Source organism: Macaca mulatta, chromosome 14 (genome assembly GCF_049350105.2).
Source record: "Macaca mulatta isolate MMU2019108-1 chromosome 14, T2T-MMU8v2.0, whole genome shotgun sequence".
Classification (NCBI taxonomy): Eukaryota; Metazoa; Chordata; class Mammalia; order Primates; family Cercopithecidae; genus Macaca; species Macaca mulatta.
The window spans coordinates 59,536,009-59,606,343 of NC_133419.1; the positions used below are offsets into that span (position 1 = coordinate 59,536,009).

The 70,335-nt window shown below is 43.4% G+C and overlaps 4 protein-coding genes across 44 annotated transcripts; 1 reads left to right on the forward strand and 3 right to left on the reverse strand.

Moving 5' to 3' along the window:
* Positions 1 to 10,339: 10,339 nt before the first annotated feature.
* Positions 10,340 to 15,817, reverse strand: CNGA4 (cyclic nucleotide gated channel subunit alpha 4). Its single transcript, XM_015114988.3, has 6 exons — positions 15,635 to 15,817; positions 15,418 to 15,519; positions 15,109 to 15,215; positions 14,187 to 14,832; positions 13,114 to 13,463; positions 10,340 to 10,957 (listed from the first exon to the last, which is right to left on the reverse strand). The coding sequence occupies exons 1-6, from the start codon at positions 15,694 to 15,696 to the stop codon at positions 10,497 to 10,499; spliced, it is 1,728 nt and encodes a 575-aa protein (XP_014970474.1). The 5' UTR covers positions 15,697 to 15,817; the 3' UTR covers positions 10,340 to 10,496.
* Positions 15,818 to 20,159: 4,342 nt separating this feature from the next.
* Positions 20,160 to 52,961, forward strand: FHIP1B (FHF complex subunit HOOK interacting protein 1B). Of its 41 annotated transcripts, none has more exons than XM_077960754.1 (14): positions 20,231 to 20,913; positions 24,403 to 24,485; positions 30,079 to 30,407; positions 30,538 to 31,176; positions 31,548 to 31,706; positions 31,899 to 31,985; positions 32,187 to 32,354; positions 35,797 to 35,876; positions 36,084 to 36,247; positions 36,696 to 37,475; positions 39,918 to 40,096; positions 40,256 to 40,418; positions 42,936 to 43,124; positions 52,632 to 52,961. In XM_077960754.1, exons 3-14 carry the CDS (start codon positions 30,270 to 30,272, stop codon positions 52,688 to 52,690), a joined length of 2,805 nt encoding a protein of 934 aa, XP_077816880.1. In that variant the 5' UTR covers positions 20,231 to 20,913; positions 24,403 to 24,485; positions 30,079 to 30,269; the 3' UTR covers positions 52,691 to 52,961.
* C14H11orf42 (chromosome 14 C11orf42 homolog) lies at positions 43,675 to 49,292 on the reverse strand. The gene is made up of 3 exons (NM_001194484.1): positions 49,144 to 49,292; positions 44,163 to 44,961; positions 43,675 to 43,898 (listed from the first exon to the last, which is right to left on the reverse strand). The coding sequence occupies exons 1-3, from the start codon at positions 49,213 to 49,215 to the stop codon at positions 43,768 to 43,770; spliced, it is 1,002 nt and encodes a 333-aa protein (NP_001181413.1). The 5' UTR covers positions 49,216 to 49,292; the 3' UTR covers positions 43,675 to 43,767.
* Positions 52,962 to 54,611: 1,650 nt separating the features above from the next.
* On the reverse strand, positions 54,612 to 55,718 carry OR52W1 (olfactory receptor family 52 subfamily W member 1). Its single transcript, NM_001194213.1, has one exon. The coding sequence runs from the start codon at positions 55,644 to 55,646 to the stop codon at positions 54,684 to 54,686; it is 963 nt and encodes a 320-aa protein (NP_001181142.1). The 5' UTR covers positions 55,647 to 55,718; the 3' UTR covers positions 54,612 to 54,683.
* Positions 55,719 to 70,335: the final 14,617 nt, after the last annotated feature.

The following is a 70,335-nucleotide window of genomic DNA, read 5'->3' on the forward strand; positions in this document are numbered from 1 at the left end:
CAGAAGGCAGAGTAGGTGTCCTGAAAACTGATTGTGATGGGAGGAAGGGGAGTAAATGACTTTAGGTAAGTTTTTAAGAAATGTAGTTATTAAGGAAAGGGGATAGAGCTGCAGGAGGATGTCAAATGAAAGATTTTTTTTTTTAAGATGGGAGGACTTGAACTAACTTTCTTTCTTTCTCTTTCTCTCTCTCTCTCTTTCTTTCTCTTTCTTTTTTTTTTTTTTTTGGCAGATGGAATTACTCCAATATATAAAAAGACTGAAGATACAGGAGAGAGAGAATGGTTAATTAATAATGCAAGGTTCCTGAGGAGTCAGGGATGTATGCAATCCAGAGTGGAAGTGGAGGATCCTAGCTTTTGATTGCAGTAGAGACTCAACTGTAAGAGGAAATTAGTAGAAGATGATTATACATGAAAATAAGCTATGGCCAACAAAATAACAGCTACATTTCCTAGATGTAGGAAGTGCAAAAAATGCACATTATGACTAGGTAGTATCTGTAGGTAGAAGTGATATATGCAGCTTCCACATCAAGGCCTTAAAGGAGAGAAATGGACCTTCTCTTCCTCTCTGCCCCTATGGGAGGGCAATAGGAATGTAAATAGGAAAGCAAGCCACCTTCAATCCTGTAGTAAGGGTAACATATTAGGGATGGCAGAATGACAAAATGGAAGGAGTCTGGGTCTCCTATACTCTCAATCCATTTTATCATCCCTGGTTCTTCTGCATGAAAAAGAAACTACAGTCTTAAGTTCTTACAATTTTTTTCTCTACCGTCATGGCAACCTAACCTACATCTTAACAAGACAGTTGTTTGTAGGTTTGGTAGGGAGCTGCTGTCTGATAGTTTTTATTTTTGCTATGAAGTTGGAGATCTGGTTATCAGAGAGTGGTGTGTGTGTGTGTGTGTGTGTGTGTGTGTGTGTGTGTGTGTGTGCGTGTGCCCGTGTGTGCATGTGTGTGTGTGTGATGAAAATTTTTAGTAGTCAAGATGGTTTAAGAAAACAATATATAATGGGAGAAGGGAAAGGAGACCTGAGGAATGTAGTGAGATAATAGGAAAATACTGAGGGCTCACTTAAGGGTTGATGACTACGAATTTCTAGTGGGATCAACTTCTCAGCAGAGCTCGGCTGGTTGGACGCAAGCAAGGAGAATGTTCATGGTTCAGTTCATCCAAAGTTGGAATTTTACCAGATGAACGGAATGGCAAAATAAAGGGACAAGTGTGAAATAATGAATCATAAAATCTCAGCTGGATGTGGAGAAGAAAAAATTATATTCCAAGGGTCTGGCTCCTGCCCTTGTTACTGCATTTGGAGATAGGGCCTTTAAAGAGGTAATTAAAGTTAAATAAGGTTATAAAGGTGGGGCTAGAACTGTTCATTACAAGATGGGGAAGAGATACCAGATATCTTCCCATCCACCATTTCCCTCATCCCCTCCCACCCCTTCCCCCTGTAAGCCACACACAGAGGAAAGACCATGTGAGGATGCTGTCTGTAGGCGGCCCTCACCAGAAATTGAATGTGTTGGTACCTTGATCTAGGTTTTCTAGGCTCTAGAACTGTGAGAAAATAATTTCTGTTGTTTAAGTCATCTAGTCTGTGGTGTCTTGTTTTGGCAGCCTGAGCTGACTAATACATGCCCCTTTCTCCAACAGTTTCTCAGACTTCTCGCTATATTACTGTCATTACTTACTTTCTATCTTTTCTTTACTCTTACACCCAAACACTGGCTCTAGCTGGATGGTCATACTTGGCTTGAGGAGCCTCAAATATCTTATATTTTCCTTATGGATGCCATGTTTTCATTATCTTTGTATCTTGCTCATATTCTCCCCTCTAAGTAAATGCAGATGGGTATGGAAGGTGAGGGCTAGGAGATGGCATGTGTAGATTGATTTCAAGATGTTTTGTAAAAGGGAAAATAAAAAACAAGAAATAGCTATAGTGAAGAAGGGAGGGGGGACAGAGGATGGAGGGGAAAGGAATGAAAATGCAGTGCTAAAAGGGTAGAACTCATTTCTCGAAATCATGAAATTACATCTATACTTCCTTTGCTAGAGATAAGCCAGCATTTTGGAGAGAATGAGATATCTCAGGGCAGGAAAATAGGGATGCTTTAGATCAGAGTAAGGAGGGAATTGCAAAGCCAATATGGGCAAAGCCATATGAAAGAGACTTGGACCCTTGTCCAGGAACAAGTCAGAAAACTAAGAGGTCAAGGAAGCACATGCAAGAGGTCCTGAAGTAGGCTTGGGCTCAGTCCTGAGGGACTCTGTCTTTCTAACTCAAGCCTTCACCTGACCAGGTTGTTCGTTATTTGGTTTTAGTTTTGGTTTTGGTTTTTTAGAGGGGGATTTTGGGCCACCTAGCTTGACTCTTGTAGCTAGAACAATTTACTTTCCCTTTTGGGAAGTCTCAATCTCCCATGGTACTGCCCCATTGGCCCAAATGTGGGCACATGATCCTTCTTTAAATACTCTATATCATAACTGAGATAAGAGGGGAACATTTAAATAAAACTTCAGTAAATATTCATGGGAAACAACTGAAGAGAGCAGAACATAGTGCCTCATGCACAGTGCCAGATAAGCTGCTTTATAAGGTACTGCTTATTTTAGGTAGCTTGCAAGGTCCACAAAATATCAGTGCTTTTAACCAGGAAACCCAGTGTTTACATTCCCAGAAGTGTGAGGGTCATGTAATAGGCTCTGCCTCCAGCACTCCTGGTTCTGACGCACACACGTACAGCTAGGGTCTGGTGCTAGGAGAGAAATCAGCTACAGTTCAGTCTTTGGGGTGCCCAGCTTGCCCTTTTCTCCATTGGCTCAGCCCTCCCTCTGTGTCTGATTAGGCCACCTTCTCCTCATATCTTTCAAGACCTTCTGTTCTCTGCATTTCTATGATGTGCAGACTTTCTTCTGTGCTGAGCTCCTACCCACACATTCCCTGCCCATGCAGGAGGCCCTTCTCTTGGGATGGTTAAACAGAGGGAGCCAGCTGAGAAGGCAGATGGGCTACAGCCAGAGCAGGCAGGGCTATTGAGCAGACAAAAGAAACCAGGACAAGGACTGGCCTTTCAGATGCTTGGGGCTTGTGTTGGGGAAGAGCAGAGGCACCCATTCAGGGGCTGACTCTGGCTGGATACTTACTTGACTTCAGATGTAGACCTTCACGGGTAGGCCAAGAGAGGCCTAGATCTCCCAGGTCAGGGCCTCACTCAAAGGTTAAAAGAGCCAACAGAAGATCATTCTGAGAGAAGGCTTCCATGAACGCATATAAGCTAATAGCCTCTGGGACCCTGTCTGTTGGACATACTGGTGAAGAAAAGGCTGAGGACAACAGGCCAAGGTATGGGAACTGAAAAGGTGGAGACAGACACAGAGAGGGTTCATGTGAGCTAGTAGTGAGAAGCACAAAGACTTTTCAGTCTGTGGGGAGGGCAGTCTGAATGTTCCCAGTCACTCATTCAGTGGTGCTGCCTGCGACAGGGCTGCTTTAGGCTCTGATTAGTACATCCTCTTCAGTAACATCTCTCAGCATTACCACTGGTATATTTCAGTCATTGTGACAAAAGCTTAAACAAGAGCAGTTGAGATCATAATTCCCCAACATTGTTGCCTGTCCCTAAGATTCCATTTCTCCCTGAGAAATTCTCCAAGGTTTTCAAGGCATTGCAATCCTAAAATCTGGGAGGGAGCTGGAAGGAAGGAAGGAGGAAGTGCCTTCTGCTCTCTCCTGGCCAGACCTGGTATTGCCTGCGTAACCTGGAGGCCCTGCCAGATGCCTGGAACAAATAGAGCAGGACAACCTGTGCCCAGGGCCCTCAAAGACACAGTAACTGCTAGAAGGACACGAGTAATAGCCATAGCTACTGTTAATTATTATGAAATTATCACCTTCTAGGCACTAGTAGGCAGTTTACATTCATTATCTTGTTTAGATTTTTAAATCTTCAGCATTTCTCTAAACAACCCTGAAAGATTTTGAGGAAGAGGCTGAGAGTCCCCCAGCTAGGAAGTGATGTTTCAGAACTAAAATACAAGTCTGGTTGGCACCTAATGCATGCTGTTTTCTATATGTTGTACTTTAAGGCCAGCCTAACATTTGCCCTGACTTGGGTCATGGCTCTGATCCCAGCTCTAACCCAGCTTGACCACATCCTCTGATCCTAGCCTCAAGCCAAACTCCAGCTTAGCCCAAACTAGAATCCTCTCACCCTGCCTCCTGCTTCTGACTCCTAGTGTTTGCACCAGGAGTAAACACTCCACTGGATTGAAAGGCCCCTTTCCCTAGGAATCTGATTTCCTCCCAAGCTTGATACTTTATTTCCATCTGTCTTATGAGGCTAGCAGCCAAACCCCAAGAAAGAAAGGGTGGGGTGTGGTGGGTCTAAGAAGATTCTGTGGGAGTGTAGCTAACTGGGAACACCAAGGAGGAGTCTACATCCCAAATCTTAGCCAGACTGGGGTTTCCTAAGGGTCATGACCCAAGGAAAGAAGTAAATGAGGCCCCAGGTCCTGTAGGAGGGAACAGAGCTAAGCCTGAAGCACTGGGGCTCTCAGAAGGAAGGTCCTAGAACAGTCTTGACACCTCTATAGAAATCTAGCAGTGACTCTCCAACTCCTGCCCTCCTCTCACAGCTGTATTTTGTGCAGACCCTGCGGCTGGAATTGGGAGCTCTTATCCAGAGTAGCTGATGGTCCTTTATCTTTGCTGGCAGGCAGCCTTGCCAGTGACTCACAAGCTTTCCCTGGCACAGCTGGCTTCTTCCCCCTGGTTACTGCAGTTACTACCCCTGACAGTCATTCTCAAGCAGGGAAGAGCTCGCTTGGCCCTGGCCTCAAATCAGGTGATTCCTTTCCTTATTTCGCTAAAAGAAACAATATGACAGACCTGGGCTTCATTCCTTGTGACTTAGGGACCCTGTGATATTGGGCAAGTTATCTAATCCCAGAATCTTGCTTTCCTAATTTCAAAATGGGGTAGCAATGACATCTTTCTCATACAGTTGTAAGGTTTGAGACAATGCACTTAACCCAGGATCTGGCATAAAGAAACTTCTCAATAAATCAGATCTAATATCTTTAGTGGCTCTGTGGGCTTCAGATTCCTGATCTGGAAAGATGAGCATCATCATCATCATCATAGTATTAATATAATAATTTAAATTTCCTCACACTGTTTTAAGAACCAAATCAGATAATACATGTAGAGCAGTTTGTGAATTATTCCACAATAGTGTGTAAAAAATTAGACATTTGATTTTCTAAATCAGATAATTCTCATCCAAACTTTTAAATACTTACTTTATGAAAGATCTATCTATCTATCTATCTATCTATCTATCTATCTATCTATCTATCTATCTATCTGCCTACCTATCATTTAATTTCAATAGTTTTGGGGGTACAAGAGGTTTTTGGTTACATGGTTAAGTTCCTTAGTGGTGATTTCTGAGATTTTAGTGCACTCGTCACCTGAGCAGTGTACACTGTATCCGACATATAGTCTTTTATCCCTTACCCCCTCCCAACCTTCCCCTTGAGTCCCCAAAATTGATTATATCACTTTTATGCATCCTCATAGTTTAGCTTCCACTTGTGAGAACATGCAATATTTAGTTTTCTATTCCTGAGTCATTTCATTTAGAATAATGGTCTTCAGCTCCATCCAAGCTGCCAAAGACATTATTTCATTCCTTTTTATGGCTGAGTAATCTTCCATAGTGTATACATACCACATTTTCTTTCTTTCTTTCTTTCTTTCTTTCTTTCTTTCTTTCTTTCTTTCTTTCTTTTTTCTTTCTTTCTTTCTTTCTTTCTTTCTTTCTTTCTTTCTTTCTTTCTTTCTTTCTTTCTTTCTTTCTTTCTTTCTTTCTTTCCTTCCTTCCTTCCTTCCTTCCTTCCTTCTTTCTTTCTCTTTCTTTCTTTCTTTCTTTCTTTCTTTCTTTCTTTCTTTCTTTCTTTCTTTCTTTCTTTCTTTCTTTCTTTCTTTCTCTCTCTCTCTCTCTCTCTCTCTCTCTTTCTTTCTTTCTTTCTTTCTTTCTTTCTTTCTTTCTTTCTTTCTTTCTCTCTTTCTCTCTCTCTCTCTGTTTTTTTTTTTTTTTGACAGAGTCTCCCTCTGTCGCCCAGGCTGGAGTGCAGTGGTGTGATCTTGGCTCACTGCAACCTCCACCTCCCAGGTTCAAGCTATTCTCTTACCTCAGCCTCCCGAGTATCTTGGATTACAGGTGTGCCACCATGCCCAGCTATTTTTTTTTTATTTTTAGTAGAGATGGGGTTTCACCATGTTGGCCAAGCTGGTCTCACATTCCTGGTCTCAAGTAATCTGTCCACCTCCACCTCCCAAAGAGTTGGGATTACAGCCGTAAGCCACCTTGCCTGGCCTTACATACCACATTTTCTTTATCCACTTATTGGTTGATGGGCATCTAGGTCGGTTCCATATCTTTGCAATTGTGAATTGTGCTGCTACAAACATGTGTGTGCATGTGTCTTTTTCATATAATGACTTATTTTCCTTTGGGTAGATACACAGTAGTGAGATTGCTGGATCAAACGATAGTTCCACTTTCAGTTCTTTAAGGAATCTTCATACTGTTTTCACTATATGGGAGATTTAATCTCAGTTGTGTTTTGGGCTTTCTTCCCACTCTCTTTCCCAATTTAGGGCCTTACAAAAGTCTCTGGGGCTTTTATGTTGAACAGAACATCTGGGGCAGGGCCTCTGGTCTTTGGAGCATGCTGATAATGCTGGTATGTGCCTTGTTCAAGCTTGCACACTTCTAGGGTAATGCTGGTATGTGCCTTGTTCAAGCCTGCACACTTCTAGGGGGTGCTGCTCTGAGTCTCCAGTACCTGTTCTGGCATAGTGATCATTCTCCAGTTATTTCCAAAGACTCAACTCTTAGTGTTCCCTATTTTGGGCCCTCATAGAAAATGGAGTCTAGGCTGCTTTTTTCCTTAGAAATCCTGTGGTGGAATTCTGACTTCTATTATTTTGCCCTCTGATGTTATTCCCAGGATTATGGAAAAGGGACATTGAGAATGTAATTAAGTTAGTTAATAATCAGTTGATCTTAAAATACGGAGATTATTCTGGATTATTTAGGTGAACCTACTCTAATCGGATGAACCTAAAAAGGAGAGATCTTTCTCAGCCTGGTAGTAGAAGGGGGAAATGAGAGATTTGAAGAATGAGGAAGATTTAATATGCCTTTGTTGACTTGAAGATGAAGGGGCCATGTGTCAAGGAATCAGAGATCTTTGTCCTACAGTCAATGGAATTCTGCTAACAACTTGAATGAACTTGAAGGCAGATTCTTCCCTACAGTCTCCAGGTAACAGCCTAGTCCAACTGAAACCTTGATTTCAGCATTGGGAGGCCCCGAACAGAGGTCTAGTTGACTGACACTGTGCTTGTATTTCTAACTTACAGAACTGCGAGAATAAATGGGTACTGTTTTAAGCTGCTAAATTTGTGGTAATATGTTATAGCAGCAGAAAAAAAAAAAAAACCAACGTGCACACACACACAAAACAAACAAACAAACAAAAAACCCCACAAAACACAAAACAACAACAACAACAACAACAAAACTCTCAAGAATCTCATTCCTTTCCCTTGTCTTAGGGAATCTCCCCTCCGCAGAAGAAACTTCTGCTTCTTAAACTCTTGTTAAGCTCTCACAGACAACTGGGTACAATTTACCTCTAACTACATCATTTGTGAAATCCTAGGAGCCCTATTTTTCAAAAACAAAATCTTGGCTGAGCGTGGTGGCCCACACCTCTAATCCCAGCACTTTGAGAAGCAGAGTCAGGCAGATCTCTTGAGTCCAGGAGTTTGAGACCAGCCTGGGCAACATGGCAAAACGCTATCTCTGCAAAAAATACAAAAATTAATCAGGCGTGGTGGTGCACACCTGTGGTCCCAGCCACTTGGGAGGCTGTCGTGGGAGGATTGCTTGAGCCAGGGAGGTAGAGGTTGCAATGAGCCAAGATGGCACCACTGCACTACAGCCTGAGCAACAGAGTGAGACCTATCTCAAAAACAAAACAAAACAAAGAAAACCCCAAGACCCCCACAAAATCTCTGGCAAAAAGTTTCTGTTAATTTCTGCTTCTGATCCTGTAATTCAAAAGCTTTAACTTTTAAGGGACAAAGATTTAGGTCCTTTCTTATGATGGGAGGAGGGATAAAATCAACAAAATCCAAATGAAAATTTTAATAAAATTTTTGGCCACATTTATAAGTGTATAGCCTAGTGCTTGATACACATTAGTTAATATTCTTTGGACTAAAAGAATTTATTTTATTTCTTGGTTATTCCAGGAACTTAAAATTGTGTTCACTTCTGTACATCCTGACCTAATTCTACTCAGCCTGTCCCAAATTGCCCAAATACTGTCTTCAACAGGGTGAAAAAACCAATACCACAACTAGAGGACCTCAGAAAGCAACTGATGCTATTCAAGGTGTCTTATGATACGGTGGCTCCACCATGAAGATTCTGATCTCCTCATCCTGGAATAGCAGAGGCCAAGCAAAACGGATAGCTGGCCCTTTGAGAGTTTTGTTTCCGCCACCACAAAATGCCAGATAACCAGTTATCACCCTGCTAGTGCTATAGACCAGAATTAGATGGCATGGCAAAGGCCAACTGTTCTAAGAGAGCCTTCACTGGGCACAGGTGTGCACATTGTAATATGTCAGTGAAAAACTTGTTCTCAACTCCTTAAATCCGTCAGATGCCACCCAAATGGCCTTTACGATGTACCCATCCATTCTAGTTCAAGACGATAGGAGGGCAGAGATGACAGAAAAACCTCTCAAGAAATTGACACACATCTTCCTCCAACATTTATCCTCTGTCTGCTTCAACTCTCTCTTCTTACCAAACATATATCTGGGTACTTACTAGGTATCAGGCACATCCCTGGGGACACAGAGATGAACAAGAAAAACCCAGTGTTGGCCTTGTGGATCTTATATTTCGTGCAGAAGACATATCACAAAAAACTATATATTTTAATATATATATTTTATTTTTGATTTTATTTTAATATGATTTAAAGGTGATTACCTCATAATCTCTCCTGAGAGTACAGATACATCACTCAGTTATATCTATAGGTTAAATCCTGGATATATTTTAAACTACCACCTGGCACAGCTCAGACCTCAAGACTGGCCAGGCCCTGGAGGAGCTGCAATGGTGACTCAGGGTGAATCTGGTTCAGATGTGACTTCAGACTCCTCCCCATAGACCCTATGATACCTTTCCTGCCCCAAGTACAGACCTCCTTCCAAGTATACCAGAGTCAACTCCAAAATTCCCAACACCCTCATCTCTAATTGCCTCTGACCGTAATATTCCACTGAACCTAGTCTCTACTCTCCCCTATGTTTTGGAATACTGTGCAAAGAAGAAGGGCTGGATTTCCACCAGCACCAACACCAGTTCCAACAACTGTCATGGTATGGCTGGGCCAGGTGAATGGTCCTGTTGGAACTATTCACCCTCTTTCTGTTGGGAGAATGGAACTATTCTTCTCTTGGAATCAGCCCTGAACACAGGGAAGCCCTGGATCTAGGCTCCAGGGCTGGCCAGAGGGAAGAAAAAGAAGAAGTATCTGCTCTGGCCCATTTAACTAGATGAAACCTCTCAGAGCTTATAAATCGAGAACATATGCTCTGGTGTGGGATGCAAAGGCCAGTGTGCATGGGCACTGTTACAGCAGTGTGATGTGAGAGCCTGCTTTGCCTAGGCTGAATATTGATTCTCTATTCTTAAGGTACCTCACCTCTGACTCTAACCCACTAGATACTACACAGTTCATGCTCATCACCTCTGAGACTCAGAATTCAGGCTTCAGAGTTCAGAATTCAGACAGAATCCATCCCGGCCCACCATTGACTTTGCCTTTTCTTTCCAGCCCCATAAATGCTTAGGGAGGAGGCAAATACTTTATTGAAGTGCAACTTTCAGGGTATACTTGTGAATTGCCCATATGGGAAACATTCAAAAGACATCTTAGACCTAGAGGGCCCAGGGTGTGCTTTTGTGTTTTCACAAGTGTGTGCACACCTGTGAAGGGCATCTGTGTCTATTGGTGTATGACTGCCAGCATATGTGTGTTTAGGAGGTGCATGACTGAATGTGTATATATTATGTAGGTGTAAGATACATCAGTGCTTGTGAGAAAGCATGTGTGCTGTGTGCTCTGAGAATGGAAATTCCAGAGCATTTTAGATGGAATGCACAGTCTTGGGGCCAACAGGTCTATGAGCAACTGTGTGTGTGTGTGTATTGGTAAGTGGGGGCTGAATGTACACTATACTCCTATGTCTCTAACTGGGCATCTACAGACCAATTTGCTCCTGTGTCTGTGATCCCACAGACAGGATGACAGAGTTGCAGCAATTAGGCTTTACTACAACTGGATTCACTAGGAGGTGGGAATCCTGGGGATAGGCATGGGGTCACTCTGGACCTGGGGGTCCCTCCTGCGTGGCCCTGCCCTCTTCATCTTTGGAAGTTCCCTCCCCAGGCTCACCCTCGTCATCAGCCTCAGCCAGGTCCTCAGGCATCGGCCACTCTCGAGTCTGCCACTCCAGCCGCTCAACGCGGTAAGCAATCTTAAGTGCGCTGGACTCCAGCTCAGCCAGGAGGCGAGCAAACTTCGTCTGTAGATCATCCAGTTGCTGGTCTAGGCCTCGTAGCCGGGACTCTGTGGCCTCCTGCAGGGCGATCTCAGCTGCCTCAGCATTCACGTCCAACTTGTTCATTTTCAGCAGGATCTCACGTCCCTTCCCTTCCATGACGGTCTGTGCCTGTGGATACTCGCTCAGCACCTCCCGCAGGTCCTCCTTGCTCAGGCAGAATAGGTCTGAATAACCTATGCTCTTGATGTTGGCTGTGCGGCGGTTCCCAGACATATTCCCTGTGGCCCATGGGCAGATGGAGGATAGTTAGCAGGAGGGTGAGAAGGTGGCATTTCACTCCTGAACCAGGGCCTTCACCTCCATATTTGTGCTTCTGAGCCTCTCCTTCTGCCTCATTAATTCTTTCATTTAGTAAAATACTGGGGACCAGGCTCTGTGCTGGGTGGGTATCAGTGACCTGCCTCAAATAATTCAGTCTAGAGGAGATACACTTATATTGGAATAGTTGCATAACAGTATGGCTGGTGCAGTGCAGACAAATTCATCAGGTGTTGTGGAAAGGCAGGCAAAGAACCCCTACCAAACTATAAGGCAAGGAATTTAGGGAAGTCTGGAGGAAGGGATGTCCTAAGATATAATTTGAATATTTGTCCCTGCCCAAATCTCATGTGAAATGTAATCCCCAATGTTGGAGGTGGGACCTGGTGGGAGGTGATTGGATTATGGGGGCAGATCCTTCATGGCTTGATGCTATCCTTGAGATAGTGAGTCACGAGATCTGGTTGTTTTGGTTGTTTGAAAGTGTGGCACCTCCACCAACCCTTGCTCCTGCTCTCACCATGTGACATGCCTGCTCCCCCTTTGCCTTCTGCCACAATTATAAGCTTCCTGAAGCCTCCCTAGAAACTGAGCAAATGTCAGCACCATGCTTCCTGTAAATCCTGCAGAACTGTGAGTCAATTAAACCTCTTTTCTTTATAAATTATCCAGTTTCAGATATTTCTTTACAGAAATGCAAGAACAGTCTAATACACCTGAACTGAGTAGGAAGTAACTAGGGGGAGGAGGACAAGTCGGGGTAGGGCAATCTAGCCAGAAGGAGGAGCAGGAACAGAGGGAAGTGGGTAGAAAAGAGTCAGTTGGATGCATAAAATAGTAAGCAGCTCAGAGTGGGAGAAGTGCAGAGTGTGGGGACGGTAGAGAGAGGGGAGATCTAGGTCACGCTGGGTCTCATAAGCCATGACATGAAGTTCAGGCCTTATGCTGAGGGCAGTAGGAAACTATTGAAATATTTTAAGCAGGGAGCTGTGTGATATCCTCTGCAGTTTAGAAAGATGTTGGTGGAGAATGGGTGGGGAGATAGGTGAGGCTGATTATTGCAAAGTCTTAGAGCTAGAAGGACCTTGGACAAGGGAAAGGGAGCTACTATTTGTTGAACACTTGCTGTATGCCAAGCATTGCACTGGATGTCTCACTCACATAGCTCGTTTATTCTCACAGGTAACTCTGGGTTTTTATTATTATCCTCATTGGATAGGTGATTAAACTGAGGCCTAAATAGGGAAATGACTTGTCCAAAGTCAAACAGACAGCATCTTACCACATACAGGATGTGGAGCCTGAGGGGATCATTGGAGGACAGATGTGAGGCTTTCAGAATCCCTGAGTAGAATTCTCATGCTGAGAGAGCCAGAGCACATCCAGCCTCTCAGTCTGTGACAGTGTGCTCACCCCATTTGTAGGATTTCCTGCTTGCACGACCTCATGCCTAATACCTATGATTAGGCATAACAATTCCTACTGCACAGGGCTGATGAGAGGAAAAAGTAAGCCAGTAGGTAGTACCTGGCTTGGCCAAAGGTGATGGTCAGTAAATGGGAACTTCTTCTCTTCTACCTTTCTCTTTCCACTTGTCTGTAAAAAGGTTGTTCTTTCCACTCATCCCACATGTGTATACCTGTGAAACCTTGGGCAAATCACCCAACTTCACTGAGTTTGATTTCCTTATCTTTAAAATTGGGATAAGAATAGTACTTATCTTATAGAACTGTTGCAGGAATTTAACGAGTTTATATCATATGAAGCACTTAGAACAGGGCATGCAGTAAGCAGGTAATAAATATTAGCTGTTATTATTATTATTATCTTTATCACTGTTCACTAGTCTATTGGTGCTTCAGGTGAATATCCACAGAGCAAGTCTACTCTCTCTTCCACGAACCCACCCTGTTCACTGGTCTTGGCTCAGCTTCTCAGGGAATGGATCCTCTATGTGTTGGTTTTCTCCTGAGCCATCTAGTGACTCAGAGAAGGGCCAGGTTTCCTCAATCAGAAGTTTAGGCCTGAAGTACTATCTGGTCCCAGCACTGGGCTCTGTTGTTCCCCCCTCCCCCCACCCTGTCCTCGTCCCTGGAACAAATACTGGGATACCCACCTTTGATGTTGATGATGCTGATCTCCCCAAAGTAGAGTCCTGCACCGAGCACAGCATACTGTGTGATACCATCATCTGCCACCACGGCCAGTTGACCCTCTCGGATGATGTACATCTCTCGGCCAATGTCCCCTTTGCGGCATACATATTCGCCTGGTGAGTAGGTCTGGGGCTGCAGCTTCAGCACCAGCTCCTCCAGCAGGCTGGCTTCACAGTTCTGAAAGATCTGCACCTGGCTCAGAATAGTTAGGTGCACAGACACAGCCACTTCTGCCCGCAGCCGCTCAGGCAAGTGCTGTAAGATGGCTACCTCATTGGTTATCTTCTTGTTGATCTGCAGGTGCTGATACCTGAGAGTAAGGACAGTGCCATTTCCTTACCAGCCCTTTGTATGTCTGCCTCCACCCCTTCCATCAGGGCTCAGCTCAGCTCCAGCGAAGAATCTCACCATACTGAGATCTAACAGGGGTCGTGGGAGTACCTGACAGTTGGATCATCTGTTTTCCAGGGCATAGACACCTCTACCACTTTGCATAACCCTTCACCTCCTCCTGTCAGGCTCTACCCTACTCACCAATCAGTGATGTCTTGTTCCACCCCTACCCTTAGCTACCTCAGCCACCAAGGTCCCCCTCCTCTCTGGAGACCCTCTGCTCTCCTTCCCCAACTTTGTGACACTTCCTTTTGTTCAGTCCACAGTATGGATCACCATAGGTAGTCAATGATCTTGTTGCTGACCATTCTCAGGGGGATTGCCTTTCTTCACCCACTCCTTCCAGAGCCTTCTGAGCCCTACCAGGCAGTGGCAGTTCCCATTCCATGCTCTCCATATTATCCTTTTTTGGGTATGAGCTCCTCTCCCTTTCAGTCTCTTACCCACTCCCTCTCCCAAGTCCTGATTCCCTCAGTTGAAAGAAGTTTCCTCTTTCCAAGCCCCACCCAGCAAACCCACAGCTGAATGCTACATTTTGATTACCTTGCCTGGCTCACTAGGCACTAAGTACCCAGTCACCTCCCTCAGGTTCCATCACGTACACTGGTCCCTGTCCTGGTCGGGAACCCCGCCTTCTCACCAGTCAATAACTCGCCGTTCCAGCTTGTGGTTGACGTGCTGCAGCTTCATGTACTTCTTCACCAGCGCATGATCTGGGTAGAAGGCTGCATCTGCAGTGTTCATGTTGTAGATGACAGAACTCATGCTACCCATGATGGTGGCGAAACCCATGACGGCCAGCAGGAAGTCGCCCACCATGAAGAAGTACTCCTCCTCCCGGGCTGGCGGCGGTGTATCGCCCACTGTAGTCAGGATTAGCGTGGAGAAGTAAAAGCTGTAGAGGTACTGGCGCCGCAGCCGCTCAAAGCCAGGCTGCGCGGGGCCCGGGTACACCCATGTGTCACGCCCGAAGCCCAGATACCGGGATAGGGCAAAGTATAGGCAGCTGTTCCAATGGATGACGACAAAAATGTAAAGCATCAGTTTGGCAATGCGAAAGGCATTTGGGTAAGCTGTGCGGGTCTCTGTGCGGTCGAAGGCCTCGAAGAGGCGGGGTGCGCGGAGAAAGCGGTTCAGCCTCAGGGTGGGTGTGTGCGGACCCAGCCGCACGTAGACCACGTCTGTGGGCATCAGGGAAGCCAGGTCCAACAAGAAACTCCAGGTGCGAACGTAGCGACTCGAGATCCTACCCTTGTCCACCACCAGGATGCCCTGTTCCAAGAATCCTGGGGAGAGGTGGCGGGTAGGAAGGGGACCTGCTGTAGTCAAGCTTGGACTGGGCATGAGCTGCCCAGGGCAGGCCAGGGAGACTGTCTGAAGGACAGGGTGGAGCCGGGTATAACTCTGCTCTGGGGTTTCTGGGGTGAGCACTGGGATACTCTCAGGCCTGGAGGCACGCGAAGGTGCTAGCATGGCGGGGGGTGCCTTTCTTGTTACTTCTTAAGTGGCTATCTTTAGGAAGGGAAGGTGGAACAAACGGTCATTCCTAGAAGCTCACTGACCTGTGTGGAAGCGCACCACAATGTCTAGTAGGTACAGCAGGTCACTCGTGTAGTCCAGCACCAACCAGGCCACCAGATAACCGTGCTGCAAGTCCGGGAAGCAGGCTCTGCAGGGCAGGGTTAATCATGATCGGATTAAGGGCACCCTCTGTGTGTGAGGCGTCTCCCTAAGGCCCTCAACCCTCTGTCTCAGACCCTCCCATGGAAGTTGCTCCTCCTCCTTGCCCCACCAAGGGTCTGCCCTTCTCCTTGGCCTCTCTTTAGTCCTCTTTTTGGCTTCCAGCCCCTCCCTTAGCACCCCTGCCACACCTGCACACGAGGATGATGAGGTTATACATGACTGGGAAGACCATTGTGTTCAGCCACCAGTAGTAGTAATCCCCAGATGGGTCCAGGACAGGCAGCGACTTCCTGTAAGAAGGAAAGTCTTGCTTCATTTATTCACCAGGTATTCAAAGTTGTAGTTGTGACTGGGGTACCAAGAGGAATGAGGAGAGATCCCACACAAGGGACCAGGACTTCTCACCTGTTCTTGGATGGGGCTGAGGGACTGGACTCTGTTGTCTTCACTTTGGTGTCCTGGCTCATAGTTCTGTGGTCTGGTGCTGGGGTGTGAGATATTCACACCCTCTCTGCCTGTAGGGGACTTGGGAGTTGGGGGCTAGTGCCTGACTGCCTGAAGGAGGCTGCCCTTGGGCTCCTGGTGTGACTTCTTTGTCTTTGAGGCTCTTAGCAACACAGCCAGAGCTAGCGCTACTGAAGGGGTGGAGACGGTCTAGCTCTAGCACTCTGCCTGCCCAGCTAAACACCTCTAATAAGATCCCTGGAGAAGGTGGGGGTGCATGCCTCAGAGGGAAGCCTGGGTCTTGTCTCTGTTTTCCTCCTCCCCTCTTTCCACAGCAACTGAGCTACATAGGTGTCCTCTGGGTCAGAAGACCTGAGTTTTAGTGTAGGATCAAACACTCTGTTTTATCTTTGTACATTCTCTGTTTGGGCCTCACTATTTATTTATTTAACAATTATAACTGAATGGCTCATCTATGTCAGGTGCTAAACTATTCTCCAGGGACAAAGAGATGTCTCTCACATGAGAAGTGAGCTCTATTTTTGTAACCTACATCCCACCCATATCTACCTCCACCTACATCTTCCCCCATCACACCACTATCATAGATAGTGCGATGGGGCCATCCTATGGTTCTTTTGTGTTCATTTCCTTCTTGTTACTTCTAGTACCTCATCCTACCAACTACTCCATGTGTTTTATGGTCCCTAATCTTTCAACTTTTCTCTTTTTGTGAACCTGCTTAAATATCTCCTACATCAAAACAAACACTATAAGTTCTCCCTCAACCTGATGTTCCTTTCACTGCTATCATCTTTCTCAGTCAACAAGTCAAAATCATAACACCCATAGGCAGGTGTTCTGTGTGCCAGGCCAATATTGTGCTAAGTACTAGGAATTGGAGATGAATAAGACACACTCTCACCTCTCCAGAAGCTCACAGTCTGCTAGGTGAAATAGTCAGGCCAGCAGGTAATTACACATTAGGTAATTAAACAGCAGCAGTCATTGCCAGGCTACTGATGAGTACTCTGTTAGGTGGATACACAGAAGGTTATTATAGTATCCATGAAGTGTCCCTACAGAGCCTGGGTTCTACAGGATGAATAGGAGTTGGGTACAGAGATGGGAGGGTGAAGAGCACTAGAGGCAGAGTGCACAAAGTGGGCAAAGGCATAGAGATATCAAAAAGCATGGGTGACTGGGCAAACATCAATTGGCTTTTTTAAGATGGCCTAGCGGGTAGCGGTGAGAGATGAGGTTGAATGATAGACAGAGGCCAGCTCAGGAAGAGTTCTGTCAGCCATGTTATAAAGCTTGGATTTTACCTAATGGCAACAGAGAGCCTGTGAAGAGTTTTGCACAGTTCAGTGATAAAATCCGGTTTGTGTTTTTGGAGTGTTTCTTAGAAGAAAAACCTGTGGTCCCTAATTAATTTTTGTAAAACTCTCTTTTCCCATGGCTTCTTAATTTCTTTTTGAAAAGTATTACGCTTGTTAAAATAAAAAGACAATATTCAAAATAATGCAACAAAATGAATAAAATCCTTTGTGATGCCATAATGTCTTAGTTTTCTGTTTATTTATTTTTAGTGTCTTTCATAAGCTCCTCTGTCTATTCCTTCTATGACGGTGTTTTTTTTTCTTGGATTCTGTTCTAGGCTTTCCACTTTTGCCATCCTCCTAACGCTGTCTGGTTGATGTCAGTCACCCACAGACTTGCTTTCCCATACAGTGGCTCCCGAGAACTCTCCCTGAGCTGCGGTTTTCTATATGACTAACTGCTCACTGGATGTTCCTACTTGGATATCCTGCAGTCACCTTCAACCCATTGAGTCTATAACTGAGCTCATTATTTTCCTCCACTTTTTCTTCTAGAATTCCTATCTATGCCCTTTCAGCAAAAAACCTATGACAGCATTTATTATTATTACTGTATAACATTGTGGCAGTTAAAAAAAATGTTCACAAATTCTTCGACACCAATCCCTTGTGATAGTTTCAACCAATAGAGTATAGCAGGAGTGATGTTGTATGACTTCTAAGGCCAGATCATAAAAGGCCATGCAGCTTCCCTCTGGTTCTCTTGGAATGCTTCTTGTCTGGTAGCTCCCTCTCAGGATGTTCCCTCCTGGAACCTACCCATCATATTGTGAGAAGTTCTGTTTGACAGTTTCCCCACTGACTTTCGCTTTTTCGTTATCCCAGCCCAGGAATTAGATGTGTGACTGAAGAAGCCTCCAGATGCTTCCAGTCACCAGCCTCAAATCACCCCTAGATGTTCAAGCTTTACAGATAAGGCCCCAGATATCATGGAATAGAGACAAGCCATTCCTGTTGCATCTTGTCCAAATTCCCAGAATTTGTGCACATAGTAAAATGGCTATTGTTTTTATGACACTAAGTTTGGGTTGGTTTGTCACAGAGCATAGTAACCAGAACAAACAAACACAGAGAAAGGTGTATAATCCTTAAGTGTACAGCTTAATACATTTTCACAAAGTGAACACACCCATATAACCAAGCACTCAGGTCAAGAAACAGAATATCACCAGTGCCTCAGGAGCCCCACTCTGCCCCTTTCAGTCAATGTTTTTCCAAGAGTAATCACTACCTGAATTCTAATATCACAGTTTAGTTTTACCTGTTTTTGAATTTATGTAAACTAAGCATTAGTTTTTAATTCTTCCTCTTATTTTCCTCTTCTATCCACCCAATAATCAAACCATGGTGATCTACCTTCTAGAAGTCCACATGTCCACTTCTCTGCATTTCTGCTACTCTAGTTTGGGCCTTATCAGCTTGTTTGGCCTTCTGCAAAGTCCCCCTCACTATCAATCTATGTATAAAATTCTTTATAGCTATCATCCCAAAAATAAAATCTAAATTCCTTAACATGGTTTATAAAGTTCTCCAGTCCATGTCTTCAGCCTCATCTCACAATGTTTCCTCACATGTTGCCTAGGCTCCAGACACACTATACTGACTGCAGTTCTTATAGCACCTCCCACATGCTGTCCATTCTTCCTTTCTCTGGTATATGTTGATCCTTTGGTCTGAAACTTCGATTTCTTTTTAAATACTTTTTATTTGAACTAATTTTAGGCTTACAGAAAAGTTGTAAAAATAATACAGGGTTCTTATGAATTCCTTATCCATGTTCCCCTAACGTTATGATCTTATATAACTAGAGCACAATGATAAAAACCAGGTATTTAACATTGGCAAAATACTTTTTTTTTTTTTTTTTGGAGACGGAGTCTCACCCTGTTGCCCAGGCTGGAATGCAGTGGTGCCATATCGGCTCACTGCAACCTCCGCCTCCCAGGTTCAAGCGATTTCCCAGGTTCAAGCGATTCTCCTGCCCCAGCCTCCCAAGTAGCTGGGATTACAGGAGCACGTCACTACGCCCAGCTAACTTTTGTATTTTCAGTAAAGACGGGGTTTCACTATGTTGGTCAGGCTGGTCTCGAACTCTTGACCTCGTGATCCGCCAGCCTCGGCCTCCCAAAGTGCTGGGATTACAGGCGTGAGCCACTGCGCCCAGCCGGTAAAATACTTTTAAAACTACATACTTTATCTGAAACTTCTATTTTTCTATTTTAGTTTATCTTACTCTTGCTTGTTTCCCAAGACTCGGCTTAGACACCATCTCCTCCTGGAAATCTTCTTTAAGCTCCTTCACCATACCTTCCTCTCATCCTCTATACATACAAATCATGCTAAGTGCTGCTTCTAGATGGCCCCCGTAGTAATGCACTTATCACACTACGTTGCAATTCTCTGAGGTCCCGGAGAGCAGAGACTGGTTCTAACTGATCTGGAATCCAGCTGGGCATGCAGGTACTTATTCCGTGTTCCTTGACTAAGTGCTCAAGGGGTCACGGAGCAGCACAGCACAAAGGTGTTGGGCGAGCCAGGGGCAGTCATCGCTGGGGTACTAGAGACCAAGCTATGCACGACGAGGCAGCAAAATGAACTAGAATGCCCGCAGTCAGCCCTCTCCAGGCCTCGCTTTTCCGCAGGCCGGGCCCACCTAATGATTCCTCCTGTCTTTTCGTGATAGCCACGCCCCTCATGCCCACTCTTCCACTCCACGCGTCGCCCGGAATCCGTGGCCCCACCCCTTTCTCGTCTTTCTTCCGGCTCCATCTCTCTCAAGCCCCGCTCTTCTGATCTTTCCCTGCCTGTAAAAGTCGCGTCTCTCCTTAGGTCCCGCCTTCTGCCCTCTGGTTCGACCTTTCCTTCCCGGGCTCCGCCTCCGCTCTGCGGGCCTCCACCTTCCCTGAGGCCTTCCCCTATGACACGCCGGAGTCCCTCTGAGGGGCGGGATTTACGTACGAAGGGGCGGAACCAAGAGGAGAGGCGGTGCTCCTCCCTCGGATAGCCGTCGGCGATCCCGCCCCTGCGTTCAGCCGTTGCCAGGAAACAAGCGTCCTTGCTCCGGTTTGGTCGGGCTCAGCCAATGAGCTGGCACGCCATTGCCCAGTCGTGCGTCGCCGGGCGGTTACGTGTGGTGCGCGGGGGCGCGGACTGCGTGTGGCGTGGGGCGGGGCGCGGTTGGTGCGCCTGAGAAGCGATGGCGGCGGTCTGAACTCACCTAACACTGCCGCAACAAGCGGGCCCGGCCAGGTTCGGCGTTCCGTGAGTGAACAGTACGCATGGGCCAGAGGGCCTGGAGAGGCAGGCGCTTGGGAGGATGAGAGACTGGGAAAAGACAGTGCCGGGTTTGGTTACTGTACTGGTTGTGAGGTGTTGGCAGGTGGTGAGGGTCCGGGTGTGAGTGGCTAAGATAAGAGAAGGAAGATGAGAGCTTACAGGTGAGTGGACAAATGAGGGGCTGTGAGAGGCTGGCTGCTTTCGGAGGTGCCAAGTTGAAGGGACTCCTGAACGCGGTTTACTAAAGCTGGGGCCACTGAGGGCTGAGTTGAAGGATACTCTGGGACTAGTGTGAGGGGGTAAGGCCTGCGCGAGGAGAGGGAGAGTCAAAGGCGCAGCTGGGAGCCTGCGGGGTGGCGGCAAATTGGTGAGGGAGTTAAAGGCGGGGCATGGATGGAGGGAATTAGGGCTGTGAGACTTGGATAAAGGTGAGAGGTTGATTCTGAGGCCTCCCTCGATGGACTGTCATGTTCAGTAAGAGCAATAGTTTAGGCGAAGTAGGGCAGCTTGGATGGAAGTGTTGTGCACCTGACTCCTCTGCTCCCATGGACTTTCCATATTCTGGAGGACAAGAAAATGAAGGTGTGTTGGGCAGTAGTACTATGGTAATGAAAATAATATTTGAGGCTCAGTCTTCAGCAGAGTAATCACTGAAACTTCAGTTCCTTCGACTCCCTCCTCTGGACTGCATAGTTGAAGATGGGCCCTCTCATGAAGGGTTTTGCGCTGTGACAGCTTGTGTTTTCTCTCTACCTCCTTCTGGACAACCTTATTCGACTGCTGCTCCTTACCTGTGCTTAACTGTGGGTCTTTGATTGGACTGACCATATTCAGTTGCTAATTCTACTTTTATGGAGGTCATATGGTTTGCCCTATACAGCACTGTATTTAGGGTTCCGAACAGGGTGGCCTTGCTGTCCTTTCTTACAGTTGAATGTTTTAAAAAGCTAGCATATATTATATTTAAAATGTATGTTTGATGAGTTTTGACATGTGTAAACATCTGTGAAACCCATCATCACTCTCAAGATACTGAACATTTCAACCACCTGAAAATTCATCTCTTCATCTCCACACCCTGTAATTGGGTTCATCTTACTAGCATTCTTTTAGGTCCTCTTCTCCCCACCAACCCAAATGCACATGAAATTCTGGAAAGTTGTGTTGGCATTCAGTGATAACGGCCGCTTTCATACTACTAAATTTTCCTCTCTACTGCTAGTCTGTCATGGGGTTGGGACATCCTGATTCTTTCCACACTCAGGAAGAGTTAAGTCTTTCCTTAACTCTACATTGGACAGGGCGAAACCATTCCCCGAGAATTAGACAGCCTCAGTCCCCATTATTTTCCAGAGTCAGCTTCAGAGCCGACTCCTCTGTCCTGTGGTATATTCTCATTGCTTCTTTCTGGAGGACAAACAGGCCTCCATATTGGTAGAACACTTGGCAACTTGCCCAGACAGTCAGAACTTATAGTTCAGAGTTTAGAGTAGTGATTCCTAAACACTGGACCAAGGACCCTGTACATGATAAAATTATCATCTATCCAAGATGGAGGGAGAGAAACAAAGACAGCATGGTTAGTTATAAGATAAATTTATTATCAGAGATTATCATTCATATTCTTTTGGTGTTGAAGTGCTCTTTCATTGATGCAGTAATGGTAACAGTAGATGGTGGGTTAAAAAAAGATCTAATTTATGTAAATAAAAAGTGACAACCCAATTTTTAATTTAAAAAATTATTTCTATAGCTTTATGAACTTCAGAAATTTAAAGTGATGATGGTGTGGCTGTTGTATTAGGTTGAGGAAGCATACATTTTTACAATGGTTCTGTGTAACTTGACATCTGAACAACATTCATGCTTTACATAGGGATTTCAAATTTTATTATACTGATTTATATAGATACCTTGTAAAGTAGACAAAGACAGGAACTTTCATTTTATAGATGAGAAATTAAATTCAATAACCAGAGGTCATATAGGGATACAGTGGGAAAGCTGAACCCAGAATTTTGTCTCGGAGAGAGAGACTTTGGTAAAGAAAATTTATAATAGACACTGAAGGTGATGTGGGAGGATTTTTTAATGATTTGTAATTGTTCAATTTCCAAAAGACAGAAAAGGGACTGTGAGGGTGACATAGGGATGAAGGTTATGGACATTGGAACAGGTATATATAATACCTGGATCACATCTTGATAGTGGATCATGTCATGATAGTGATAGGATGAATCAAATCAAATATCAGATGGCTCTTAGGGACTGTCTAAATTCTTGGTTATAATGGAGAAAGCACTGGATTTGGTAAGCTTGTTGTTTGCTATACCAAACTCTGTTGAAATAGTAGTGCATTAAGTATAATGGATTTTGATTTGTGTCATATAGTGAGTGGTAGGTCTGAGAGGACGAAACATACACGAGGATGATAATGTAGAGATAGAAACATGTTTAGGGTACTATGTTAATCATTTATTCCATGTCTGCTCTGTGCCAGACACTCTACTAAGTACTAGGAGAATGAATTCATTTATTCATTCAACAAATACTTCTTGAACACATAGTTTGTGCTTGTGATGCTCACATATTATGGGATAACAAGATGAATAAAACATGGTCATCTGAGCACTCAAGGGATTTTCAGTCTAGTTGGGAGAGTTAGACACATGAAAACATAATTTCAGTTTAGAGAGAGAATGTGAAATGTGAAAATATATCATAATAGGCCGGGCGTGGTGGCTCATGCCTGTAATTCTAGCACTTTGGGAGGCTGAGGCAGGCGGATCACTTGACCTCAGGAGTTTGAGAGCAACCTGGGCAACATTTTGAAACCCTGCCTCTACCAAAACAACAACAACAACAACAACAACAACAAAACCACCATGAAAAAAAACCCACCAAAAATTAGCCAGGTGTGGTTGCACATACTTGTGGTCCTGGCTACTTTGGAGGCTGAGGTGGGAGGATTGCTTGAGCCTGGGTGGCAGAGGTTGTAGTGAGATGAGGTCACGCCACTGCACTCCAGCCTGAGTGACAGAGTGAGGCCCCATCTCACCACAGGTATCTCGAAATTAACATGTCCAAAACAGAATTCATAGTCTTTGCCCCAAAAGGCCGCCTTTGCACTCATATCCCCATCTCAGTCCAGGCAAGGACTACATTGTCATCTTTCATACTTCCTGCTCTTTTACTCCCTGCATTCAATCATTTGCTAAAATCTTAATACATTTCCCTCTGTGTTATCTCTCTTCTCTATATCTCCATTGCTACATCTTCACTGTTAAAGCTTTAGTTTAGCTCCCCCTCACCTCATGTGATTTTTTTTAAAACAATTTTTTGTCTTAAAACTTGCTCTTTTCTAGTCCATCCCTAGAATGATTTTTCTGAAAATATACATCTGATCACCGCACTCCTCTGCTTAAAAACTTTTGGCTCTTTGTGTCCTGTAGGACAACATCCAAATTTCTTAATGTGGCATCATTTAGCTTCAGCTCACCTCTCCAGTCTCATCTGTCACTCCCTAGTCTGTGTTCTAGTTTGAAGAAATTGTTCAGAGTTCCCTAAAACCGTGCTGCTTTTATGAGCCTTGAAATCTTTGTAGTAGCTGCTTCCTCTACTAGGAATGCCTTTTCTTCTCTGCCCAGCTAACTTTCCTTATCCTTTAGGATCTAGTTCAGTTTCACCTCCTTTTTGACATCTTTGTCAAGGTAGAGATAACTGTGTGTGACATGAGGATTCATTGCTGTAAAGAGGAGTCACTGTAGAATAGAGGTTCACTTTTGTGAATTAGATGGGCTGTGCTGGAGTCAGATGAGGAGATCCCTGCAAGAAGCAGAAGCGATACTGTGGGGAGGGAAGGGAATGAGTTGGGACCATACCCTGACATCCCATTTGTCTGAGGGATGGAAAAGCAGGGAAGGTATGTGTAAACTGAGCTGTAGTAAATTCCTAGTAGGTGGTGTTTTTGGTTTGTTTGTTTGTTTTTTCCTTTGTATTACTATGAGATTTTAATCAGGTCATTCACCTTTCAGTATTTAGTGTAACAGCCCATTCATCCTTCTTGCCTAGGAAGAGCCATCGTAAGGAGAGAGAAACCACAGAATTTTACTGACCTGTTCTTGGAAGATCATTTTGGTCTCTCCCTGTCCAACGTAGGTGTTGCAGGTATATCCCTTCCCCCAGTTCCCTCCTCTCTGCCTCTCCCAGTGCAAAGGTTCATAAGTGAGGCTGAGCCAATTCCTGCCCTGTATCTGCCGTTCTGAGGTTCGTTGTCACCCTTGCTGTGTGTGGCTGTAAGACTGTATTTTGGGCTGTAAGGTGAGTGCTTGATTTTGGCCATTTTGGGTCTGAGAGATCAGCTCCTGCCCCTTTTTACTCTGTGGCTGAGCCTGAAGGTAAATCAGGAGAGTGGGGGGTTCTGCTGTTTTTTTTTTTTTTTTCTGGACTTTGCTATGGGAGGAAAGGACACCATAAGAGGGTGGTGATTTTAACTTCTTCTTTATCTTGTTCTGAATGTTGCAGAGAGTCTAAGTGGGTGATAGGAATACCAAACTATGACTTTCTTTTAAGCTTTTGTTGTATGTGAACAGGGCCCAGTTTAAGTGTTGGCTTTTGGAATCTGAGATGCTGATTCCAACATCTTCTCTTGAGGTCTTTGAAATGGCATTGTAGAACTGGGGTGGGCAGGCGGGTGAGGAAGGGTCCTGGAGGCTAATCTTACTTGGTTCCATGAGCAGTGCCCTTTGTTGGTCAAGTGGTGGACCAATAATGGGCACCTCAGGTATATTGCAAGCTAGGAGCAGTTAATGTTCGGAATTAAATTCCAGAAGCTGGAGGCAGTTTAGTTTTGGATATGTTAAGACTTTACTGAGACTGAATGCTTGGCCTTTCTTCAGCTGACTGAGGTATGTATGGTAGGCGATAAGGATGGACACATCAGAGCAGGTTATATCTCTTCTCTTAGAGATATGGGCATCTGGGTCAAATAGGATCAGGAGAAGGAAGGAGGAAAGGGACATGTAATTTACAGAGTATCTTCTTTATGGTTGGAATGCTACCTAAGTTATTATATGATTTAATTTTTAAAACTAGCAGTAATTATTTCATTAGGAATTTATAGATGAGGAAGCTGAGGCTCAGATATGTGAAATGGTTTATTTAAGGTCACACAGCTGGAAAATGGTGGACTGAGATTCAAACCACTGAGGGACTCCAGAGTTCAGACTTTATCTACTACTCTGTGTTATTCTTGTTTGATTGTCTTTGTTTTCATTCTTCCAATGAGATACGATTGAGAAGAGTGTTCCATAAGCAGTAATACTCTTTTTTCAGTGAGGCTGTTTGCAGGTGACAGATAGCTCAAGCTGGGTTTGGGAAGAATTTAATAAAGGGACTATATTTACAAAGATATGGGTAGGGTTTAAGGAAACCAACAGGGGGATGGTGCAGTATCCCAGGGCTAATAACTGTAAGAAGGGCTAGCCATAGGGGAGAGTGCTTACCACTTTTCTCAACTGTTGACTTTTCCAGTCCATACCATAAATAGCTGGGTGGATGGATAAGTACTTGTTCCAGTGCATCCCTGCTGATGGCTACTAGTCTTTGTGGCTGTGTTGATGATTTATTAAGAAACCATGTATGAAAGACTGAGCAGTGCTTCTGTGGCTTTGCCACCTTCTCACCCATTTTCTTCTCTCCCACCCACAGTCTTCTAGGTGAGTGAGGGAGGGAAGGCGGGGTGGGGTTGGTGGTGGATTGAATGTTAGCTTCCCTCTTTCTTCATGTTCAGATTTGCGTGAAGTAGCACCCATCCTTTATTTATTACTCTATTCTTCCTTTCTCAGAGAAGGTGTCTTACCTATTTTTCTGAATATACCTGATTTTAATGTCATTTATCTCTATCTTATTTATTTATAAATTGTCCCTTTCTTCAGACTACTTCTCTCACTTAACAGATACCCTTATAACTCCCCATCCTACAGCAAAACCAAAATGCTTTTTCTTGACTCCCCTTACCACAACTTCTTTAAGCTATTGCCCCGGTTTTTTTTTTTTTTTTTTTTTTTTTTGAGACGGAGTTTCACTCTTGTTGCCCCGGCTAGAGTGCAATGGCGTGATCTTGGCTCACCACAACCACTGCCTCCTGGGTTCAAGCGATTCTCCTGCCTCAGCCTCCCCAGTAGCTGGGATTACAGGTGTGCACCACCACACCCAGCTAATTTTGTATTTTTTAAATAGAGACGGAGTTTCACCATGTTGGTCAGTCTGGTCTCAAACTCCTGACCTCAAGTGATCTACCTGCCTTGGCCTCCCAAAGTGCTGGGATTACAGGCATGAGCCACTGTGCCCGGCCTGCCCTATTTTTATCCTTTCTCATTTCACTGAATTTCCTGAAAGTACATCTTACTTTTCGATTCCTATACTTTAACCAACTAATTTGACTAAGTTTGTAAAAAACTTGATTATGCCATTTTCAGTCTTCATTCTACTTGATCTTTCTATAGAACTATACACTATGGGCAACCTCCAGTTTCTTGAAACTTCCTTTCTTTGATGTCTAGATCATCATTTCTTGGATTTCTCCTTTTATTTCTGGCTACCTTCAAAGTCTTCTTTAAAGACTCCTCCTTTTTAACTTTCCTACATCCTGGTTTTCCCCAGGATTTTACCCTTACCTCCTTTATGATCTGCTGTTCTCCTTGCATAATTCCATCTACTTCCATAGTTTCATAGTTGCCTATAAGCTGCTAACTCTTGAATTTATATCTTTTGTCTTGATTTTATTCATTATCTCAAGTATGGTATTCCTGCTTGCTTTCTGGACATCATGAATATCCTGTAGATATCTCAAAACTTAACATACTCAAAACTGTACTCAACCTCTTTTCTAAAACACAGTTCCCCTTCTTACGTGTTTCTAGTCTGTTAATGGCTTTATCTTTTACTGAATCTCCTATACTTCCTATGAGAGTCTTCTCTCATTCCCCATTTATTTGCCAGATCTTATTGCTTTTACTTTGCGGTTAATTTAAATCTGGAGGCAGATACTCTGCATTTGCATTTTAGTCCTGTCACTTACTAGCTGGGTATGTTGGGCAATTTATTTAACCTCCCTGGGGTTTGATTTCCTTATATGTAAAATGTGGATAATAATACTTAAATGAGTTTTTATGAGGTTTAAATTAGCTACTTCGTGTAGTGCTGGAATGGAGCCTGGCATGTAGTAAATATATGTTTGCTGTAATAATTATTAATTCAGCATTCACTTTTGCAGGCATATTTGAGTTCAGGCTCTATGTTTGCACTGGGATATCAAAGAAAAATGAATGATATTTTTATTTTGTCAAGGAACTTGCTATTGATTGGCAGAGGTGTTACTGGTATAAATAATTTCAGTATTGCATGGAACATATTAAGATAGAGTTGAATCTCAGATTTATCTTTCCTGATATTTCTCTTACTACCATAGTTGATGCCTTACTTTTTTATTTTCAAATGTACTATTGAAACAGCTTCTTATAAATTGTCCACTGCAATCCATCTCTCTTTGCTCCACCTTATACTGTTATCTGATATATTTTTGAAGGCCAATCTGATCTTATCATTTTCATGTTTAAAAACCTCCTTTGTTTCTAGGGTGTCAATAAGTAAAACCTAAACTCCTTAGCATAATATTTAGTGATATTTATAACCTTCACCCATATTTACCCTTCAACTAATGTTGTGCTTCTCTTCCCTGAATAGTCTGTGATTAAGGCACACTAAATTTGCAACTGTTCTTTGAATTTGTCATGTTCTTTCACAGTACCATAGTTTTGTACATAATGTTTTTAATATGAAGAAAACCTTTTCTTCTGCTCTCTACTTAATTAGTATCTCATTATAAGTTCAATATTAACTGTGTGGGACCCTCTAATAGCACCCCAGGCAGAGTTAGTTGCTTTCCTTCATGCCCCCTGACACTTTTTATAAATACCTTTATTTACAATATTTGTTGGATTTACGTTTATGCTACCTCAACTGTTTTTATCCATCTTTGTTATTTCCAGTGCTTACTTAGAACAGTGACCAGTATTTTATCCATATGGAGGTACGTTGAGTTAATCAATGAGTAAGCCCTACCTGCTCTTTAGGACTGGCCCCTCCCTTTGTAAGACTCACCTATTCTATAGAAATTTTCCTTAAACATAGTTGCTACCTTCCTTTAGTTGTGAGCTGGAAATTGTGTGAGAGAGTATCTGGGTGAAGGGAGATGTTGTTAATATAACCTTAGGGCAAAATGTGGGGCTGGTGCCAGGTCTCTGGATTCCTTCAGCCTTTGTTGAGTATAAAGAGGAAGGACAACTGAACCACCCCTTTCCTCTCCAGGTTTTACGCTTGTGAGAGACAGTACTGATGAGGGTGTGGTGGCTGTAAAGGAGAAGGAAACATAGTTCCTTGCAATAGCTACTTGGTGCTTTTTTCCTTTTTCTTGTGAGGATATCTTAACATTTTCTTGGGAGTGAGTTTTGGATGTGTCTGGCAGCAGTGGAGATGGGAATGTGTCTGTCTTCCTTAGTGGAAGGGAAACAGCTCTGCTGTATTGGTTGGCTCTGAATTCTTCCTCTTAAGAGTATTCAGTCAGTTAAGGGTCTATTTGCTCATCTCCCATGGGTCACTGGGTAGGTTTCTAGGGAAGCACCTGTGATAGACAGAAAGACATTTCTTCTTCAGTAGTCCCAGAGGGCTAGAGTCAGATCAAGGCTGGATTTCTTGACTGGTTGTTCATTCATTCATTCATTCATTCATTCACTCACTCATTTACTTCAGCATTTATACATTCAACAAATATTTATTGAGTCCCTAGGCCCTGGGGATACAACAGACACAATAAGATAAACCCTGCCCTCCAAGAAGCTACCTAATGTGTGGAAGATAGACAAATAAATAAATCATTTCCGAGAGTGAAACTGCTAAGAAGAAAGGATTAGGAAGCTAGAGAGTGAAGGTGAGAAGATGTGCTATTTAGATAGAATTGTTAAGCAGGGCCTCTCTGGGGAGATAACATTTGAAAACAAACAAACAAACAAAAAAATGAGCAATGACAGCAATGTGAAGAGCAGGAGAAGGACATTCTAGTCTAGGCAGAGGGAACAAAAAGTATTCAAGAAGGCCTGTGTCACTAAAGTGTGAGTGAGAAGGAGAATGGTAGGAAGTTATACAGATTACATTATTTAGGCTCCTGTAGGCCAAGATAAGGAATTTGAACTATTATAGTGTGTTAGGAAATTATTGGAGAGTATTCAACAGAGGACAGGTCATATAATTTAGGTTTTAAAAATATCACTCTGGTTGTTGTGATAACTCTCAGGAGGATAATAAAGGAATCATGGAGGCCAGATTGGAAGCTACTGCAATAGTGAGACCTATTTTGAAGGTAGAGATGATAGGGTTTGCTGATGAACTGGATATTGGAAGTAAAGAAAAGAAAAAAGAAGGATAATGTGCACGTTTTCAGCTTGAGCATTTAGGTGAATTTTGGTATCATTTTCTTTTGAGATGGAGAAAGTTGAAGGAGTAACAGGTTTGGTGGTAGAAATCTGAGTTCTGTTTTAGACATGTCAGTTGCTGACTGTGTGTGTGCGCGTGTGCGTGCGTGTGTGTGTATGTATGTATAGGTGTGTGGAGTTTTCAGTGGGGTGGTGGGTCTGAGTTCTGGAAAGTGAGCTTCTATTTATCCCTTCCATTATCTCTTCTCTGAATTAGATTTAGAAATCTGGACTGGCCAGTGACCTCATGGCTTGCCATTCCAGCCTGGTATAACCTCTGGCTCCATGGGCAGCTACTGGCTCCTACAGACCGGATGAAGCAGACTGGAGACGCAAGTGGAGAAAACCTCCAGCTGGCAAATCCTCAAAGTACAGGCCTCTGGCTGCCAGTCCTGCCCAGCCTGCCTCATGGAGAGGATGAATTGGCTGAGCAGACTGGCCTCCCGGGGCCCTGGGCACCGTATACCTCAAGGGGCCAATCTTCAAACCCCAGTCATGGCTGACCCTGAGACCTGCCTCATGGTCTTCAAGAATCACTGGTCCCAGGTAGGAGACTGTATGGCACAGGGCTTCGTCTGCTGACCACCTGAGTTCTCCCAACCTTCTGTATTCTCCTCATCCCATTTAGTCACCTTATCAACTTAGATTCCTTCCATCTTCTGTCCTTTTTCTCTAGGTGGTGCGAATCCTGGAGCGGCAAGGCCCTCGGGCAGCTCCTGGGGGTGCAGATGATCTCAGTGCTGTGCGCAACCACACTTACCAGATGTTGACACTGCTGGCAGAGGATCGTGCAGTTCCTTCGACCCCCACAGGCCCTGGCCCCCTGCTGGAGTTTGCGCTGCACGAGGATCTGCTGACCCGTGTGTTGACATGGCAGCTGCAATGGGATGAGCTTGGGGATGGGGTCGAGGAACGGCGGGCTGAGCAACTGAAACTATTCGAGATGCTAGTGAGCGAAGCTCGCCAGCCACTGTTGCGGCATGGTCCAGTTCGTGAGGCTCTGCTCACTCTGCTGGATGCCTGTGGCCGCCCTGTGCCCAGTAGTCCAGCACTGGATGAAGGCTTGGTGCTACTTCTCAGCCAGCTGTGTGTTTGTGTGGCCCAGGAGCCTTCATTGCTCGAGTTCTTCCTGCAGCCACCTCCTGAGCCTGGAGCTGCTCCCCGTCTTCTTCTCTTTTCTCGCCTTGTCCCTTTTGTACATCGAGAGGGCACCTTGGGCCAGCAGGCCCGTGATGCCCTACTTCTTCTCATGGCTTTGTCAGCTGGGAGCCCCACTGTGGGCCGCTACATCGCGGATCACTCTTACTTCTGCCCGGTTAGCACCCCCTGGCATGGAGGGTAGGGTATGGCATGTAGATACTGGACAGCACCTTCCTATCCAGGAGAGGGGGAGAGGCTATGTACCAGGGCCCGTTCCTCTAGGAAATAGTTCCTGGATTTGAAAGCAGCCCCCTGGAGTTGTAGTGGGGATGAGTCATGGGCTTAGATGGATAGGGCAGATACTAAGGCTTTTCGTAGGCTCGTGAATTCTAGGTGAGTTTCCAGCACATTGGGTAGCCAAATGCTTGCTTTGGTAATAACTTATACCCCTATTCCCATCAAAAGTCTGGATTAATAGCTCCCCTATTCCACTTTCTATATTTTATAAATATATTTTATATATGAGGCTTTGGTAACTTCTCATAGGTGCTGGCCACAGGGCTCAGTGCCCTGTACTCATCACTGCCTCGAAAGATTGAGGTTCCAGGGGATGATTGGCACTGTCTGCGACGGGAAGACTGGCTGGGAGTGCCAGCCCTTGCACTCTTCATGAGTTCCCTAGAGTTCTGCAATGCAGTAATTCAGGTAGGACTGGAGTTTCCTGGAAGTCTGGCCCTTGATCATTCTTGGGAGATGAGGTAGGAAGGGATATATTCCCTGGAGTTCTGTCATTTTTCCATCTTGGAAGTAGGGTGCCTCTCTGTAGTGCACTGTTCTACTCCCTTCCAGGCAGTGGTTGCCTCATAACCCTCCCGGTTCTTTCTTACACTCCTACAGGTGGCTCACCCCCTGGTGCAGAAGCAGTTGGTTGATTATATCCATAATGGGTTCCTGGTGCCTGTCATGGGTCCTGCCTTGCACAAGGTGAGAGTCCTGGGTGGCAAGGCAGATAAGGGGCTAAGCTGCAGTGGTAACTTCAGTGCCAGGACTAATGTAGGAGGTGGTGGGTAGAGTACTCCTCCCTTTTCCCCTGTCTGCTCCTGATTTGTCTTAGAATCCAGGGAGCATGGCCCTGTATGTGCAGGGAAGCTGTACATTTCCAGACTTTCCCTTCTTTTTGTCCAGACCTCTGTGGAGGAGATGATCGCCAGTACCGCCTATCTGGAACTTTTCCTACGGAGTATCTCAGAGCCTGCTTTGCTCCGTACCTTCCTGCGATTCCTGTTGTTGCACCGGCATGACACCCACACCATCCTCGACACCCTCGTTGCCCGTATTGGCAGCAACTCCCGGGTATGGCCCTTACCCCTGTCCGGGCTTACGTGGATGAGCCATCTTCTCTCTCTGACCTTTGTTCTGGGAGGGTATTCCTGCCCTTCTTTTACCTTTATCTCCAGCAGTCACCTCAAAATTAAGTGGCATTAACTTTCCAGCATTAAACTTTTAACCATTTCGGGTACATATTTTAATCTATTCCCCTGCTTTTATAATAGATGAATCTAGAACACAGTCACCTTTTCTGGATGACTTTGGCTGTTCATCATGACTATAGGTTTTGCTACTGTACTGTGTTTGTAATGTAGTATTGGCCTGAGTTCTCTTAAACTGTTTGTCACTCTGTGGCCTGCTATGGGTGACTTGAGAGCACTTTAGGTTATGTGTCTGCTTTGATAGATGATCCAGGTGCTACTGATATGCTTACCTTCTTTCTTCTTTGGATTTGCTGCTTTTGAACTATTACTTGGAGCACTCATCCACCCATCTATCTACTTTTGCTCCTTCTTTCTAAACATTTTTATTGAACATTCACTGTGTGCCATACTGTTTGCTGGTACTGGAGATACAATGATAAATAAGGTAGACATTGTTGCTGCTGACTTCCTGAAGCTTACTTTGTAGAGAAGACAGACAAGCAAACACATTAATAAGTTGTGGTCAGGGTTATGAAAAACCTGCTTAGAAATAATAGGGTGGTCAAGGAAGACCTCTCTGAAGAGATGACATTGAACTGAGACATAAAGATTATAAAGGAGTTAACTTACTGATCAAATAGAAGAACAGAAAAACAAAGGGAACAGCATGCAAAGGACATCAAATGGGGGAAGGGCTTAACATGTTTGAGGAAATGAAAGACTAGAGGTGTAGTGAGCAAGGGGAAGAAAGGAATGAGATAAAAATAGAGGAGAAAAATTCAGATCATGCATGACCTGGAAGATCATGGCAAGAACTTTGGATATTAACAAATAGAAATATATATAACATGGGAGTGGATAGATTCCAAGTTATAAAGACTTAAGCCTTTCTAGGAGAATAAAGCATTAATTTTGCCATGGACTTCATGGCATTTATTTTGCCTCTGGGACCATTTTTGCTTCCTTTTTTTATTATAAGTTAAAGTTCCCTGGATCCATGTGTTTAAAATAGAAGTTCTTTCATCACTAAGGGCTCTGGAAAACTTCGAGATAATGAGGTACTTGGTAGTAGAGTTCCAGGTCAGTTTCCTGGATAGCTGTGTTTTGTATAGGTGCAGTTTCTGAAGCTAAGTTAGGGTGTATAAGAAATATTCCAGACTGATTGATTAAACCAGTGTTTACAAACCAAGTGTATACTTTAGAAACATCTATGAATCTTTGAAGATGGCAACTAATAACTACAACAGCTTCTGAGCTGTACCTCAGATTTCTTGAATCTTTGGGAGTAGGCTCAGGGCATGTGTATTTTTAAAATTTTCCAAAAAGTAATCATGATAGATGCCTTGGGTTAAGATTTATTGGAACCAATAGGGAATAGGTATTAAAGCTTTAATTTTACAAAGATACCAGAAGTATTTTTTTTCCCTCATTATGCTGAAATTAGGCCATGATTGGCCTCAGATTTTCCTGTTCATGTTTAGAGACAGTTGATTTTCTTTTTGAGGTTTTATCTGTTGTTTCTATCCATCTTCCTTTTGTCTTAACTTACCCTAATTTTGATTCTTACTTGCTATCTTTCATTTATTTTTAGTAGTTGTTTCTATTAGGCTCCCATTTGGTCCCCTGGTCTTAGGAGCCTTACATGTTCTTGGGATGTTTCTTCTTGGTTCCTGGTTCTTGGAGGAACAGATCTCTTCTAATTTCAGGATGCCCGTGTTGAACATGCAGATGCTTTCCTTTCCACTGTGGTCCTTTCAAGCTTGATTCTTTGGCTTGACTTTGTAACTTATATAGCCTGTGTGCCTTGAAGTGACTAATTTTGGCTAACCAGCCTGTGTTTATTTCCTATTGCTGTCATAACCAATTATCAAACCTAATGCTTAAAACAGATTTATTGTCTTACAGTTTTGTAGGTCATACGTATGACATGGATCTTGCCAGGCTAAAATCAAAATTTGGGGGGATGGGATCTGTGTCTGATCCCATCCTGAGACCCGATCTCCTTTCAGGAGGCCGTAGGGGAGGATCCATTTCCTTACTTATTTCTATTGGCAGAATTAATTTTCTAGCAGCTGTGGGATTGAGATCTCTGTTTTCTTGCTGGTTGACAACTGAAGAACATTCTCAGCCTGTAGAGCAACCAGATTCCTTGGCTCATGGCCCCCTTTCATCCATAGATAATAGATACCTGTGGATCTCTATTATCTGTGGATACCTAGGATAATCTCATCTCAAATTCCATAATCTTAATCACATTTGCGAAGTTGTCTCTGCCACATAAGGTGAAATATTTTTAGGGTCTGGAGATTAGGATGTGGACATCTTTGAGGGACCACTTTTCTATCTACTTACTACTTTTCAGTGAGTCTGAATTTTTTCATTGCTAGCTAAAGTGGTCATTTAGGATAGCCTTCTGAACATCCATGCTGTTCAAAATGTGAACTGCTATCATGTGTTTTTCTTGTTGTGTGGTTGACTTTTAATTCTCTCATGGTCATTTAGCAAATAATGAATGCCTAAACTGTTCAGGTAGTGCCCTAGACCAAGACCCATTTGTTGTATCTTCAGGGAGCTCAAGGTTTCTGACACACTTGCTATAAGGGAAGCTTAGAGATAGTGCTAGGAAGATTCAGAGAAGTGAGGGAGAGGTTACATTTGTGTTTTCTTTGCCTAGTCAGAGATGAACTAACCTTCTTCCTTTTCTAAAATTAAAGGTTTCCTTTAATCTTGACCCACCTACTTTTTCCTTTTCCTGTCAGCTGCCCTTGAGTTGTTCTTCATCCTGCCTTCTGAGAGATACACTAGTGTTAGAGAGGTGACTCAGACTTCATATTTGCAGCCCCACCTACTTCCCAGTTGGGAATCTTCCGGGTTCCCTCTAGTTTCTTATTGGTAGGCATTCAGTTACTGTGTTGCTACAGTCCCTTCTGGCAGGCATTCACTTAATTACCATGTTTCTGTTGTCCTGTTAGTCATTCACTCAATCACAGTATTTCTTAGAGTCTCTTCTCATGGACTTTCATTCAAGTGTTGCTGGAGTCTCTGCTGACCAGGTATTTGTAGCTAGAGAGTCTGTAGAAGTCCATTGGGTCTGAGATGCTTCATTTGTATGAACAGTAAAGTCTTGCTCACAAAGATCTTGTGATCATCTAGCTAATACTTGAATGACTTATGTGCTATGCGTGGTGCATGGGCCTCTAGGAGTTCCTCTAGGAGTGGTTGGTTGGCCAACTTGGGGTTGGGGGGTTCCCATTTGGTGAATGGCTTGGAGGGCAGAGAGCTCTTATGGTGACTCCCTTCCTCCCCTCCACTCCCCCACCCAGCTCTGCATGGTCTCTCTGAGTCTCTTCAGGACCCTCCTGAACCTCAGCTGTGAGGATGTCCTGCTGCAGCTGGTTCTCAGGTATCTGTTGGGGCAGGGCTGAGGGATGGCTGACCCTGAAGCCTCAGAGTCTTGTGCATTGCTGGGGCAATGGGCTGTATTGGGGTTGCTCATGAGTTTCCACTTAGAGCCTGGCTTAACCATACAGTTTCATTGGCCTGATGTTCTTCTAGGCCCTGTCCTTCCTTCCTGATCTACCCTGTGTCCCCTTTGTGTTGTCTTTCTCAGGTATCTTGTTCCATGTAACCACGTTATGCTGAGCCAGAAGCCAGCTGTGCGTGATGTAGACCTATATGGACGAGCAGCTGACAAGTTTCTCTCCCTAATCCCTCGCTGTTGTCGGCACCACGCCCCCAGCCCACCTCGTCCAGAGCATGCCTCATGGGCACGAGGTGGGCCTAGCAGAGAGACAGGGAGAAGGGAGGACATCACGGGTATGGCCTGGGTTCTGGGGGAGCGTAACAAGGATGGGCTGGGGTGAGGGGAGGAAGATGGCCATGAATGACATTCTGTCTTTGGGGAGGTTGATGAGGGTGTCTTGCAGGGAGGATCCTTAACACTCACCAAAGAAAATTAGAGTGGGACTTCTGGGCAAAGCTATTCTTGTTCTTCTCTCTAGTCGTATACTCTTCCTGTTTCCATTGTTTCTTCAGTGGTGATGGTGGTGAGTGGGAGTGGTGGATGAGGATAAGGTTAATTAGGAGGTTGGAGAGTTAGCTGTCTGAATAGGTTCAGTGTTTCTGCCTTCTTATTGTCTTCTTTCTTAGTCTCTCGAGGTGTCTTATCTCTCCTCCTGAACCTATGTCTCCTTGATTTCTCTTATATTTTTTCCCTTTGCAGGTCCTGGAAGCCCAAGTGTGGACTCCTCTTCTGTGGTGACAGTATCCCGGCCCTCCACACCATCTCGTCTGGCTCTCTTCCTGCGGCAGCAGAGCCTGGGTGGCTCTGAGTCTCCAGGCCCAGCCCCTTGCTCACCAGGGCTTTCTGCATCCCCAGCCTCCAGCCCTGGCCGATGGCCTACCCCTGCAGAGGAGCCTGGAGAGCTGGAAGACAATTACCTGGAGTATCTGCGTGAGGCACGTCGTGGTGTGGATCGCTGTGTCCGAGCCTGTCGTACCTGGTCTGCCCCCTATGATGGCGAGCGGCCCTCTCCTGAGCCCAGTCCTTTTGGCTCCCGGACTAAGAAACGCAGCCTACTGCCTGAGGAGGACAGGAACAATGTGGGGGAAGGGGAGAAGGAAGAGCTGGGGAGTAGGGGGCTGGCTGGGGGTGCAGGGGAGGGCCCTGGTCACCTGCCCCCTCTCCAGCTCAATGGAGTGCCAGGATCATGGCCTGAGGGGGCCAAGAAGGTTCGTCTGGTGCCAAAGGAGGGAGTTGGGGAACTGCTAGAGGGCACCTCCGAGGGCATGGCAGGACTGGAGGGCTTTGGGCAGGAGCTCCGGGAGCTAGAGGTGGCATTGAGCAATGGGGGAACTGGCTCAGAGTCCCCCTTAGAACCTCCACTGCCCCTTGAGGAGGAGGAGGCCTATGAGAGCTTCACCTCTCCCCCTGAGCCCCCTGGACCCTTCCTCAGCAGCCCTTTGCGGACTCTCAACCAACTGCCAAGCCAGCCCTTCACTGGTAAGCTACTTAGCCTAGGCCTTCCCTTCTGTGTACTCTTTGCATGTTCTCGACATGTTTGTGCTGGTTTCTTGGACCTCTTGGCCATGTCATTTCTGTGTACTTGCCTAGTCCCTTATCCATCCTGCTTGCATCACTTCCAGATACATGTCATGTCATACTTGTGTCCCTGTGTCTGTCTGTATGTCTTCCATGCTTGTGCTGGTTTGAGTATTGACTTATATCTGAGTCTTGTATGTCTGTCCTATGTGCATGTTCCTCCTCTTTCCTTAGTCTGGCCATTTCCTGTGATTTGTAATTAGGATATTCTGTGTTTGGTGTTTCCTGGTGAATCACAACAATATTTCTGAACCATATGGAAGATATATGTGCTGTCCTGTATGGAGAGGCACCTGTAAACACTCTCTATGCCATTCCCTCCAGTGTGTCTGGGTATTCGGTTTTCTGTCAGCTCTCCTGGGGCCTAGGGTTAACCTTCTGGTATTTTTCTCCCTACTCAGCTCCTTCCTCCCCATCTCTTTAAAGAAGAACTTGATTTCAAGTTTTTCCCGTTCACTTCCTTGTACCTTCTTGGTTACCATGACTGTCTACTAGCACTAAGACTGTCTTAAGCAGATGGGGTGCAGTCTCTTCGAAGGCAGATGACAAAACGTGGCCCTGAGCTCCCTGGTGGAGTTCATTTGGACTCTCAAGGATGCCCTGGAGCTAGACTTGATCTGAGTGGTTGGACTAACTCCTCTTTGTTTTTGTATGAGAGCCAGCTTGCCCCGCCATTCCAAACCTCAGGCCAGGAAAACCAGAAAACCAAACAAAAAACAAACCCACCTCTGAGAAATAATGGCTAAGGCTAAGATCACAGGCCTTGGATTATGCATACCTTACGTTTCCATCTCTGCTATAGATGCATATAAATCATTTACTACAATTATGGCACATTGTGAGAACTCAGCAAGTGGTAGCTTTTCACTAGGATCTCTGGGTGCATAGCAGATTTAAGTTGACTAAGGCAAACACTCATCTTCCATTTGTTCATAGGTTCATAGTCAGATTGTCATGCCTTGATAAGTTCATGTCCTGACTGGGCCTGGGAGATGCTGGCCATCCTGCTCATATAGCACCAGGGCTTCTGCCATGGAGTTGTGCCAATTCCCTCTTGCCTCCTACAAAAAATCTGTCTTTCCATTTATTTAGCCTCTGCTCTATTCCTTTCAGCTCAGTACCACCAGGCGGTAACGTGCAGGTTTTACCACACTCTTGAAGTATTAGTTGAAGCTTTTGTCTTGTTTTCCTTTGGTAAACTTATCTGAGCTTTTCGAATTTTTTTTTTTTTTTTGGGCAAGAAAATTCCAGGAAATGAAAGGAATAGGACAAAATTATGGGGTATCTTAGGACTCTGTTAAGCTAGAGTTGTTTTGAAGCTAATGTTAGACATGTGCCCCTGGAGTGAAAAATGTTTTAGGATCTTTTTCAGGATTCACTCCATCCTGCCCTCCATCATTCTTCTGTCTCAATTCATAGTACAGTTCTTAGATATACTCCCTTTCGCCAAAAAAATCACTGATCAGAAGGACTTGATGGCTATAGAGGCCTACTGCTGGTGATCTGGCTTAGCTGAGGTCAGTTTTCCCAGTGGATAATACTGATCCTTTCCCTTCCCTTCTCTCCCACCAAAGGGTCTGTCCTCAGTCAGTTTCTCTGCCCCTGCACTAAGCTATCCTTTTACTACATATTCTGTTCCACCTTCTTGGTTCCCAGCTTCTGAAAGACAAAACTGATGTCTTCTCTGGTCCTCCAAAGATTTTTTTTCCCTAACTTTAAATTGGCTCACATAGTTACTTTGTCTTTGCAACACCGTCTTCTAGCTTTCTTTCTGAGCAGGTTTAGTGTTATCCTCCGTTTTTTGTGGAACCTATTTCTTTTTGGACCTAGTTACTTTATCAACCTATTTGTTCTTCTGTTGTGCCTCTTGGGTGAGTCTTTTATAAAAACAGAGTATGTAATTGTATCTACGATTGTAATTGAACACTTAAAATTTGCCATATCTGAGGCTAAATGCTTTATATTGATAACTATTCATCACCTTATGAGGTAGGTATATTTTCCTATTTTACGAACTAGGAAATAAGGCTTGGAAAGTTTTGACCTGTCCAAACTAGTAAAGGGCAAAGCCAATGAAACCAGATCTCTCAGACTTCAGAGCCTAAGATCTGGCTTGTCAGCTTGAATGTGTGTAAAGCTGGCATCTGGAATCTTGTGGGTCCATATGGTGTCTGCCATCTTATTTCCTCCAGAATAGGTGGCCACAGGATATTTAAACATACCCAGAGGCTGACATACAAAAAATTTTCATCTGGTGGGGGTCTCTTGTTTTGGGGAGGAATGCGTGTGACGTGCATTGTGTTCAGGCCTTGTATCCTTGTGCCCACCTCCCCCCCAACCCAGGCCCCTTCATGGCTGTGCTCTTTGCCAAACTCGAGAACATGCTGCAGAACTCCGTCTATGTCAACTTCCTGCTGACGGGGCTGGTGGCCCAGCTGGCCTGTCACCCCCAGCCCCTGCTCCGCTCTTTCCTGCTCAACACCAACATGGTCTTCCAGCCCAGTGTCAAGTCCCTGCTGCAGGTGTGCGATGCATGCATGCGTGGGTGCATCCAGGCTCCATGGTGGGCCTGGCCCGCAGCTGGAGTGACCGTGGGTGGGCTGGGAACAGGTCCAGTGGGACTAGAAAGGACTGTATCAGTCTAGAGGTGCTCAGAAATGTCATGAAGGTGTGCTTCATAGGTGCTGGGCTCTGTGAAGAATAAGATTGAGAACTTTGCGGCTTCCCAGGAGGACTTCCCAGCACTGCTATCCAAAGCCAAGAAGTACCTCATTGCCCGTGGCAAGTTGGACTGGGCTGAGGGCCCTGCAGCAGGACCTGCCCCGCGCCGTTCTGATCCCCTAGGTGAGGCCTATCCCACCACACCTGTACCTGCCCTCCCTAAATAGCCTATTAACCCAGGTTAATTGAGCTCTTATTAAGAGTGAAATGTTGTGCCAAGACCTGGTGAGTTATAGAAAATTGAGTCTTCATGTTTGTTTTCAGGCTTCTGGTCAGAGGATAGAACATAGTTCTATCTATTAAGAGCCAGATGAGAAGTTCTAGCAAAAACTACTCTAGAATTTGGGGACAAGAAAGAGGACAGAGTAGTCTCTAGGTTGCGATATTATTACAGCTTTGTAAAGGACATGACATTTGACATGGGCCTTGAGAGCTGGGTAGGACTTAAGTAGGCAAAGGAGTGGGGAATCTTTTTTTTTCAGGAGAGATCCTGGACTGTTTAGTTGGAGTAGGGGATTTAAAAGATGGTGGAATAGTTGGTAGTAAGGCTAGAGAGATTTGGCTGGAGCTCAATTTCTCAGAGTAGAAGTTGGGATGTTTTAGGCAGTGAAAAACCACTGGAAGTTCTAAATCTGGAAGTGGAGAGATTACTATGTTAGCTCAGATGAAGTCAAGCTAGGAGAAAAGAGTCAGGAAGCATCAGGAGGCTTCTGCCATATGTAGATGTTACCAGGGAGGCTTGAATTAGAATAGTGGACATGGAAGGGAAGCATTTAATGAGGCAGAAATGAGAAGGAAGTGTTGGTAGAGTTTGGTGAGTGGTGTAAGGAAGGAGGAAGAATTAAATGTGGTTATGAAGTTTTAAATCTAGACTTTTCGCTTAACAAGTATCTTGAACATTTGCCATGTGTGCCGGGCATTGTCTTTGGTACAGGGAATTCAGGGAGGTACAAGATGTAATTTCTGCCTTCAAAGAATGTACAATCTGGAGAGTGACTAGAGGAATGTAATACCAGAAGTAGGAAGGTCCTAAAGGTGTTGGGAGTAATGGGATCTAGAACAATAGAAAAGGATTAACTTTGGACAGGAAAAGGCTTTTTGTTTTTCTCCCTTTGAGGAAAATGAGCAGAGAGCAAGAAGGAACTGACAGGTGCCAGTGTAGTTGTGAAGTATAGAGGAGAAAGGGATTTCACATCATTCTTTATTTACTAATCAAAGTAGAAGGCAAAATGATACGCTGAAAGCAGAGGTGGAGGCTTAATGAGAAAAGTGTACGGGTTGGGAAGAGAGTACCACAAAAGTTACTGCACAGCTGTGAAGTCTCAGGTAAAGTTCTTTTGCATGATTTCTTCATGGTCTAGTATTGTAAATATTTCTTCCTTCTACAGTTCTGGTGCTGGGGTCACTGTAGAGGGGCCAGGTAGACAAGGTAGACAAGACACAGTCTAAGCCCTTAAGCTCACAGGTTAGTGTGTGAGGTAGAAGACATAGAAATAAATTAAGTATGTTGAGTTAAGGGAAGTAAAATTGGGATTCAGTGGAAGACAAATCAAGAGGAGGCTTCCTAGAGAAGTGGGGATTATAAAATTTCACCTAGAATGATGAAAAAATTAGGGAGAAGAAAATTTAGGCAGAGAGAGCTACAGGTGCATGAAAAGTGCCTGGAGGGTTCCAGGGTGATAGATGTGGATGCAAAAGCAAGATGGGGTGTGGAGAGTTTGACAAGAAATTGTAGGAGTGTGAGCCTGATTGTGAAGGACTCTGAATGCCAAATTTAATGGATCGGTGTAGTATTTCTGTAGCCAGTATTAGATGTAGGAAATGGGAATTGTTATTAGAATCTAGGCCTTTATAGTAGATATGGATCCAGACCCAGAAATCTAGGCAGAATGTTAGAGGCAAGAGGACATTGTTTTGAATGGCTCACTTGAGTCTAAGCTGACTTGAAATTGACTGCAACCAGTGGGAGAGAGGCTTTGGTGCAGGACAGGGACTGGTGAATGGTGAAGTGGTGAATGGTGAAGAGCAGATTTTGGAGGGACAGTAGAGTATGACAGAAGTGAAATTGTCACTGAACTATAATTGCATATATAGCCCCTGTGGGTATTGTAGGAGCAGAGGATGTGGATTGGGTGTTATAGATAAGCTGGGAAAGAGGTGGTTGACTGGTTCGAAAGGGTGATGGGAAGCATGAAATCAGGGCATGCTGTAGACAGAGGAGAAATAGCTTGGTGGTGGTAGATTAGTGATTGGAAAGAGGAGAATTCATCAGGGTCAGAGGGCATGGAGAAGGAATGGATCTTAACTGGGAATGAAGTGGCTAAAGTGTTGATTGGTTAAAGACTGAGAAGGATGGTTGGCTGGGTGGGGAGGCTGGATAGAGGGAAAAAGGCTGGGCAGGTAGTATTTTTGGTGTTAGAGTGAGAAAGAACTCCTCACTCTAGTCCTCAGAGTCAACTTCAGGGATGGGACAGGAAATGGTACCTGAGGTTCATTTCTGGTCCATTTTGTCCTTTTTTCCATTTCCTCAGAACCCTAAAGGAGAAGTCCAAGAACCTAGGGGGTGGGGGAATCTCCCCTCTCAGTCCAAGGGAGGTTCCTTGATCCCAGCACCTTCATGATACCCCTGTTTATTCCCAGTGAAGAGCCGGAGGCCATCCTTGGGGGAGTTACTCCTGCGGCATGCACACAGTCCAACCAGGGCCCGGCAGACGGCACAATTGGTCCTTCAGCCTGGGCGAGACGGAGCAGGACTTGGCCTAAGTGGGGGCTCCCCTGGGGCTTCAACTCCAGTTCTACCTGCCCGGGGCGGGGCCCCTGAACGCCAAGGTGAGGCTCTTCGAGTCAAGAATGCTGTCTACTGTGCAGTCATTTTCCCTGAATTTCTCAAGGAGTTGGCTGCCATCTCCCAGGCTCATGCCGTCACCTCACCTTTCTTGTTGGAGACTTCAGAGGAAGGATCTGGCCCTCTCATCTCAGGCTATGGGCCCCTCAATCCTTAACTTTCTTCCATGGACAATCAGGGCCATGGGTGGCCTGGGCCCGGGCTGGGGCTAGGGCACAGGCTCCTTTTTATGTTTCGAGGCAGTGGCAAAAGGACTTTTTAATTTATTTCAGATGAATGTTTTATGGAGAACTTGTTGCAATATGTATAAAAGGGAAATCTCTATTCTGTGCTCATTTTTCTTTCCCATTCTTTTTCTGTGGGGCTGGGGCCCCAGAAAAGGTTGTATATAGTGGGGGAGGTGGTCAGGAGTATTTTCTCTTTGGTGAGGACATTGCTGCCAAGGTTTCAAGGTACCCCTTATGTCCTTAGAGGGTGAAGGGACTCTTCCCTCTTCTCTGGATCCCAGAAGGAATAAGCAGCATGGGCCCAGGATGGTTTGGGGGAGCAGCAGCTGATGTTTATTAGAGACCAGTACCCCTATGCCAGATCTTGGGGGCTTTGCCCCCGGAATCTTTTGCTTCAGCTTCAGTCGTCGCTGTCGAACTCTGAGGATAGACCCTGCAGCAGGGGCAGGGACATGGAGTGCCCGTCGGGGTCCCTGGGGCCCCCACCCTGGGCTCCTGGTGGAGGGCTGCGGGGGCTGAAGAGCCAGTTCTCTGCCAGGGTTGGGGATAGTCACAGCTTGACTTATAGCTGGTCTTTTTCCTCCCTAGCTTTTCCCTCTAGTCCTCTGTGCCATCCCAATCCCCTTACCAGGGCCTTCTCATTCCATCTCACCCTCCCCGGGCTCCCTCATTCCATCTCTTTCACCAGAGCCCTGTGCTGAGTAATGGATTCCCCACATACTTAATTCTCATGCCTTCTCCCTCCTTCGCTTTGTCCCTCCCATCCATCTCATCATCATTTCCCCCTAGCAGTACCTGACAGTATCTGGGGCCCCCTCCGGAAGGGGTTTCGGCCCTTGTAGGAGAATCTGGTGGGTTTGCCCTCTGGCCCTTCCTGGGGAGGTGGTGTAGGTGGAGCTGGGACAGGTGGGGGCACATCAGCAGCTTCAGGTGTATCAGCAGGTGCTGATGTGGGGGCCAGAGGTGGCATGATGCTGAGGTTGGGTCTGACCCAGTTGGCCCCATGGAGCAATGGGTCTTTAGTCAGAGGCTTCTGTGGTCCCAGCACGCCCTTGGACTGCAGTGAAAACTTGAGGCAGGAGAAGGCAACAGGTAATGACCGATGTAGCTGGAGGAGCTGGGGCTCATGGGCTGTAGGCATCAGCCCCAGCTGCAGCCAGGAACAAGAGAAGACCTGGTAGATGACATAGATGCTGTGGGTGCTTCGGAGCCAGGAAAGAGTCTGCTGTAGGCTCACCTGCCCTGGTGGCAGCAACAGGAAGGCAACCTTCTTGCGCAGGCCACCCATATGTAGGCGGATCTTGCATGGCTGCCCATCCAACATTCGCATCTCTTCATAGGCTATCTCTGCTTGGCCATTTGGTGAGTATTCCCGAGTGCAGTGGGCGAAGGCACCCTCAGATCCTGCCTGCTCCAGGAGGCTTGGTAGTGGCCCCACTGGTTTCAGTGCCCTCCGACCCTGCCGACCTGGCAAAGCCAGGCGGGTATGGGCTGGGCGGGACTGTTTTACCAGCACACCCAGTAGGTCATAGCAGACTGCATCTGACAGGAAAGGGACTGCTACTGCATTGGGCCCAAAGTGCTCCTCGATGACCTGCAGGTGGCCAGTTTATAGGTCAGGGACTTAGGGTCAGAAGTTAACTGGTTGCCTACTTTAAATTGACCCCCAGTGTTCACTGTTCAGTTACATCTCTATAGTGTTCAGATTTGTGCTTTCTGCTTATCTCCCAGCTCTCCTGCAGCAAAACTTTGAATGTCTACATGTCAAACTATCTAGGTAATGGGAAAACATAAAAGAATGAGACTTTGTCTTTGTCCTGATATAGTTTAGTCTAATGGAGAAGACAAAAATGTAAACAGCTATGTAAAATATTAATAGAAAGCAAGATGTGAAGGAGACAAGAAGTGATTGAACAGTCTTTACCTTTCATAGAAACAGGATCAAGGAAGGTTTCTAGATGGTGATACTTGAGTTTTGAAGGAATTATCTAGGTAGGAGAATGGTCAATTCAGGCATAAGAGTCAGCCAGTGAAAAAACTTGAATTTATAAACCAAGAGGGGCACATTTAGGAACACATAATTTTATAATGCTTGTGTGTATGGTATGAAGAGGGAAAGGCACACAGGAACTAGATTATGAAAGGCTTGTGTGCGTGTCAAGTGAATTGCCCTGAAGGCAGTGGGAAGCTGCTTGAAGGGCTCTGGGTAGGAGGAACAGGATCAGATAGGTGTTTTTGAAAGCTATTTTTTTTTTTTTTTTTTTAAATTGAGTCTCCTTTGTTGCCTAGGCTGGAGTGCAGTGGTGTGATCTTGGCTCACTGAAACCTCTGCCTCCTGGGCTCAAGTGATTGTCCTGGCTCAGCCTCTTGAGTAGTTGGAACTACAGGCACCCACCACCACACCTGGCTTATTTTTTGTATTTTTAGTAGTGATGGGGTTTCACTCTGTTGCCTAGGCTGGTTTTGAACTCCTGAGCTCAGGCAGTCCACCTGCCTCGGCCTCCCAAAGTGTTGAGATTACAGGTGTGAGCTACCGCGCCTGGCCAGAAAGCTAATTTTTAATAGGAAGGCATAAAATAAGGGTGATAGATGAGCTAAGAGTATGGCAATACTCCAGGCAAGGCATGATAAGGTCCTGAACTAAAATAGAGGGGGAAGATACTAGAGATATTTAGGTTATAGAATTAGTAGAACTTGGTCACTTAGGAGATATGGAAAAAAGAATCCTCAGCGGTGCACGCTGGCTCATGCCTATAATCCCAGCACTTTGGGAGGCCGAGACAGGTGGGTCACCTGAGGTCAGGAGTTGGAGATCATTCTGACTAACATGGTGAAACCCTGTTTCTACTAAAAATAGAAAAATTAGCTGGGCATGGTGGCACACACCTGTAATCCCAGCTACTTGTGATACTGAGGCAGGAGAATTGCTTGAACCTGGGAGGCAGAGGTTGCAATGAGCCGAGATGGCACCACTGCACTCAACAGAGTCTCAAGCAAAAAAGAAAAAAAGAATCTTCAAGGATTCTTCTTAGGTGACTGGTTACATGGGTGATGTCTTTAATCAATAGTAGGTTACACAGAAATAGATTCGGAATGTCCATTCTTTTACCATGTCTGTTACCTCATAGTATATACCTTCTACCCTAGCTGCAAGGGGTAGTTTTTATAGGGAATTTGAGGCCTCATATTTATAATGTTAGTTAAAGTATGCTTTCAGGGATTTTAATTAATTGTGTGTGTGTGTGTGTGTGTGTTTTGTTGTTGTTTTGTCATGGCCTTTTTGGGGTTGGTAACCCTGGAAAGTTTATTTTTCATGACTAACTGGGAAACATAAGAGCCTGTCTAGTAATTGTACTTAAGTATGGTTTCAACCCATTCAGGATTTTGTGGCTGACGTTTCTGGTTCTCTGCTCTACTAGGGAGCAAGGGCACACAGAGTTTCCTCTTAGGGCATCTCGTATATTTGAGCCCAGTGCTTACAGTGCTGTACTCTACTCCCTACCTCCAGGCCCAAATTCCGCATGGCTATGCCCGTACTGATGGCATTGCCCTCTTTGTTGGCCTTCTGGCAGAATTCACCAGTGGCTCCTTAAGGCTGATCTACTTTTTGCTACAAAGCTGTTTTGGAAGTACTGCCTCCTAGCATAAGAGGAAGGTAGCTAACTATGGAGTTGCATCTGCACCTTGGATAAGCTGAGGTAGCTTATAGACTACTGTCTTGTCACCTGGCCAAAGGAATAACTGATGTTCTTTTGTGGTCTGCATGGGAGAGTTTCCCATTATTCCTTCTCCTTTGCTTCACTGGAACGCTTCCTTTTGGGTGGGGCTCTGAGAAGGACCAGTGGGTTTTCCAGGGGAGAGAGCAGAACACTGGTGGGTTGACATTTTTGGATGCAATGCTTGCGCCATGACCATGAAATCAGATGCACCAAGCATGACATCAGAATCTCACCGTAACTGCTCCTTTGGTGTCAAGGATCCTGCACAAGTAAGATAAATGGGAGTGTCTGTTGAAGAGCCCCCTCTGATAGGAGTGTGACATTTAAAATACCTGGTGCTTATTATCCAAGTTTCTGCTAAAAGGGTGAATCTTGGTTTACCTGGAGGCTCTTTATTCCCCATATGCTCTTCCTATATGCTGACAGGCATTAAGTTGCCTAATTCTAACTCTCCCTGACCTTGACAGCTCCAGTGGTTATCCTAAAATAGGAAAAATAAGGAGCTCAGCAGTTCTTTGTTAGGGAGACTGTGTTCTTGGTAGAATCACTATTTAAGACTACTATGTGCTCCTACAGAACTTTTGCTTCTGGATAGAAATTGTATGGACCTTAGGCCCACAAATTTAGGTTTTCCAGGGGCATCCCAGGAAAGTGATGGTGGAATATTGTTTTCCTAGATGTCCCTTGGTTCCATCGAATTCTGAATGTGGAGTTCTTGAGCCACATTCTGTTTAGCCAAATGTTTTACCATATGTTCAGTAAACTGTCAGTGGTTTTGGACACAGGAAACCAGGTCACTTAAAGGTGACCTAATCCTTGAATTTGCCCCATAATGCCAGTGATTTATCCTGCATATCTCTACTCCGATTTTCCTGACAATTTTCAGTTTAAATAGGATAATGAGTTTTTCTGATACTCAGAGATGGCATAGCTTTCTAATAGTGGGAGACTCTGTTTGTTTTCAGTCTAATTCTGCTTGATCTAGTCCAGGACCAACCTTCTACACTGCTGAAACCAGTTGCTCTAATACTTGGGAAGACCTTGAGTTCTCCTGATTTTGCTTCCCTGGGAAGTTGGCCTTTGTGGTAAGCAGCTACCCTATTTGGAATGGAAGCAGCATGCCATTAAATCTTCTTTGAGTGTGGTAGGCACTGCTTTAAGATTTTTTTTTTTTTTTAAGCCTGGTAGGCTGACTTCTATGAATGTTATAAATTCACCTTCCTTCAAATCACATAGTCAGAATCTGATTCTAAATTATCTGATCTGAAATTTCCTGCCATCCAACCTGCAACTGAAAAGTGATTTGGTAGGATTTTTGGATACCTGCAACCCAGATACAGCTGAGATTGTCCTGCTCCTTAAAATATAAAAATCTGCCTCAAAATCCAAATTTCTTATTTTGTGGAAGTTAAGGTGGAGGAGATCTGTGAAAGAGTTTCAGATAAAATTCAGATTCTATAGGAAGCTGGTTCTGTAGGAAGTCCAGGTTCTAAGATTAGCCCTTATATCTCTTTGGCTTTATTTTTACTACTGCTTCTTTGAACTCTGCTCTAGAAGATTATTAGCAGTTCTCAAATATGAATTATTATTTTTCCTCTCCTTGTTTTTACAAATGCTCTACATTTAATTACTATTAAATTATTATATACTCACCACCCCCCTTCTCATTAATTCAGATATTTATTAAGTACCTTTTATTTGTCAGGTTCTCCTCTCCCTCTTTGTGTGAATAACTCCTGCTTGCCTAGCTAGAATGTCACTCTTTCCAGGAAGCCTTCCTGATCTCCTGTCTCACCCCGACTTAGCGTGTCTCCTCTTTGTTCATAATTCCCTATACACTGCTTTTCAGTGAACGTTTTTACTATTTTTACAGTTGTCATTAAATGGGGGCAGTCCATGCCAATAACTTTACTGCAGTGCTTGGCACATATGGAAGCACTGAGTAAATGTTGGTTATTATTGTCTTCAGACTTCCCACCCCTTCCTACTCACAAGCTGCTCAGACCCATGGAGGTCATACTTTGTTACTTCCTCTTTAGCCTCCTTACTTCACCTACCTTATCCTTGATGAGGGTCCAGGTGGCATCAGCTTCATCCAATGTCAGCAGGTGGGGGGTACCCACCAACATGGTGGAGTATGGGAGGGATTGGGCCGGGCAGTGGCTGCTGCAGGAACCCCAGGTGGCCCAGGGAGGTGAGACCTGAGGTCTTGGGCTCTAAGCCATTGCATGACATCATAGAGGTCCTGCTAGATAATTGTGCCTTGGATAGGGGGAGGACAGTGACTTTCCTAGCTTCACTGCAGCGTGTAATTCATACTCTTGAGTCACTTATCCATCCTCCTGCATTAGGGAAAGAAAATGCAGGTGTCTGTTAGGGTGTGTTTGTATATGTGTATGTGTGTGTGTAGTTCTTGGTCTGAGTTCTTTAAGGAAACAGGATCAGGTCTCTCCTCCCTTCAGCAGCATCTCTGAAGCAATTTACTATCTTAACTGCAGATGCTTCTCTGTGAGGTTGGATTGGGGTCCTAAAGGACATGGGAGAAGTACAATCATGAGCCACATAACAATGTTTTGGAAAATGATATGTGACTGACAGTGGTCTGATACCATAAGAGTATATTGTCGTGTTTTTACTTTACTTTTTCTATGTTTAGGTATGTTTTGATACACAAATACCATTGTGTTACAATTTCTTATGGTATTCACTACAGTAACATGTACAGATTTGTAGCCCAAGAGCAATTGGCTATACCTTAGAGCCTACAGCCTAGGTGTGTAGTAGGCTATACCATCTAGGTTTGTGTAAGCACACTCTATGATGTTTGTGCAATGATAAAATTGTGTAAGGATGCATTTCTCAGAACATACCCTGTTGTTAAGCAATGCATGACTATGTAGATCAGGACTTATACTGAGAACCAAGCAGTGGTTCCCAACCTTGGCTGCACTTTGGAATTGCCTGGGAGCTTAAAAATTACTGGTGCCTGGATCAATTACTGGTGCCAGAGATTCTGATTTAATTGGTCTGGGGTGTGCCTGGGCATCACAATTTCTAAAAGCTCTTCAGGCAATTATAATGCATAACTTAGGTTGAAAACCATTATTAATGGGTGGGTTACAATTGCAGTGAAAACCAGGAAAATGTGTAGGAGGTTGCTGTGCTCAGCAGTGTGACAATGTGGAGGGTAAGAATATAATTGGGATAATGTTGCCTTAGTAACGAGAGAATCTTCAGGAAGGCAGAATTACGCAGGTAAATTTGAGGAAAAATTTCTTCATGCTCCACTCCATGTCCTAGTCTGATTTGTGCCTAGTAGCTAGATAAAAGCTGGAATATTAGCTATATGTTATCTCCTTTGCATCTTTGCCCAGAGATCTCAACTGTGTTTTGCTGAAGAAGAACCATTCTAGAGAGCCTTTCCTGTAGTTACTTTTCTACTCCATACCTTAGCTGTTCAAGGAGTCCTTTCTCTGAGTCCTTCTGGAGAATCTCCTTTGTGCCCAGGAAGACCTCTTTTGTGTAGGTGGTATCCTTGCCTAGCCCAGCCCTGCATAGCTCTGTAGAGCAGTCCCACAAAGTTGGCTGTCATCTGAGCTGGCTGAGGTGGTATGAGTGGGGGCATAGGCAAAGGTCCTGCAGTGGTGGGAAAGAGCGTTAGGAAAGTTTTCCTAAAGGAGATGTAACTGGCCTCGGGAGGGCAGGTCTCCTTAGATAGAGCTATGGATATGGGTGCTGGGTCTTTGAGCAAAGGTTTTACAGTGGGTGTGGTCCTATTTTCCAAGAGAAGAATTAATATCAAATATTTCCAGGAGAGGAATTATACCAAATATTAATGTTGAGCTCTTTTGTGCTGGGGCTGTGCCAAATACTTTGAATTCATTATATTAGTTAATCCATTTGGTATCCTCTTGAAGTAGTTACTACTGTTATCTCATTTTACAAGTAAAGAAATAGGCTCAGAGAGGTTAAATAATTATTTCAAAGCATATGATGAGTTTATAGAGGATCTAGGATTCAGGTAAAAGTCTGCTGGACTGAATCTTTAACTAATACATTCCTTTGGCTCACTTTAGTGTGTGGTGGGAGGAGTGAGTGCCAGATGGAAAGTACTAAGTGGTTTAGTGAAAAGGAAATGGGCAGGATAAGAGGAGCCACGATGAGCCAAATCAGAAACCCCAAGTTTCTTGTTAAGACAAGTGAAACCAAATCCCTTCCTTCTAATGCCCCTTTAGCACATTTTGATTATGGTTGACAAAAAGAGGTCACCTGGTGTAGTATAGCTGCACCTCTGTTCTCTCCAGGGAATTCTGAGTGAGGCAGGTGGAGATAGAGCAAGAGAGAGACATACACAAGAACAAGAGACACAGATATGGGATAAAACTGACAAATGGCGCAAGGAGACAGAGATGTAGCGATATAGAGACAGTGAGAGTGACTGAGAGAGAATGGTGTACATCCAGATCCCAAGGAGATTCCAGAATGAGAAGGAGAGGAATGAGATTGGTGCAGGGATGGTGGACTGTGGTGACTTTACCACCGTGCAGTCTGCATATAACAAAATTGCCCTTGTACCCTTTGAATTTATACAAAAAAAAAAAAAAAAAAAAAAAAGGACGAGGAGGATCTCTTTAGGACTTTTGGGAGAGGGACTCAGAGGGGAAATTGGGAGTGAAAACTTCTGTCTGATTACTCCTCAGTCAGAAGCCCATACATTCTTCTGCTGGCTGATTGTCATGATTCCCTAAGATCCCTAAATTCCCTACTGATCTACCCCAACACTAAGTCGGTCGGTCTTTCCTTTTGACTCAGAAAGACTGAGTCTAAAAGTTACTGAAGGAAAATGGATGGCAACTGGGTCCTGGATGGAGATGGTGAGCCTAAGGACTGGGCTCTTTGGGCCATGTCCTGCTTATAGGATTTGCCTCTGGTGTGGCGTGAGAGACAGATCATCTGTAGGGTATCTGAGAGTGATCTGAATGGAGAGCATGAGGGTAACAAACAGATGGATCTTTTTATCCAGAGAACATGAGGTTCTCAGTATGAACCTGTAGGGCAGTATAGAATAGTATTGACAGCTAAGACTTTAGAGTGATAAAGAGCCTTAACAAGTCTCTTCATGTCTCTCAGACTTCAAGGATAATCACACAGACCCCTCATACCTTATTTGAAACTTTTAGGGACAGATATTTTGGAATTCAGTTTTTTTCAGATTATAGAAAAGGAATATTTTATATATATATATATATCCTGTATTAAGGAATACCCCAGTGGGATTCAGGACAGTGCCCTATAATCAAACGCATCAACACTTCTGAAGTTAGATGTATGAATATTCACACTAAATAAGATAAATAAAGATTATAAATAGGATCATGATGGTTGAGGTGTCAGGTTTTGGGCCAAAGTTATAAAAAATATTGTTTCTTCAGAGTTTTTTTTAAATTTTGGAATTATGGATGAGGGATTGTGGGCTTATAATTAATTCTCAGGTTGTCATGAGGAATGAGAGTGTGGTAAAACTCTTGAAACTATCATATGGCAGGTATGTATGCAATCTCAATTTGGAACAAGATACAAATGTCCAAGGGAGTGGATTTTTAGCTTGAAGGAAGAAAGTCGCTACAATGGACAACGTACAGCTCTGGAACCAGCTACCTTGAAAAGTTGTGCACAACCAGGAGTTGAAGGTGCCTTAGAAGAGAGTCTTCATGTAGTGGGAGGGTGACAGAATTCATTGTTTATGAATGTTGGCTGCAGATGATTTCCCTTTCGTGTATCAGAGGGGAAGGCAAAAAATCGTATACCTGTATATATGTGAGACACAGGATTATCACACATATTTATTTATAATCAATAAATATCTTACTGCATATATGCTTGTTCACATGTCAATTATTTTCTTAGGATAGATTTATTAAGGGGGAACTTTATGAGACAGGGTCTCACTGTCACCAGGCTGGAGTGCAGTGGTGTGATCACAGCTCACTGCAATAAAGGGGAATTTAGAGTAAGAGAAGGATATGAACATCTTCAAGACTTGTGACTCATTAGGATTAGAATTGTGTCACAGTTATCTGCAAAATCATTGCTTGGAGGCCGTTTAAACTCAGAACCTCATGAAAAAAAAATTAGTCTTGAGAATGAATGAGCCCACACTTAGGTTGACTGTAGATTTCCTCTGTATCTAGTTGTGTGCAGTGTGATGATACCTCTGAAAATCATACAGAGCTTCTGGACTCTTTAGTCCTTGTTATTGATGACCTGGTAAGACCCAGTGTGGCACCGGAGATGGCATCATCTTTTTCTGATCTGCAGCCTCCTTATCTGTGTGGTGTTCCGTGGTCCAGCTTGGTCCAGCTATCTGTGCTGAGCGGACTGGGTTGCTCTTCGCTTCAGGTTTTCCTGTCTAACTCCAGTACCTGTGGTTATGATAGTTTTCCTGGAGAGCTTGGGTTTGCCTTTGCAGTCTGCAGCTTTTTCTGATCTCATAACACTGACTCCCTGCCATATTATACTTATTATATTATACCTATTCTGAACTCCATGATGGTATTAAAGACCTTTTGTTATGTAATGTCCCTTCCAGTGTGGTGTCTTAGCTGAAAATGAATCCCCTGTTGGGCAACACCGCCACACTTCCTGTTCTTGCTCTGGCAGGTACAGAAGTGCGAAATGTTTCATTTATCATATTGCACTAACGTCATGTGCTTCTAATGATGTTGGCGAAGACAAATGGGGGTGCCGATGGGGATTTTATTTGGGGATTGTACCTTCTTGTTGAGGGTGCACAAAAGGGCAGATTGACAAGAAACCGTAGTAATGCAGCCTCAGGCAATCAGATGATGTGGCTGCAGTGATTTTCTGGGATATCAACATTTCTTTCAGTGGACCCCTGACCTCTGAAGCTGCAGTCAAAGGGGAAGAAGTTCTAGCTGTTAATTTTGGGGGCTTTGGTGGGAGTTGGGGTAAGGAAGAATAGTAATTACAGATGAGACCAAAAGAGGATTCTTTGAATTTGAAGTTGCCAAATTGGTACCACAGGGCACATTATTTAGATTATCAGAAGGTGGGAGACTAGCCTGTATAATAACTCGTTTCCTGAGGGCAGTCTGAAAACAGAATCTGGCTCCAGGAGTAGAGAGGGCTGTGATTTCAGACAGGTACCCAAGCACTTGACTCCAGGGACAGCGCCACCATCTGCAGCAGTGCCAAGCACATCCATCAAGTTTGAGATCTATAGAGGAGCTTTTGTGTGGGAGCATGGGAAGACTTAGACTGAAATAATGGAGGTGGCGAGCAGGAAGGGGAGTTAAGTTAGATCTTGTTTATTATGATCCTTCACTGATTTTTCCTGCATGGTAGTGTAGCCCCCTGACCTCTACCTCCTGCCTCCTCCCAAGCAGAATACATGTTTAAGTCAAAGTTTACAGATGCCAGTGTTGCACATAGTAGGGACTCCACAACAATTACCTGTTAAATGATGGTAACAGTCATATGCAGACAGTGGGATGAAGATAACATAATTCACACCCCCAGACTCCCCTCCGAGTGTCCCCTCACCTCCACTCTTAGGCTCCATTGTTACCACTGGACATTACAACGGGCTTTTTCTGAATGTGAAGGTGTCCAGGAGTTGGTTCCTGATCTGCTTGGTGCGGGCCCCATAGATGAGGAGGTTGAGGGCAGGTGGCAGCAGCAAGTAGATGTTGGAGAGAAGGATGTGCACAGGCTTTGGGACGGTGTGATGACCAAAGTGGTGTGTGAGGTAGGAGAAGAGACCAGGTATGTAGAAGGCCAGAATGACACAGATGTGAGAACTACATGTACCAAAGGCCTTGGCACAGGCCTCCCGGGTAGGCAGCTGCAGCACAGCATGGGCAATGAGTCCATAGGAGCCAGTGATACCCAGAATATCCATACCTGAGATGGCCAGTGAAAGTGCCAGACCATATAAATTGTTGACCCGTGTGTTACCCACCACCAGTTCTACCACCGCCATGTGTGCACAATAGGTATGGCCTATGGTTTTGGCTTGGAAGTGCTCAAACTTTGCCACCAGCAGTGGGAAAGGTACAACAATAGCCACAGCTTTCAGTGCCAGTGCCAAGGCTGCATAACCCACATGGGCTTTGGTGACCAGGACAGGGTAGTGCAGTGGACACCCTATTGCCACAGCACAATCACTGGCCATGGCCAAAAGCACACCTGATTCCATGGCAGTCAGTGCATGTACAAAGAACATCTGGACCAGGCACACAGCATATGGCACAGATCGGGGCCCAAGCCGCAGCACAGCCAGTAACCCTGGGGCTATAGATGTGGCTAAGCCCAGGTCTGTGGCTGCTGGCATGGCCAAGAGTAGAAACATGGGCTGGTGCAGTGTGGAGTCTATCCACACCACTGCCAACAGTGCTCCATTGCCCAGCAGGGCCAGCAAATAAATGGGCCCAAAGGCCAGTGTCAGCCAAGTCTGGGCACTTCCTAGCCCTGGAAAGCCAGTCAGTATGAAGAAGGTTGGGTGTAGGAAGGTGGAATTGAGTTGTAGAGTTTCTGTCATTCTGTGGTGGGCACAACTTGAGGGCTCATGGGGGGCATGACTCCTGATAGGAAAGACAAGGGGAGAGATTTTGGGGGTGTCACAGTGGCACAAACCCATCCATGGCATATGTGTAGGAGTAGTGCAGGGCTGGGAGGATCACAGGGTTATAACTTTTGGTTAGTGGGGGTTTGGATGGATAATTAAAGTCGAAATTCTATCTTAGATAGGAGAATCCTTTGCTCCTAAAAGTTTATACGTATTGTAGTGGGAGGAAGGGGTAGTGAGGAAGAGGCTGCCTGCTGCAGTGGCTGGTATAGATAGCCAGAGAGAGCCTTCTAACTGGATGTCAGCAGAGGGTGGAGCGGAGATGAATACTTTTTTTCCTCAGGGTCCAAATAGAGTCAGTCTCAGTCTCTATGAGGAGAAAGCCAGTGCTGTGGGCAGGGTGGGGAATCAGGCTTCCGGCTGTCCTGTCCCTGCCTGTGTATCCTTGGGCAAGACCCCTGGACCTCAGCTTCTTCAGCTGTATAGAGCTGGTGGGTACAGTGATATTGATATTAAGGTTTGCCCAGCTCTGAGCAATTGCCCATTCTCTGCACCAACTATCCTGGAAGAGAGGAGGCAGAGTAGAAAGAAAGGGAGAAACCGTAGTGGGAGGCAGATGGAATCTGGAGTGAATCTGGGAGCTTGGTGTGGCAAGGGAAAACTTGCTAGGTTTCTGGGGTGCAGGGGGCTTACGTTCTGAACTTGATGCTGAACACCAGCTGGAGAGTTGAAGTTGGGGCTGGGGAGCAACAGAGAGAGAGATGGCAGTATGAAACGGGACTTTTCTTCTCCGTTTCCCTTCCTTCTTCACGATACGAAAGTGGGTCCCACTAGAGTCTCATTCCTGGCATGCCAGAGGGAGAGGAGGTGACATAGAGGGAGAAAATGGCACTCAACTCAGAGTAGCAGCCATCTGAGGAAGAAGCATCTCTGACATTGGAGGAGGCAGGACGAGTAGATTGACTTCTCCCAGGATCTAGCCCACCTAAGAAGCTTAATACATGTTGAATGGATAAATGAATGAGGAAGAAATCACCAGCAGAAGGCTTGACTGGGAAAGATCTCAAGCACTGTGTGTTGGCAGCTTCTTTTTGCTTTAATCAGTGCCTGTGGGGCTCTTTATGTGGCTGTTCTACCTGCTTCCCTCAGGGCCTTTCTCCCTCCCACCTGTGCCACATTAACTCTTTTTGTATCTCTCTGCTCAGTGCTGATGGGCTGGTGACTCAGGAAGTAGAGTAAGGAGGCAGAAATGGGGGCAAGCCAGGAAAGAGACTATCGGGTGGAAAGATCTGGGAAAGGAACACTTTCTCAGGGAGGTCTTTCCTTCCAGGAGAAAATTCGTAGCTTTATTCTTTAATAGCGTCTAGCCCAATCTGTTGTAATTTCTTGTCTCTCAATTCTTGTCTCCCACTAGACCAAAAGAGTTGCAGATGTTGCTTTTTATTAGCCACAGTGTCTCTACTGCTCACCACAAGTCTGGCATGTAGTTAGCTATGAATAAATATATATTGCTTTTAATTGTGGGACAGACTGCTAGTCCAAACAGCTTTTGCTGATGAATAGGGGTTCTTACAGTTTCAGGAGTCTTAGGTATCCATGAAGAAAAAGAGTTATTTACCATCAACCACAAGTCTGTTGAATACAGTTCTTTTTATTATAAGGAGACATATTGTTAAACTCATCACACTATGTAAAGTTATGCAATAAAGACCACAGGACCTATTGGAAAAATGAAGGTAGGGGCACAACACTCAAAAACTTCATCAGTGACACATTTAAGAAAAAGATGGGCTGGGCACAGTGGCTCACACCTGTAATCCCTCCTGTCTTTGGGAGGCCAAGACAGGAGGATCATGAGCCCCGGAGTTCTAGACCAGTCCATGCAACACAGTGAGAGCCCATCTCCACAAAAAATTTAAAAAGTAGCCAGCCATGGTGGCATGCACCGGTAGTTCTACCTACTCGAGAGGCTGAGGCAGGAGGATCACTTGATCCCAGGAGTTCAAGGCTACAGTGAGCTATAATCATGCCATGCACTCCAGCCTGGGTGATAGAGTGAGATCTTGTCTCTAAAAAATAAATAAAATGAAATGAAATTGGACAGAAAGTTGTAATACCAGATGTGAATGGGTGTGGCTCATAACACAAGTGGTGAACTGAAGTAGCTGATCGATGTTTGAGGTATATGCATGTGTGCATGTTGAGCTTTCTTACTCAGTTCAGTTCAGCTGCGTTCAGTTTTCTGTGTTCACCTACTTTCTTGAAAGTGGAGTTACATGCAAGAAAACATGAAATTCACATTATTCTCAGTTCCCTAATACATATGTCAATTGTCTTTGAACTATTTGTATTTCAAAACTAGCATTATAGAAGAACTAGTTGAATCTATTTTCTGCCTGGCCTTGTGTCATGTGGTGAGGATACAGTGGCAATAACAAGATCATGCTGCTCTCAAGGAGTTCACAGTCTAATGGACACAGTGATCTAAACAGTTGTTGAAGGGTTGTTAAGGTAATTGCCTTAACTCAAGTCAACACCAGATACGATGGCAGCACAGAGAAAGAAGACTTTCACTCTTCCTGGGGGAGTCAGGGAAATCTCTGAATCACAGTAATGGTTAAAAGTTTTGTGGAGTTTCCTGGGTACATGCACTGCTCTAAGCCCTAACCTCACAACAGTCATCTGAGGTGGGCACAATTCTTTCTTCCATTTTACAAAAGAAACTAAGAGATAGGCATTAACTTGGTCAAGGTCATATAGCTAGTAGACAGCAGAGTTAGGATACTCAGTCTGGCTCTAGCATACTTGCTCTTAGCCACTACTTCAAAAATTGTTGCTGAGGTTTAGAACATGAGTAGGAATTTTTAGAATAGTTGGAGCAAAATGCACCCATTCCTGCAAGAAGGAGTTCAGGAGATTTTGGGATTGGCAGGTGATCCTAGGATTGCTGAATGGAGAGATGTACAAAGAGCTGTAATTATTTGGTAGTAAATGGTGAGCTGTCACCAATTCAGGGAGGAGAGGAGTACTGAGCAGGTGGGAGTGGTGGGTTAAGAGCCGTGAAGGAGAGGGTTAGGAAAAAGTGCTCTTGGCCTCAAGAGAACACTAATAAAAGTTTTGGCTGTCTTGGACACTTGCTCTTTGTGCAAAGATTGTTCATAAGATAAATTACAGAATCCATAAGCCCAACAAGTCCAAATTTGAAGTCATTAGGTTCTTGGAAATGTACTGTGTTATGTATTTCCTATTCTCCAGTAATCCAAGATACGCTGGGAGATATCATTGACTTCGTCTTTAGAAGATTCCTTGGTTAGTCTCCCAAGCTCCAGTTCATACTTACAGAAGCTGTCTAAGCACACCTTGGGAACCAACTGTCTGGTCTTTTCCTGTGACATTGACCATTAGAGGAGGGGATTTGACACCTGTGACCTTGTGGGGGCTATATGCAAGAGCTGACACCCCCAGAGCAGGGTGTCAGCTCTCTGTGAGGAGTTGGGTGGGGTGGGGAGAAGGGAGGCTCTTTGGATTTCTTAGTTGCTGTTAGACTGATATGGAAAATAGGATAGGAGGGTTCTGTCTGGAGACTGACTCTGATTTTCTTACATTTTTGACTAATGCAACTACCACCAACATCTATAGAATAGTGTTCTTAGATAACAGCTGGCTCCATGTGGGCCTGTTCTATTGTTTTCCATTTAAAATGATCCATGAGCAAGAACACATATAAGTAGCTTATCACTTTACATGATAGATTACAGATCAGAAATCTTGGGTTCTCGTGGTGTCATACAGCACTAAATCCTCTTCTAGAAACCTACTAAAGCAAACTCAATTGTCAAATCCCAATTCCTGGGTCAGTATGAGATCCTTTTGTGACTAATGGCACCACAGTAGCCCAGGCTTCCTTCACTCAGTTTCAGGAGAGGTAGAGAGATCCTGTAAGATCAGGTTTGCCCTAGCCTATGGAGATGTGGAAGGAGTCGTGGAACCACTATGCCCATTCTTCTAGCATTAGTTTTCCTCCTCTACTTCATGCTTCCCAGCCCTTCCATGAGCAGATCTTTAGTATTCCATAAAGCTCTGGAGCATTGGGCATCCTCAGTTCCTAGGAGGATAGTAGATGTGCTTGCATTGAGGTTGTAGATTTGAGAAGGGAAATGTTTTCCCTCTCCGTCATAATAGGATCTTCCAGAAGTCAGGTTATGGTAGGGATATGGAATAGATCACATCTAGTTTTTAATTAAATCTCTTTTAATCTTGTCTACGCTCCTTATCCATGTCTCCTTCCTCTGCAATAGGCTTATTCCTTCCTCTACCCAGAATCCAGAGATTCTGGGACTGACACTAACTTTGACCATATATAGAAGTGACTCTATGAATGCCAAGGTCACAGTTGCCATCTTTGTTTCCAAGGCAAAGCTATACCTGTAAAATTGGGTTAGGACCCTGAAACTCTCTTAACTTAGCAAATCGTTGTATTCCTTCAAGAGATGTTTTTTGACTAAGCCTCTCTGACCAGTAATGGCTGAGGAGAACACTGCTGGGATAGTCTTCCAATGACTTTTAAAAATAGAAGACAAGTAGTTCCCTGTAAGTGTTCTCTAGCATTTAGAGGAGGGCTTTTGAAGTGACTCACCTTGTTGAGATTGGGTTGAGGTTATTGCTCAAGAAATTAATCCCTTGATGTTGTTCTCTGAGGTAATAGATAACACTTTTATCTTTTCCCATGATTATCCCCCTCCCTCTGAATTCACATTGCATGGGTGACTCTTTACAACCACGAAAAGTATAAATGTCATTCACAGAATTCAGCAATCATTGTTCAGAACTCATTACATATCAAGCAAAGTACTGCAGATGGGTAAACAGCCTCTCTTATCATTACATTTGTTATGTTGGTGTCCCTCTACTAAATTCACGTGTTCCAGCCACAACCCCCAAGGTTACGGTATTTGCAGATGAGACCTTCAGGAGGTAATTAGGGTTAGATGAGGTCATGAGGGTGGGACCCTCATGAATGGGATTAGTGTCTTTATAAGAAGGGGAAGAGAGAGACACACTGTGAGGACAGAGTGAGAAGACAGCACACTGTAAGCAGTAAGAGAGTCCTCACTAGGAGCCTACTCTGTTGGCAGCTTGATCCCGGGCTTGCTGGCCTTCAGAACTGTGAGAAAGAAATGTCTGTTGTTTAAGCCACCCAGTCTATGGTATTTTGTTACAGAAGCCTGAGCCAACTAAACATTCAAACAGCCACTAAGACCTATCTCCTTAAGAGCTGTGTATCTGACTCCTCTCTGTCTCCAATGTAATATAACCTATTTTACACCTCACAACCTTATTGTGGAATACTGCAGCAACCTCATGACTGATCCTCTGGTCTATAATGTGCTTTTTTGTATTTTATTTTTTGTCATACTTTTGAGAAATGACAAATAGATATAAAAGTATAAAGAATAAGAACATGCACATGTATCAACATACCCAGAATTGACAGTTATTAACGCTTTTTCCTACTTGCTTTCAATTCCTTTTTAATAAAGACATTAACAATTACAGGTAAAAATGTATCTTTTTAATCCCCTGTAGTGTCTCATTCTCTCACCTTAGAAACAATAATTATCATGAATTCAGAGTGTACTCTTCTGATTCAGCTTTTAATGCTTTTGCTGTAATACTTGGTGCTTTTAAGTGTTTACATAAATTATTTACTACTGTATACAGCAAGTTAAGTTTTTGAGTTCTTTTTATGTGAATAAACAGATCTTTATTATCCCTTTGAATTGTTACGTAGTTTTATAGCATATGATTATGCCAAATAGTTATCACTGATAGAGTTCAAATTGTTTCTGGTTATCTTGCTATGTACACTGCTATGGATATCTTTATACATGTCTCCATTTTCACATATGTGAAACCTTCTCTTGAGCATATATCTAGAATTGGAATGGCTAGGTCATAAGGCATGTACATTTTTATCTTTAGCAGATATTATCAAATTGCTCTTCAAAATAGTTGTTCTAGTTTGTATTCCCACTAGCAATTTTATGAAAGATCTTGGTTTTTATAACATCCTTGAAAACACTGTATTATCGGACTCATGTTTTTATAAATCTGATTTATTTTTATTTTTCTATGTTTTTTTTTTGTTCTGGTGCTCAGGTGAATTGAATTAATTAGAAATATTATCTCATTTTGGCCGGGCGTGGTGGCTCACGCCTGTAATCCCAGCACTTTGGGAGGCCGAGGTGGGCGCATCACAAGGTCAGGAGATCGAGACCATGGTGAAACCCCGTCTCTACTAAAAATAGAAAAAATTAGCCGGGCGCAGGGGCGGGCGCCTGTAGTCCCAGCTACTCGGGAGGCTGAGGCAGGAGAATGGCGTGAACCCGGGAGGCGGAGCTTGCAGTGAGCCGAGATTGCGCCACTGCACTCCAGCCTGGGCGACAGAGCGAGACTCCGTCTCAAAAAAAAAAAAAAAAAAAAAAAATTATCTCATTTTAACATATTTTTTCATATATTTGTTAGTCATTTAGTATTCCTCTCCCCTGTATTTATTTGTAGAAATTCTCTATGTATTCTAGATGCTAACATTTTGTTTTATGTTGGAAATATCACCTTCCAGTTTGTTGCCTTTTAATTTTATGTATAATTTCATTTGTCTTACAGAACATTTTAATTTTAGCTGAAAGTACATCAAGGACATGTGATTTTTGTATATTATTTATTTTTTCTTATCCTCGGTGTAAAGACGGTATTATATTTTTTCTTTTTATAGTGTGTAGACCTTGACAACACTTAGTATTGCCTCCCAGTTTATGATGTGTTGAACACTTACTGTGAGTGAGGCACTGGGCCAGGCACTCTATGCATATCGGCTCACTCAATATAATATCCCTATGAGGTAGACACTATTATTATTTCCATTTTACAGATGAAATAGCTGAGGCATAGGTGGCTTACTTCAGATCACAAAACTTCTAATGTATCTTAATTTGAATTTAGGTTAGTGAGAGTTCAAAACAAGTTTTCTTAATGGTTATGTAGCATCAGGGTTATACAAGCTTCATAAAACTAAATCAGGTTGTTTTTCACCTTTTTCTCATGGGTAATTTCATTTCTCCTCAATCTGCATTTCCCCCTCCCTTCCCTAGACAATGCACCCTTTAGGGTTGAAGGAGCAGCCACATTGCTTTGCCTACAATCTGCAGGGAAATAAGACAGCTTTTCTCCTGACCTCTGACTTTATTTGAATATTCTTGCATCCACCCAAATAATTATCTTCCTTATCTTTTCCATTATAGCTTTTTGTCCATGATACAGCTAGGACTTTCTGCCTCCCCTCTGTAGTTGCTATTGTGAATTCTATATCATACAAACCTCCCTGCCAAAGGTCTGCAACTGTGATTTCCAGCTTACCTAGAGAGTCAGTGAAATGTTCTGTAATTTCCTGGCCAGCATCCTTTTTCTCCTCTCACTTCTCTTGTGTACTCACAGCAATGTAAGCCACTCTGTAGATGTTCTTGTACTCCAAGTGTGTCACTGGCCAGGGCTGAGAATTTATTGTAAATGTCAGTTTTGTCCATTTTCACATTACTTAAGTCTGCAATGTGTCACTGCCACTTCCCGTATTGGCCAACCACCTTTGTGTATGTGTTCCTAGCCCATCCTTCTTCATTTTTGTGTGGAGAAGGTAATATTATAGAGTTTTTTTGTAGTCTATGGAGCCTGAATGTGGACTCCATAGACTCTTTAGTTCTGGCCAACATGTCATCACAGAGTTTTCTTCTTCATTTTGATGCTTGTTTCTTGTGCTTCATCTATTGTCATCAAACCTCTCAACTCTTTTCTTTCCTTGGGCCCTCACCACAACATCCTTGAAGAACTTCATTTACCTCATTTTGCAAATTTTGTTACATTTGACCATCACTGTGCTCAACTCATCCTACAGTCATATTCATGCCATTCATATTTTTTGCTTTTCATTTTATTAGGTTGTTTTTTTTCCAAATCATTTAAATATGTTTAAAAGTATTATTTATTGTCTATGAAAATACAAATTTTACAAGTATTTACTACAACCAAAATATAAAGATATGTAAAGGAAATTTTAATAATCTCTTCATCCTGTCTTCCTCTTTCCAACCTCTCCTTTACTACTAAGTTAATTTTTGTTAACATCTTCTTATGCATCTTTTCACACCTTTCTCCATGCTCATCTGTACTTATATGAACATAAATATTTTTATTTTTTTATTTTTATAATTTTGGAATCAAATAGTATATATTTTCCATAATTTCCTTTTAGTCATTCAATAAATAATGAGCACCTACTTTATACTGAGTACTACACTTAAATATTTAACAATAACATATTGCATACATTCTTTAGGTCAATAGATACAGCTGTTCTTTTTAAATACAGTTATGTGTTGTTTAGTGATGTGGATATGTTCTAAGAAATGCATCATTAGGTGATTTAGCTGTTTTGTGAACATCATAGAGTGTACTTACATAAATCTAGGTGATATAGCCTACTACACACCTAGGCTGTAGGGTATAGCCTATTGCTCCAAAGGTACACACCTGTATAGCACGTTACTGTTCTAAACATAGCAGGTAGTGGTAACACAATGGTAAGTCTCTAAACATAGAAAAGGTAAAGCAAAAATATGACACTATAATCTTATGGAACCATGATTGTATACATAATCTGTCTTTGATTGAAATGTCATTATGTAGTGCATGACTGTAGCCAAATTCATATACACATACCTTTTTTATTATAAGTTACTATATATCCACATGCAGTTGTAAGAAACAATACAGAGAGATTTCAGGTAATATTTGTCTAATTTCCCCCAATAATAATACCTTGCAAAACTATAGTACAGTATCCACAACCAGTACGGTGACAGTGGTACAATCAAGATACAGAATAGCTGCAGCACTGCAAAGGTTCCTCCTTTTGCCCTTTTATAGGCATATCCACCTCATTCCTTCCCTCCTTCACTCCCAGTGATAACCCCTAGAAACCACTACTCTTTTCTTTTTGTTCATTTCTATAATTTTGTCATTTGAAGATTGTTATATAAATGAAATCATACAGTATGTTACCTTCTGGATTTTTTTTTTTGACTTGGTATATAAATAGTTCATTCATTTTACTACCGAGTGGTATTTTCTTTCTTTCTTTTTTTTTTTTTTTGAGACAGAGTTTTCACTCTTGTTGCCCATGCTGGAGTGCAGTGGCATGATCTCAGCTTACTGCAACTTCTACCTCCCAGGTTCAAGCGAGTCTCCTGCCTCAGTCTCCCAAGTAGCTGGGATTACATGCATGTGCCACTACACCCGGCTAATTTTGTAGTTTTAATAGAGATGGGATTTCACCATACTGGCCAGGCTGGTCTCGAACTCATGACCTAGGTGATCCACCCACCTTGGCCTCTCAAAGTCCTGGGATTACAGGCGTGAGCCACCGTGCCTGGCCAAGTGGTATTTTATTGTATAAATGTGCCTCAGTTTGTTTAACTGTTCATCTGTTGAAGGATATCCAGGGTGTTTCCAGTTTTTGGCTAATAGCAATAAATCTTCAGTGAACTGTTATATATGAGTTTTCTGTGGGAACATAATTTTTATTTTTCTGAGATAAATGCCCAAAGGTACAATTGCTGGGCCATATATAGTAGCATATTTAGATGTTTAGTTTTATAAGAAACTGCCTGCTATAGACCAAATGTTTATGTCACCCCAAGTTTATATGTTAAAACCTAATTCCCAATGCAATGGTATTTGGCAATGGGCCTTTGGGAGGTGTTTATGTCATGAGAACAGAACTCTCATGAATGGGATTAGCACCCTTGTAAAAGAGACCCCAGAGAGCTCCCTTATCCCTTCTGCCATATGATGAAACAGTGAGAAGACAGCTAGCTATGAACCAGGAAGCTGCTTATTAGACACTAAATCTGCTGGTGCCTTCATCTTAGATTTCCCAATCTTCAGAAGTAAAATAAATGTTAAAGTCACCCAGTCTGTGATATTTTTGTTACAGCAGTCTGAGCTAAGATACCCAAACTATTTTATGAGCGGGTATACCATTTACATTCCTACCGACAGTTCCCATCTGTATGCCTTTTATTTCTTTTTCTTATCTTATTGAAGTGGCCAGAAATTCCAGTATGATGTTGAACAAGACTGATGAGTGGATATCTTTGTCATGTTCCTGACCTTACAGAAACAGCATTCCGTTTTTACCATTAGTATGATGTTAGCTGCAGGTTTTCTGTCAATGCTCTTTATCAAGTTGTGGTAGTTCTCTGTTTCTACATTGCTAAGAGTTTTTGTTATGAATGGATATTGGGTTTTGACAACAGATTTTCCTGCTTCAATGGATATGATTTTATGGTTTTTCTTCTTGAGCTTATTCATATGGTGGATTACACTGATTGATTGTTGAATGTTGAACCAACTTTACAAACCTGGAAAAAAATCTCACTTGGTTGTAGCATATGATTTTTTAAATACATTGTTGGATTAAATTTGCTAATATTGTTTTGACGGTTGTTTTCTGTATGGTCTTCATTTGATTTTGGTTCAGGGCAATATTGGCTGCTTGAGAAGTGTTTCTTAGTCTTCTATTTTCTGGAAATAATTATGTAATAATTGGTGTTAATTCTTTAAAGTTTAGTAGAATTCTTCAGTGAAACCATCTGGGCCTGGAGATTTCTTTTTTTATTAATTAAAGATTCCATTCTAAAAATAGTTATGAGACTATTCTTAGATTATCTGTTTTGTCTTGAGTTTAAAGAAAATTTGTGGGTTTTGATAAATTGGTCTATTTTTTCTAAACAGCCAAATATGTGAGCATAAAGTTGTTCATATTATTTCCTTATTTTCTGTGGTAATACTAGAATCTACGGTGAGATTTCCCCTGCTTTATTCCTCATATTGATGATTTGTATCTTCTCTTTATCTTTGTCAGTCTTGCTAGATGGCTTATTAATTATAATGATGTTTTGAAGAGCCAGCTTTTACTTTTATTGATTTTTTCATTTTTCACTTTCTTTAATTTCTGCTCTTAATTTTATTACTTTCTTCTTTTTGTTTGTTTTGGGCTTATTTTTCTCTTTCTCCCCTAGTTTCTTGGGATAGGAACTTCAATTATTGATTTGAGGCCTTTTGTTTTTTCTAAAGTAGGCACGTAGTGCTAAAAATCTCTTTTAGCATTTCTTTAGCCACATTCCACCCATTTTTATATTTTATATTTTCATTTCCATTCAGTTCTGTTTTTTTAAAAAACTATTTTATGACTTTTTTTGACCCATACTTTATTTAGAAGTCTACTATTTAATTTCCAATTATTTAGAGACTTTCTTGTTCTCCCTCTGTTATTGATTTCCAGTTTGATTCCAGTATTGTCAGGAACATAGCCTGTGTAATTTCACTTTTTGGTAGTTCTGTATCCTTATTGACATTCTGTCTTGTAGTTCTGTTAGGAGTTGCTGAGATAGAACTTCAACTGCAAGGGGGCTTTTGAGGTCCCAAATTTTAATTGTGGATTTGTCTATTTCTCCTTTCAGTTGTTTCAGTTTTTGCTTCTGAAAATGTTTTGAGACTCTGTTGTTTGAAGCCTACATACTTGGGATTATATCTTCATAGTGAATTGATTACTTTATCATTTTGTAATGTGTGACTTTATCACTAGTAATTTTCTTTGCCCTAAAGTCCACTTTATCTGAAATATTAGCGTTCTTGCTTTCTTTTTGGATAAATACTTGTGTGATACATTTTTTTTTTTTGCAAACTTGTATTTTCAACCTATCTATGTCATTGAATTTGAAGTTAATTCTTGTAAACATCATATAGTTGGATCACGTTTTATTTTTCCACTTTGCCAATCTGCTTTTAATTGGTGTATTTAGACCATTACAATTACGGCAATTATTAATATGTTATGGTTTACCTGCCATTTTATTGTTTTCTCTTTGTTTCTGCTGTGTCTTATTCCTCTATTAGTTTTCTTCCATTTCTGTAGGTTACTTGAACATTTTTAGGATTTTGTCTTGATTTATTTATAGCACCTTGACACCAGGGGCCAGTTTTGTGGAAGACAATTTTTTCCACAGATGGGGGAGGGCGGATGGTTTCGGGATGAAACTTTCACCTTAGATCATCAGGCACTAGATTCTCATAAAGAGCACGCAACCTGGGTCTCTCGCATGCTCAGTTCTCAATAAGGTTCAGGCTCCTATGAGACTGTAACGCGCGCGGCGGATCTGACAGGAGGCGGAGCTCAGGCGGTAATGCTCACTTGCCTGCTGCCCACCTCCTTCTGTACGGCCTGGTTCCTAGCAAGCCACAGGACGCCTGATTTATAGTGTTTTTCAGTGGATTGCTTTTTATAGTTTTCTTGGTGATTGCTTTGTGTATTAAAATATACATATGTGACTCATCACAGTCTGCTAGTATCGATATTTTACAACTTTTGTGGAAACCTTAAAGTTCCTTTACTCTTCCCACTTTTAAATATCATTGTCTTTAGTATCAGATGGTTTATAATTTGTTCTAATTATTGCATATATTATAAAGAACTGATGGGAAGAATTTACTCATATTTCTATTCTTTCCATTGCTGTTTATTCTTTACTAATACCCTCAAAAGTCCTTTGGACAATTGCAGACACCTATGTAACTTACACTCACCTCAGAAGGTAGAATATTTTCATCAAAGAAATGTCGTCTGGTTCTTCCTACCCCCAGAGACAATTGCTATTCTTATTTCTACACTGTAGACTAGGTTTTATCTGTTGCAGAACCTCATATAATGCAATCCTACAGCATGTAGACTTTTGTATCTGGGTTCTTTCACTTGACATAAAGATCTTGAGTTTAGTCTGTATTGTTATATGTTTTAGTAGTTTGTTCATTTTAATTGCTGAATAATATATCACAGTTGATTTGTCCATTCTCCTGTTGGTGAACATTTTTTCCCCCCAATTTTTGGTTACTATAAATAAAGCCACTATAACATTCGTGTACAAAACTTTTTGGTTTTTTTTTTGGTAGATATCTAACACTGGTATTCCACCCCCTTTCCCCCATTGTTGGATTCCTAGCTATTTCATTGCTCCAAAAGTTACAAGATGATTTGAGAAGAATTATTCTCCTCCCAACAGTGTTGGAGTACTTTAATTAAATGCTCATAGAAAGTAAATTTGCTTTTTTCTTCAGTTTTTTATTATGGTAAAATATACATATTGTAAAATTTACCATGCTGACCATTTTTAACTGTACAGTTCAGTGAGATTAAGTACATCTATATTGTGCAACCATCACCACAATCTATTTCCAGAGCTCTTTTCATCTTGTAAAACTAAAACTCTATACCTACTAAGCAATGACTCCCCATACCCTCTTCCCTAAGCCCCTGACAACCACCATTTTACTTTCTGTCTCAATGATTTTGACTACTGCAAGTAGCTCATGTAAGTGGAACTGTATGATTCCAATAGTCTTTTTGTGACTGGCTACTCTCAATGTCTTCAATGTCTTCAAGGCTCATCCATATTGTTGCATATGTCAGAATTTCTGTCCCTTTTAAAGCTGAATAATATTCCATTGCAGGTATAGATCATATTTTGCTTACCTATTCATCTGTTGATGGACATAGTTGCCTCTGTGTTTTAGCGATTATGAAAAATGCTGCTGTGAACATGGTTGTACAATTATCTTTTCAGGACTTGGTTTTCAATTCTTTTGAATATATCCCCAGAAGTAGAATTGCTAAATCATATGGTAATTGTATTTTTAAGTTTTTGAGGAACCACTATTCTGTTTCCCACAGTGATTGTATCATTTTACATTCCCATCAACAGTGCACTGGGCTCCAGTGTCTGCACATCCTGGCAAAAACTTATTTTCTGTTTTAAAATTTAAATTTTAGATTTTTTATGGTAGCCATCCTAATGGGTGTGAGGTGATATCACATTGTGATTTTGATTTGCACTTCCCTGATAATTAGTGACATTGAGCATCTTTTTATGTGCTTATAAATTTTGCTTTGAATGGTGCAAAACTTTTAATCAATCTTCCATTTATTCTGCTTTTTCTTGAACTTATCCTCAGTGATTGACCCTGTAGGGTTGCTTCAAAATTACTCCTCCAAAATTAGACCTTCGGAGGAATTAATGAGTGTTTTCAGACTGAGTCAGAACACTTTGACATGTTCACTTGAGGGCTTTTGTCTTTTCTCCTTATCAGCTACTTAGTCTTTCTAAGCCTCCATTTTCTCATCTGCAAAATGGATATATAATAATAGTACCTTTTCTCATTGGGTTGTTCTGATAATTAAATGAGATAATTTATGTTAAAAACTTAATGTAGTGACAGGGATGTAGTAATCGATCAACAAATGTTAACTGTTAAATGTTATTTTATTGTTGAGATCTCTGTCACTGCTCTATGCTGTGTCTTCTAATACTTTATGTGCTTTCTGTCTGGAGCTACTAATTATCCCTAGAGTTATTGTTCCCTATTGGCACTAGGGGAAATGTTTTTATGTCTCCTTTTGTTCATTGACCCCATGCTCAATGATCCCAGGGGTGACTCTGACACCTGCCTCCAGAAGAAGGAAGCAAGCACCTTCTCAGTCTGCAGATATAAGGGT

Coding starts and splice junctions, on each gene's coding strand:
- CNGA4 (XM_015114988.3), bottom strand. CDS start 15,696: ATGAGCCAGGACACCAAAGTGAAGACAACAGAGTCCAGTCCCTCAGCC. Junction 15,520..15,634: donor TCAGCCCCATCCAAGAACAG/GTGAGAAGTCCT, acceptor TCCTTCTTACAG/GAAGTCGCTGCCTGTCCTGG. Junction 10,958..13,113: donor CAGCATCATCAACATCAAAG/GTGGGTATCCCA, acceptor CATGGGCCACAG/GGAATATGTCTGGGAACCGC.
- FHIP1B (XM_077960725.1), top strand. CDS start 30,270: ATGGAGAGGATGAATTGGCTGAGCAGACTGGCCTCCCGGGGCCCTGGG. Junction 35,877..36,083: donor CTGCTGCAGCTGGTTCTCAG/GTATCTGTTGGG, acceptor TGTCTTTCTCAG/GTATCTTGTTCCATGTAACC. Junction 36,290..36,695: donor GAGAAGGGAGGACATCACGG/GTATGGCCTGGG, acceptor TTCCCTTTGCAG/GTCCTGGAAGCCCAAGTGTG.
- C14H11orf42 (NM_001194484.1), bottom strand. CDS start 49,215: ATGTTGGTGGGTACCCCCCACCTGCTGACATTGGATGAAGCTGATGCC. Junction 44,962..49,143: donor GGACCCTCATCAAGGATAAG/GTAGGTGAAGTA, acceptor GGCCACCTGCAG/GTCATCGAGGAGCACTTTGG. Junction 43,899..44,162: donor GGGGCCCCAGATACTGTCAG/GTACTGCTAGGG, acceptor CAACCCTGGCAG/AGAACTGGCTCTTCAGCCCC.
- OR52W1 (NM_001194213.1), bottom strand. CDS start 55,646: ATGACAGAAACTCTACAACTCAATTCCACCTTCCTACACCCAACCTTC.